This window comes from Melopsittacus undulatus, chromosome 2, assembly GCF_012275295.1.
Source record: "Melopsittacus undulatus isolate bMelUnd1 chromosome 2, bMelUnd1.mat.Z, whole genome shotgun sequence".
NCBI classification, from domain to species: Eukaryota; Metazoa; Chordata; class Aves; order Psittaciformes; family Psittaculidae; genus Melopsittacus; species Melopsittacus undulatus.
Window position 1 is genome coordinate 75,129,229 of NC_047528.1, and position 60,948 is coordinate 75,190,176.

Consider the following 60,948-nt stretch of genomic DNA (forward strand, 5'->3'; position numbering starts at 1 on the left):
GTGTCATCAATTTGATAGGTGGACCACTTGGTGGATAAAGAACTGGCTGGATGGCCACATGCAAAGAGTTGTGGTCAACGGTTCAATGTCTGGCTGGAGACCAGTAACGAGTGGTGTCCCTCAGGGATCGGTGTTGGGACCGGTCTTGTTCAACATCTTTGTCAGTGACATGGACAGTGGGATTGAGTGTGCCCTCAGCAAGTTTGCCGATGACACCAAGCTGTGTGGTTCGGTTGATTCGCTGGAGGGAAGGAATGCCATCCAGAGGGACCTTGACACACTTGTGAGGTGGGCTGATGCCAACCTCATGAAGTTTAACCGTGCCAAGTGCATGGTCCTACACCTGGGTGGGAGCAATCCCAGGCACAGCTACAGGTTGGGCAAAAAGGAAATTCATGGTAGTCCTGCGGAGAAGGACTTGGGGGTGTTAGTCAATGAGAAAATGAACATGAGCCAGCAGTGTGCGCTCACAGCCCAGAAAGCCAACCGTATCCTGGGCTGCATCAAGAGGAGCATGACCAGCAGGTCAAAGAAGGTGATCCTGCTCTTCTATTTTGCTCTCGTGAGACCTCACTTGGAGTATTTTGTGCAGTTCTGGTGTCCTCAACATAAAAAGGACATGGAACGTTGGAACAAGTCCAGAGGAGGGCCACGAGGATGATCAGGGGACTGGAGCACCTCCTGTATGAAGACAGGCTGAGAAAGTTGGAGCTGTTCAGCCTGGAGAAGAGAAGGCTGCGTGGAGACCTCGTAGCAACCTTCCAGTATCTGAAGGGGGCCTACAGGGATGCTGGGGAGGGACTATTCATTAGGGACTGTAGTGATAGGACCAGGGGTAACAGGTTGAAACTTAAACAGCAGAGGTTTAGACTGGATATAAGGAAGAAATTCTTTCCTGTAAAGGTGGTGAGGTACTGGAATGGGTTGCCGAGGGAGGTTGTGAATGCTCCATCCCTGGCAGTGTTCAAGACCAGGTTGGATGAAGCCTTGGGTGTCATGGTTTAGTGTGAGGTGTCCCTGCCCATACAGGGGGGTTGGAACTACATGATCTTGAGGTCCTTTCCAACCCTAACTATTCTATGATTCTATGATTCTTGTAGCCATCAAAGTGTATTGCATTTGCAAGACCTTAATTTCTCTAGTTATGAGACCATCTAACACTACAGTTGAAAGAGCTGATCTTACTTTTCTGTAGCACAGCTTAAATCCAGAAGTTCCCTCTCAGATTTTCATTATTTCCTTCCACAACAGAGGTTGCTGCACCTAGTAGTTCCCTAATCAAAGTTCAATCAGATCTGTCTCAAGTGTGTTCCCCAAGACCACCTTTCCTAAGGTACCTCCTGTAGGTCCACTACAGCGAACAAAAACCAGGCCTCCTCAGCAGTTCACAGTGGGAAGACTAAATGAAATACCAGATGCATGACAATTTTTGAATGTTTTAGTCTTTTACTACGACCTAATCAGAACACGCTGAGTACAGACATTTATTCAAGAGTGAAAATAACGGCATCAGTGAAAACATTTCTTTCAGAGAAAGAAAATACTACCACTGGTATTATCAAGGACTATTTTGTGTATTTGTTGTATGCAACTTATTTACATATTGCTTTAAGAAAAGCAAGGATACAAATTGCCTTTTGGTCCAGTGAAAATTCAAAGTAACTCTATCACAAACTAGATGCAAGTGTCTGATGCCTGGAATATTGCCATTCTGTGGGGGATGGTAGTTCATCAGTTTAAGTTTGTTGAATTACCACATATTTGCTGTATCTGGAAATATATTAGAAGCTTCCCTTTCTTCTGTGGACTTCAGACAGATATTGCCCAAAGGGCCAGATGAAACTATTTCATTTAATAATGTGCATGACCTGGTTATTGATATTACAATGATTTAGATCTATCAGAGAGTTAGAGGTAACTGATATGTGCAGGGAGGTGATTTGAACCTGTTTGTGGAGTACAGTGAAGGAGAGAGGTATTTGAGAGTCATCTGCCCTAACTGGAGTCTATGCATAAGCTAGGCATTCTTGATTCACTTTACAGCAAGGACATAGTCACCTTCAGAGAGCTACATGTCCCAACTTAAGGTTGATCAGATAGAGTTATATAGAGTGAATCCCACTTTTACCCCCAATTGTATGTTTCCATACAACTTCATAAGAATCAGACCACCACCCACCAGTCAGAGGTAGGGGGCTATTTAACAGAACATGTGTGGGAGCTGAACCATTAATGCCAAATGATCATCCAAGTGATTATCTGGTCAGCAATTACCTCAGTCAGAAAGCTTCTAAATACTTGGGTAATAAGTGCTCAGGAGGTCTGTTTCTGACAGGCTCCTTCCTGTTGCACTTCAAATTCAAAGATCTTCAGACTGTGCATCTTTACTTACTATCTTTATTGTACAGTGGACCTATACAGTGATTTTTTTTCAGCTATACCATTGCTGATTTAATAATCTTGTCTTTATGTCTGGTAAATGCATGACTATGCAGAAGCTATTAGCAATTTAATTTCAAAGTAAAAAAAATATTAATAAAAAGCTCATTATTTATCTACTAGTTTGCAATAGTAATGGGCTACCTCTCTGCAAGTTCTTTTACTATATGTAACTGGTGTGCCTGATATATTTAAACCAAATACTTTTAAGTAAGAAAGAACTGTCTGTTAGGTTCATTTTAACAGCCTTTTGAGTATGCAAGTCCCATTAACACTTCTGGGATACCAAAACAAGGCCTGGTAACATAGAGAAGGTAGGTATTCAGGAACTTTCAAGAGCTGAAAGAAACATGGTTTTGTGTATCAGAACAATACAGAAGACATTTAACCACTACAGAGATGAAAAACAATAGAGACAAAAGAGACAAAATATCTCAGAACTTTTTTTACTAACCTGAAGAACAGATGATTGCAGAGAGGAGAGTAGAGAAACATAGAATCACAGAATCGTAGAATAGTTAGGGTTGGAAAGGACCTTAAGCTCATCTAGTTCCAACCCCCCTGCCATGGGCAGGGACACCTCACACTGAACCATATGTTTTGGGTTGTTTTTTTCCCAAAAAGCATAGTCCCACAACAGGCATAGTATAGTTTCTGTTTTCGTCTCAGGAGGCTGGCCATACAGCCGGGGCTGAAAAACCTTCCTGCATGGCCAAGTTCCTCCCTTAAATGCACATAATTAGTTCCCATTGAGAAGACAAATCATAATATATCCCAGACAAGTATCTGATCCATTTCTGTTCTTCAGTCTCCTGGTGGCTATTAATGGGTGGACTAGAATTGGAACACCCTTTACTAGTTTCCAAAGTTTCCCACTTGCATGACAGAGCTGTGTGGAATTAATACATTTCAATAATAAAGTTCCATTTCTCTTAATTTAAAAGTTTGCTACAAATTAACCCCTCATTTAGTGAAGCAAGGGTAAAAACAATACAAATGCATAGACACACTTAACCAGCAGCATAACATAATATCACAAGAAAGATAAGCAAAGGCACAAAAAGCATGAATGTTATTTGAGCTAGTCTCTGTTAGTTTCTCCATCCCCAACTCAGTAATACTATGAACACATTCCTGTCTGTTCTGGTCCTTATAAGAAGGTAAATGGTACCTTGAGACGTGTATTTTACTGAGAGACACAAAAATGTAGATATTTGTGATATTAAACATGTGCTCATGTGTTTAGAATTACCCCAAAACATGGTTTTCTTGTAGTTGAGAAAAGCAGCATCTGTATTTGTTTAAAGACTATATTCACGTGACCCATTAAGAGCTCTGGCAAACCCTGACTGTGACAATCTTAGCATAGTACAACAGAGCACAGAGGAGCTAGAATTAACACAGCTATATATCCAGTGATATGTATATCAACACACACAGTTTCACAGTAGCATTCTCCTCAGAAAGCTCAGTGTGTGTAATGCAATTCTGTCTACAGCTAACAGATCCAGCCTGAAACATGTTAGTCGACTGGTAACACACAGTCACTGTGGCCAAACATCTACCATCCAGCCAAGCAGAGAACGAGATTTGGAGTCCTCATTTAGCTCACCTTCTGCACTCCACAGTGCTGTGGACACACTGCCACCAGGTATCCTGAAGGAAAGGTAGTAAGGGTAGTTGCTTGGTTTTGACTGGAGAGCAAGAAGTCTAGCAGCTTTGTAGACTTTAGAACAATTATTCTCAAATATACAATTTTATCGACAATCTTAAAAAAGATGAAATCTACTCTCCTTTCCTTATTCAGACAGGTAAAGGAATCTAAAGCTCTGTTATAATCTCAAGTTTTGAAATTCTAGGCATGATTCACCTTTTATTAGCTGTAGTATATTGCTATAAAATACTTTGGATACTGAGAATGGCAATGATCATGAATGACAATGATTGTGAAATTTCCATTGCTTTTTTTGGTTTGGTTTGGTTTTTTGTTTTTAATTGGTCTTCTCAAGGCTTTTTTGGAGGCACCATAAGAGCAGATATTAGAACAGACAAGTTGATTTCAATTGAATAAAACCCAGAGAATATTATTTTAGCACTGTGAAAAGATTAAAATAATCTAAACATCAGTCTGCAGAGAGTTTTGACGTAATGAAATAGCATTTACGCAACCATGATGTTATCAACTCTTGGATTAAAGAATGGGCTTCTGTGGCCACATAAGGGGCAATTTTCTCATGAGATTTCCCAAGCATCATACCAGGAACAAATGCTACAGCCAGGTTTTAAACCCACAAAATTTCCAAATTTCAGTCCAAGAGCTTAAGCAAAATACTCTGCCTCCTTTTATTAAAATAGAGACAGGACCAAACACGTTCACTCTGAATTTGGACAAGATTCAACATCCATTTTTATAAGATGTCTAGTCAGAATTTTGGAGTTTGATTTCTGCTCACAACACGATAACATAGGCTCAGCTCTGCTGTGGCAGGCAATGAAAAGCCATTTTTAAGGTCTCCCCACAAATCTGGAAGACAGCCTGCTGAGCTATAAAATCTGTTTACACCCTTTTCCTTCTTTCAGCTACATAGCTCTTTCTAGAAATAATCCACACAGAGATAAGCGAGGTTGTAGGAGCAGGTTTACACACATACTGTCAAAATGTGGAGTGTATTTTCAATAGGTAATATCCTATCTTAACAGAAAGATTATCTCAGTTTCACAATTTTGATGTTATAATTTTGATGCCATGAAGTGCCTTCAATTCTACAAAGGCAACATTTGCCATATCAACTCATTTCGCAAGTGATTGCTCTGTAATTGTAATAATCCTCTTGACAGATTTAATGGTAATTTTCAAAGCTGAGGAAACAATGCTGTTTGTTTCTTTTACCATTAAGCTGAACAGAGGATTAAGAAAGAAAATAAGGTATGTACACAGCTTAGTATCTCTCAAATTTCACGTGTATTTTATAACAGCTGACACCTTTAAGAAAACCCTAAAAAAGCATTTTTAAGAGCAATGCAGAAGTTAGATGATAATAATAATAATAATTCCCCCTTCAGCAACAAAGGGAAAATTGTTTTCCATCTTTTCTCAGTCTCTCTTACATCTTAGCTACACCCAGCACCTCTCCAAAGTGAAGTTAATGAGAAAGATGTGTTTATTTAAAGTCTACCTAAACCAGGAAAGCAAAGCTAGTATATTTACAAAAAAATATGTCTGCATCCCTCATTTGCTCACTGAGCAAGCCACATGTTAACACTATGGAAGTAATGCAAGTGTAAAAGTACATTGTTTTCCTTACACTTTTGGCAGTTTTCCTCGCATCTTTTAATAATGAAGCAGAGGGAGTCCCAGTTCAAAACAAAGCAAAACCTTGTATATAAATAACTTAGAGCAGAGACAACTCATTAGTCTCTCTCTGAGACCTGACTCTCCCTCTATATCAGTATCTCACAGGAAAAAAACAATCAGATATTTGAAAAATAACTGTAACAGCCTAATAGAGTGGCTCTGAGGGCAAAGATGAGCAGATGCAGATGGAAAATGTTCAACCCAAAACTGCTGACAGAAAAATGCACATCAAGTTACTCTCCAAAAATATTCCCAAAGTTAAAGCCTCCTATAAACCTGAAGTGGTGATGGCCAGGAAGTGGCGTGTTCTGAAGACCTACAGTATGAATGCAAGCAAGTTGGAAAGAGAATATGACCTTCTCAGAGGTACACTGGAATAAGACAAGAGGCAATGGACACAACTTGGAGCACCTCTAGTTAGGTATAAGGAGTACACTGATAATAGTATTGGAAATGGAAGACTGTTGCAAAATGCCAGACAGCTTCCTGTCAGCTCCAGAATCATACAGACTCAGAAGGATACACTAGCTGCTAGTGCAATTCCCAACCATGGAATATCAGTTTCTGCTGTTTCTAGAAAGAAGATACTACATTTCTTCTGATCAAAATTAATGATAAATGCTGATGGAAATTAATGATAAAGAAATTCAGTTCCAAATTATTGAGCAACCTAGATGATTGATACAGAACACAAAGAAATAACTCCTACTTTTAGGATTTTGTGCTTGTAGCCCAGAAAGCAAAATGTATCCTGGGCTGCATCAAAAGAAGCATGACCAGCAGGTCAAAGGAGGTGATCCTGCTCTTCTATTTTGCTCTCGTGAGACCTCACTTGGTGTATTGTGTGCAGTTCTGGTGCCCTCAACATAAAAAGGACATGGAACTGTTGGAACAAGTCCAGAGGAAGGCCATGAGGATGATCAGGGGACTGGAGCACCTCCCATATGAAGACAGGCTGAGAAAGTTGGGGCTGTTCAGCCTGGAGAAGAGAAGGCTGCATGGAGACCTCATAGCAGCCTTCCAGTATCTGAAGGGGGCCTACAGGGATGCTGGGGAGGGACTATTCATTAGGGACTGTAGTGATAGGACAAGGGGTAATGGGTTGAAACTTAAACAGCAGAGGTTTAGACTGGATATAAGGAAGAAATTCTTTACTGTGAGTGTGGTGAGGTACTAGAATGGGTTGCTCAGGGAAGCTGTGGATGTTCCATCCCTGGCATTGCTCAAGACCAGATTGGATGAAGCATTGGGTGACATGGCTTAGTGTGAGGTGTCCCTGCCCATACAGGGGGGTTGGAACTAGATGATCTTAAGGTCCTTTCCAACCCTAACTATCCTATGATTCTGTGGTTCTAGGATTTTATTCCAGAAAATCATGATCCTACACTAGCATTTTACTCACATGGATCTAAGATGTTTGGGTGCTTCTGTTCTCTATGGAACATTCCAGTGTTCAATCCCACATGGCAGCCCCTTCCAGGAGAACTGTGTTTAAACAGTACAGGGTAAAATGACAGCAAAATCCAATTACAGAGCAGTGACAAATTGTCTGTAAATTCCACCTAACCTAAATTGGATTTTTCTTTAGCTTAACTGTTATTCTTACAAACTATCTGAAGTTAGTATGCACGGTCAAGTATGTTGATGCACAAAACACATGGTGCCAAATAACATCACACTCGGGCAATTCCTGCTGCTAAGAGGGCTATGAGTCTGTTTTTATCACTAGCTCTCCTGAGCTCTGCGGATTATATCATACAGGTTGTTTCTGTATCTGGCATCCATTCAGCCTGCATGTATATTTATCCACCTCCACCTATCTGCTTAGACAAAGCAGCAATGGAAAAGAAAAAAAAAAAAGAAGCCAGCTAGCATGGAAATCCATGTGCACTGAGTTACAGAAGAGTTAATAAAAAATGCTGTGCAATGAAGAAGTACTTTAGATTTCAAAATAGAACAACTCCCATCTAGAGAACCTGGAAATCCAGTCCACATTAGGAACAGAACAACTGAACACTCTTACATGTTCAAGCACAGCAGATACCAATGGGGTACAACATTACAAAATAAAACCAGCAAGTATACAGCTGGCTATTCAATGCTACCATCCATCAGTATTGTCTCACACTGTGATGAAAAAATGCCTGTTTTCTTCAAGTCTTTGTTATAAGATATCTGTATGCTTTCCTTAAGCACAATGGCATCAAAATCCCACAGTTTATTGCAAGGGAGTATAAATGAGGATGTAGAGGAAGTACCTACTCAATAGAAAATAATATTTTTTTAATCTTTTTTTTTACATAATAAGAGTTCTGAAACAGACCATTGTTGAAAATGTAAAAAAAAAAAAAAATTAAAAAAAATTTTTATACTGAAGGGATAATGATATCATTACTTTTCTCCTCAAAAGAAAGATAATTCTTAAACTGAAGGTTTGAAGCTCTCTCAGTCTTAACATGATCCTACATTACCTGGTAGTATTTAAATAAGACAGAGGAATGGCATCGCCTTGACAAGACTGCAGAGCATCATATATACTAATCTTCCTATTATCACAACAGAAGGATAATAGCAAAACACTAGTCCTAAATGGACGTGAAAGTTTGTCCAAAAACTAGTCCATCACTGCCAATCCTGAAGAACCCCAGGGCTGTGACAAGGACTCAGTAGCTAGTGCCCCTGATCCTTTGTGTCACACAGAGTGCCAGAACACTCGTACTTGGTGCTTGTGAGTAACGGGAGGTAAGAGTGTAAATTAAGACAGTGACAGAATGAGAGTGAATAAAATCAACTTACAGCTTTCACAAATAGTTTTCACTTTCTCCTTTCTCAACACTTCTTGGATAATTGGAAGGAGCAGACCTGCTCCATCTTGCTGAACCCAGACCACAAGTAACTGCAGATAAAATGAAAGAACACCTACCAAGCAGGCTGAAACAGTGATTGCTTTCAAGCTTTCATCAACTGGATGAGCATTTAGAACCATGCTGTGAATTCATGGGATCAAACTGCTTGTTAGTGGTGTTAACAAGGAGGTTCTGAAATATTGCATAATTTTCAAAACAACATGTTATTGTAACAGCAGTAATTTTCCAGTTACTGTGGTAAGCACACCACCCAGTGTGACTTTAAGGCTGAAGAGTATAAGAATGGGGTATTTCAGGAGGTTGAGCTTCCAGGCAAGAAACCAAGCATCATGGAAGAGCTGCTGAAAGCCTCCTTGGGAGTTTATGGAGAGAAAATAACAAAGCTCATCAAGAAAAAAGCTGTGAGGTCTTCTTTTTCTGAAAGTTGCCATGCAAAAGTTAAACATGGAAACTTCTTTATCAGTACTGTGATTGGTTTCTGTTTGACAAAGTAATAGAGAGCAGATGTTTCTGAATAGACATCTTTAAGGAAAGGAAAGCAGGGGTGGATAAGGGAGAAAAGCAGCTGGATATAAATGCTATGGCTTCAGAGTTCAAATTTATTTACAGTATGCAAAGCTGAGAAGTGAAAAATGAAAAAAAAAGGCAGCAAAAATATTTTCCAGGAGGGACCTAAGGCAAACACAACTTCACGTTGTGCATATTAGAAACAGATAAATGTTAAACAGATGTTTGTTGTAAAAATACCCATCTCCACATATAAGCTTAAGAAATAACTGGCTCACACACAATATTTAAAGAAGACGAATACACTTTGGAGGAAAAAGTTGCAAGACAGAGTGATTAAGACCAAAGCGAAGGACATCAGGTCAGCAATGCAAATGCCGCAAGAAGATGAAGCACCACTCTAGAAGAGGGAGTGACATGGTACAAAAATGGTGAGTGTTGAAAGATGCCTCTATTGCCTAAGGAAATTAATAGTTTCGATCTCCAAGAGCCTGCAAAGATTTCCAGCCTTGGAACAAGACAGCAGATCAAAATCAAAAGGACAGCCCTGATCCTGCATGAAACAACTCAGAGATCTTTTACCTGTATTGCAGACTAGGACCAAAGCCAATGAAAACAGTTTCAAAAGCATTGACACAACAAAGAGAGAAATGTGTGCACTTGTAGATATGAAAGTGTATTAACTGCATGTTTATGTGAATAGTCGTTACTGAACACCAAACAAAGTTTTATAAAATATTGCATATTTAGACTTTTTACTTTGACTTAATCATGCATTGTTTCTGGTTTTCTTGGATCTTCTCTGGATTCTGTTGATTTGTATGAAGGCAGGGGTAGTCATAACGTTTATGAGAAAAGGAGTTAAAGGTCACTGATCAAATGCTGAGGGAATTCAGAAAGTTCAGCTGAAGAGTAAGAACATCTCTAAAACTCTCATCTAACATTTCAATATCTTGACTTGGACGCCGGACTCCTGAATGCCTCTTAGAGTGACTACAGTATTAAAGCAATAAAACCTCTATGAAGCTCATTCTTTCCAAGTACAATTTTAACCAGAAAATGTTTTCATGCTTTTTGTCTTTCTCTATCTTATAATTTGTAGATGATGTACAAATATTTAATTATTTTACAGCCAGCTTTATAAGTATCAGAAGACACCACAAGAAGGATTACAAAGTAGGTTGTACTAGAAAGTCATTGTGTACTCAGGGGCTGAGAGACATTTTTGCAGGAGCTCCTAGTAGCCCAGAAACTTAAGAGATATCATTAACAAATAAATTTGAGACACTTTTCTTTCACCCCTCCCCCTTCTTTTTTTTTATACTTCAAAGCCAATGCAGAAGAATGCATGTAAAAGATAAATCAATAATGTCTGTTCTGTCCACAATAAATATAAAGAATTGAGCACCCATCAGAGCAATGTACCAAAATCATCCACAGACACTTCTTGTTCTGGCATGATGTTTGGAATTACTTCAGTAATACAAGGAAGAAGAACCAGGAATAAATGACAAGAATATGACTCCAGAAGTGAAAGATTAATATTCCAGGTGTGGTTTCTAGAGGTATATTAGTGGTGTCAAGGGGTGACTTTCAAAGCAAAGGGCTAGGAACTAGTTTTCCCAGAAGAAAGCAAGCCAAAAAGAATTAAACATCCCATTTTAGAGGAGGTTATAGACATAAAAATGAGCAGAAACATAAAGAATACAGTCTCATTCCAAGTAGGAGACAGTATTGAAGAGGTCAGTTTTTGCTTAAGAGCAGATTGATCACTAACAATAAAAGCCATACCAAGATTATGTCATCTGACAAGAGAAGCAACCAAAGCGGGAAGTCATTTGTCTTTCAGAGGAAAGCACTGTGCACTCTGTTTTGTGACAATGAAAATTAACAAAATTGTTCACCTAGATGTGAAAAATGCTTTCTACACATGCATATGACAACATGGTACTTTTAGGAGCAGAGATGACAAAGGGGATTATTTTCAGGAAAAATTATATAGCCACATTTATAAGCACTAGATATTAAGCTCTAGGGAAGAGGGAAGAGCTTATGAAAGGAGCCATATAAAGACAGAGTAGACAGCCAGATAAAAATCCTGAGGGTTTGAAAGAGTCCGTTTGGAAAGATTTTTTCCAAAGAACACGTAGTTATTTATTATAATACCAGTACTGTCAATATTGCAGACACAGATGGTGTGTCTACATCTGCATTTTAGTTCAAATTGTAATTGCACTTTTAAAGTAAATCTTATGATTGATTCTGCTTGTGTTCACACAGACTCATGAAATAGACTTCATGGATTTTAGCTGAAACTTTAAGATGCATTCCAAAAGCATGCCTGATGCAACTGAACCAGCAATGAACATCTATGCCACAGAACCAGACTACAGCAAAGATTAGATATTTCCACACATATTTTTATCCATGATCCCTCCCATTTTTCATTAGTTCCATATTGTCTTCCTTTCCTGTAACAAACTTTTTCTTAGCTGTCAGAATAAACTTTGCCAGCTTTTACTGGGTTCTTGATGTTCATATGCACATATATCCTGCCGTTGAATCATTAATGACACATAACTTTATAACCTCGCGTGGAAATCCAGACTGTGGAATGCAAATCTACCATATGAAACCTCTTGTATGTTTAGAAAAGTAAACTGCTGCTCGATGGTACAGTTTTAACAGGCTCTTGTTAATGTTGTCTTAGGCCACTCACCATCTTAAACTCCTGATTTTTAATTATTTAAATGTAATAAAATACAAAACATTTCCTGAACACAGCTTTTATACTTGCCATTATTTTGGCCATAAATAAGGATTCCCTCACAGAAACCAGAATTTGATTAGATGTACTGATCCTTTGTTAGGGGCATCTTGGATCCATGGTGACTGTGTCATTAGTTCTTACCCCCTTCTGCACAGAGACATCAAGTGTTGCCTCATGGACTACAGGGTTGAGTTTAACCATGGTAGCCTGAAAAATGTTATTAAATATCAAAGGATGCAAACAGCTAATTTTGAGGGATATTTTATCATTTCAGGTAGAAAATAAAGTTGAGGTTCCAACTAAACTTTCAAGGTGGCAGAGATTTGTTAATACTGGTGCTCTACCTTTAGCAATCTAGTATGACAACTCTTCTTCATGCACATAGTCTCAGTGAAGCAATATTACCACATATCATAAATCCATATTTGGATATTTGACAGTTTTCCTAAAGTCACAGGTCCTAGCTAAAAAACTGCAAGAATTTCAAATTTGAACTTTTTTTTTCTCAAGATAACCTAAAGCAATCCTAAATGAAGTATTTCTGACTCTTAACCAGCCAAAACAAAAAAAAAAGCACAATTCATTTTATAATCATGATTCTAACCCATCCATTCATGGTGTTTTAGTGTTTTGAAATGGTCCATTAAAGCTGATAGAATGATTCACGGGAACAAGAAATCATTTGCTTTTATTCCTCTGTTTATTCTACCACACAAAAACTGCATAAAGTTACTTGGTCTGAAACTACTTGGCAATGCAAATGGAAAATTCAGTTACCTAAAAAAGGGACATAGTCATAATTGCTATTATGGCAATATTTCAGTCTGCTTTGTACTATTTTTCACTCTATCCAAAGATTAACGTAAATGTCTTAGCTGAAGTATTTCTATTTCAACTTCTTCGGTTCTTTGTAACTCCTAATTAGAGATGAGAAAATTGGTATTTCCAGTGTAAGAAAAATTAGAATCCTAAACCAACACCTGATCCCAATAATAAGACACAGAAAGAACCTGCAACTCACATGATAACAGAAGTATAGGCTTGGCAGTTATCATTGTAACTACAACAGTATGTCAGCTGAGAATGCAGAACCAAATGCCTTTGTGTTATGAAATCGTGAAGAACCTCAAAAACAATAATAGACCTTTGTGTGGGGAAATCAGTTTCTGGCCACTCTCAAAATGGGCTTACGCTGCTATAGAGAGAAGTTTCTGCCTAAAGCTATTTAGATGGCCATACACAAAGCAGATGGTCTTTACACATAACTTAATTATCTCAGTGAACTAAAGGGATTTCACTGTTTTGACAGATAGAAACCTTAATTCAGCCTACATCTAACTTCATCTGCAACATGAGAAAATATCTGTTCTAGAAGTTGAGTACTTTAACATGCAGAGGGGGCTTGATGAATTTTGCAAAGTAGCTCTGCATACTAGTTCACAAAAAAGAAAAGTGCTGTCAAGCTAGATACAGTCATTTCAAAAACAACACACAAAGAAAAATCTTTAGATCCTTGGCTTCCTCCTACAAATGCTGAGTCCAGTTGCCCCGTTCTTCTCACTCCTGTCATCCTGGGTGCCTCATGGCCACTGGCATGTTTCACTAAAATGTCAGGTAAATATGAAAAGATGTAATTTTAAAAAGAACTTTCCATACCTCTTATCTGAAGAGGAGGTTTCGTTCAAAAAGCCCTAAGAGAAAAATAAAAAGATTCATTACTGATTGTAAGTTATACAAAAGAGTATCAGCAGTTACTGAATTATTTTTGTTACAGGCCAATGTAGTCAAGCAGCAAAAGATTTATGCTTTAGTATGTAGAGAACTAATAGGAGAAAAAAATGTCAAATTTTTTGGCAGGAGACCTGAAACTTAAGAAAATCATGTTAAAAGCCAGGAAGTTATAAAACTCCTCAGTAAAAACCACACAGTGGTCTCATATTACATTCATTCATAAAGCTGCTGGAAATGACAATCCCTGATACATATACGGATTGCATAGGTATCAATTAAAATAGGTTGGGTGGGAAACAAGGGCTCATATGGGGGACATGCATTAGATACTTGGTACTGGGTTCTTCACACAGGACTGGCAGCATTTTTCAGAGTTCCAGGTTTAATTTGAAAAGGTAACACCTTCCATTCTATTGTAAGGGATACTTGAAGTGTGGGAAAGTAAGGGGCTAATCTACTTCAGCTCTTTCATAGGCTCAGTAAGTCACCTTCCATCCCACTATTCCATCCCATTATGAACATTACTGCCTCAGAGGAGAAAGTGTAGTAAAACCATGGTACTGCCAGAGTCGCATCAGTGCCTGTACTTCATGTACCCTCAACATGCTGCAGAAACTTAATATCTGCCTGTACACAAGGAGCTCCAGGATCCGTGAGTCTACAGAGCAGTTCTTCAGTAACTTTCAGAAGGGAAGTTGCAAATAGGAAAAATAGAAAAAACCCAAGCAAATACGAATTTGTTGGATTTCCCAGCACTTTAAATAATGCGCCATGAGGAGACTGAAATGCATGAGGATACAAAAGGTCTTAATTACCTGGATGTATCAAGCTGAAGAAATCGCTTTTCCACCCAGAATGTAGATTCAGAGACTATAGAATCATAGAATAGTTAGGGTTGGAAAGGACCTTAAGCTCATCTAGTTCCAACCCCCCTGCCAGGGGCAGGGACACCCCACACTAAACCATATCACTCAAGGCTCTGTCCAACCTGGCTTGAACACTGCCAGGGATGAAGCATTCACAACCTCCCTGGGCAACCCATTCCAGTACCTCACCACCCTTACAGGAAAGAATTTCTTCCTTATATCCAATCTAAACTTCCCCTGTTTAAGTTTCAACCCATTACCCCTTGCCCTATTAGTACAGTCCTTAACGAACAGTCCATCTCCAGGATCCCTGGAGGCCCCCTTCAAATACTGGAAGGCTGCTATGAGGTCTCCACGCATGCAGCCTTCTCTTCTCCAGGCTGAAGAGCCCCAGCTTTCTCAGCCTGTCTTCATACGGGAGGTGCTCCAGTCCCCTAATCATCCTCGTGGCCCTCCTCTGGACTTGTTCTAACAGTTCCATGTCCTTTTTATGTTGAGGACACCAGAACTGCACACAATACTCCAAGTGAGGTCTCACAAGAGCAGCAGAATGGAAAACAGAAAAGAAAGTCTACTGAGAGAGTCTTTGGATTAGGAAACAAATGACAAAAAGATGTTTATGAATGCAGAATCACAGAATCCCAAGGGTTGGAAGGGACCTCCAAAGATCATCTAGTCCAACCCCCCTGCAAGAGCAGGGTAACCTAGAGTACATCACACAGGAACTTGTCCAGGCAGGCCTTGAATATCTCCAATGTAGGAGAGTCCACAACCCCCCCTGGGCAACCTGTTCCAGTGCTCTGTCACTCTTACAGTAAAGAAGTTCTTCCTGATGTTAATGTGGAACCTCCTATGCTCCAGTTTACACCCACTGTCCCTTGTCCTACTACTGGATATCACTGAAAAAAGCCTAGCTCCATCATCCTGACACCCACCCTTTACATATTTGTAAACACTGATGAGGTCACCCCTCAGTCTCCTCTTCTCCAAGCTAAAGAGACCCAGCTCCCTCAGCCTCTCCTCATAAGGGAGGTGTTCCACTCCCTTAATCATCTTTGTGGCTCTGTGCTGGACTCTTTCAAGCAATTCCCTGTCCTTCTTGAACAGAGGGGCCCAGAACTGGATGCAATATTCCAGATGCGGCCTCACCAAGGCAGAGTAGAGGGGAAGGAGAACCTCTCTTGCCCTACTAACCACACCCTTTCTAATGCACCCTAGGATGCCATTTGCCTTCTTGGCCACAAGGGCACATTGCTGGCTCATGGTCATCCTCCTATCCACCAAGACCCCCAGGTCCCTTTCCCCTTCACTACTTTCCAGCAGGTCAACCCCCAACCTGTACTGGTACATGGGGTTGTTCTTCCCCAGATGCAAGACTCTACACTTGCCCTTGTTGAATTCCATCAAGTTTCTCCCTGCCCAACTCTCCAGCCTGTCCAGGTCTCACTGAATGGCAACACAGCCTTCTGGTGTGTCAGTCACTCCTCCCAGTTTAGTGTCATCAGCGAACTTGCTGAGGGTACACTCAGTTCTCTCATCCAGGTCATTGATGAAAATATTAAACAGCACTGGTCCCAGCACCGACCCCTGAGGGACTCCACTCGTCACAGACCTCCAGCTAGATTCTGTGCCATTGACCACAACTCTCTGCCTTCTTCCTTTCAACCAGTTCTTGATCCACCTCACTACCTGATCATCAAGCCCACACTTCCTTAGCTTGTCTATGAGAATGCTGTGGGAGACAGTATCAAATGCCTTACCGAAATAAAGAAAAAACACACCTACCACTCTACCATCCTCCCTCCACCTAGTCACTTCCTCATAGAAGGCTGTAAGGTTGGTCAAACATGACTTCCCCCTCATAAAACCATGTTGGCTGCTCTTAATGACCCCCTCATCCTTGATATGTCTAGAGATGGCTTCAAGAATAAGTTGTTCCATCACCTTTCCAGGGATGGAGGTAAGGCTGACCGGTCTATAATTACTTGGGTCCTCCTTCTTGCCCTTCTTATAGACTGGTGTGACATTTGCCATCCTCCAATCCTCAGGCACCTCTCCCGTTTCCCACGACTTACCAAAGATGATGGAGAGTGGCCTAGCAATGACCTCCGCCAGTTCCCTCAGCACCCGTGGGTGCATTCCACCCGGACCCATCTATTTATAGATGTCCAGATTGCATAGCTGATCCCTAACCCAATCCTCATCTACCAAAGCAAACTCCTCCTTTCTCCTGACTCCTTCTGGGGCTATAGGAATCTGGGACCCTCAGAGTCTACAGGAATAAAGACAGAGGCAAAGAAGGCATTCAGCACCTCTGCCTTCTTTATATCCTCTGTCTCCAGGGCACCCAACTCATTCAGCAGTGGGCCTATATTGCCTCTTGTGTTAGTTTTATTTGCTATGTATTTGAAGAAGCCCTTTCTATTGTCCTTAACGCGACTAGCAAGATTAAGTTCCAAGGAGGCCTTAGCTGTCCTAATTGCCTACTGCTACACCTTGAAAAAGATTCAGATAAGCTCCAGAAGAGTACTGCCTGCTGCTGGAATACAGCTGCATATCTTAGACACCTGTTAAGGTCCAGAAGTAAAGAGAAACTTGTTTCTAAAAGAAAATGCAAGCAGGCAGCGGAAAGGAACATTGAATTGCACCACTGTGTTTTCATTGACAACACAATGGTGGGGAGAGAGATGATGAAACAGAAATAAAAGAAACAACAACAAGGAAACAAAACTGAGAAAAAAAACAAAACAAAGCAACACAAAATCAAACAACACCCTCCATCCCCCGCCCCAGCCCCCCCCAAAAAAAAGAAAAAAAAGAAAAAAACCCAAAACAACAAACCCCTTAAATAAACGTAACAAATATCCAATGCTCTGAACTTTTATAAAAAATTATACAAAATTTTATCATGATTCATTTACAAAATCATGAGATCTACTACAAGTCTTTGCAATTTTTGAGAATCAATGGAGACTAATCTCAATTAAAAAAAAAAAAAAAGCCAAAAACCAGAAACACCAAATCCAAGGCAAAACCTCAGCGACAGAATAATGTTTTTTTATACTCACCCCTCCTGGAAAAGGACAAGATATTCATCGAATGCTGATAGGTGATATTTTGTTTCCTTGTTTTAAACAGATACTCAGGGCTCATTTTGCCCATACAAAATAATTTAAGAACACTCTAGATAAGCCCTTCTTTTCTCAAATGTATTTTTAATTTAGGCTGGTATCAAGACTTCACAAAAATCGTAACATTTACTTAGCCTTTTAGAGACTATATCAGCCAAATAAATTGCTTTCTCTTCCTTGGCTTAGGGTGCTCTGTCTAGTTTTGAACAGTATTACAATATACAAACACCAGCTACAAATCACAATGTTCTATTTTCAAATATGTATAAGATCATCTTTTTGTTTGTTTGTTTCTGGTCCAGCCAGTAGAACAAAATTAGTCTTTATCTGGAAAACTGTTTATAGCTAAATGTGGAAAATGCTTATAAAAGACAGCCACCTTTATAATTTGAACATGGTTTCACCATACAAATAGAAAAGGATGAATACTTGGATCCTTGGCCTCTTCTGTGGCAAAGATACATGTAACTTTCGGGATGGTTAAAGCAAAACCTAATTAAAGTGGTAAGTGTGAATATATGTGTCCTGTTTTACAAGCTTGAAAATCTAGACTACAAATATGAATATCCTAGCAAATACAAACATGCTCTGTGAAATCTATTGCTCTTGTTTCTCTAATTACTGTTCTAAATGAAGGACAGTTTCAGGTCATCATTTTATTACCTATCCACAAGTTAATCTTTCTGAAAAAATAAAGATTTTTTGAGGAGATAAGTATAGCTTGAATCAGTATACATGCACCACTGTTCAGAACTGAATTCTCTTCTGACCAGTAAAACTTGTCTTGACAACCAATCAGTATCTTCATGGCAAGCCCAGCATCAAATGATAAAATCATATCTATTTTTGGAGTAAATATGCATAATGAAAACTGCATTTTTGAATGCAGACTTAAGTAATTGGAATATTTTCTATATGGCACTAATTTAACTAAAACCAAAAGGATATTTCTCTCATACATGAAAACAAGTCTAATGAAGAGAGCTGAAGAGTGTCAAGGTACTACAGCATTTCAGAAAGACAGCAAAGCAGCTGCAAAACAGCAATTGCTCTTGTGTCCAGCAGCCAAAAAAAAGTAAAGTGTCTTTATCAACCTGTACAGCACTTAATCGGCATCACACATTGCTTTTTTAAATTAGATGTTATTTGAATCCTAGGACTAAATGGGCTACATTTGTCTTCTTTTGGTAACTCCAACTTTGTACTGCTCCACTCTCCAAGGTGACTTAAACCTGTAGTGTCAGGAGTCTGAAGAAATTAGCAGCAGATCACAGGCTTAAAACCAAGAGTGGATGGGCAACATCTGACTGTTTTAGGACCACTGAAAAAGTTATCGTATTCAAAATGTTTTGATACAAGCATAGTTGAAACTCCAGGACAACCTTTCTGCAGAGATTTTAGACTGACCCAAATAGGCACCGCTACTTCAAATACTTCTCTTGGGTGCAGGTGTGGATATTGCAGAGGATTAAGCAGGAATGACTAAAACAGTTGCCATCCCAGGCTTCCTGGGCATTCCCATTCTTATGGTAAAGATGACAGAAGAAAAAGCTGGCAAAGGCTTGTTGTGCTTAAAATGCTGAGTTTAAAATGACAGTGCACAAACACCCTCCTGCGGCATTCCTAGCCATCCCTGTGGACCACAGACAGCTAGTGGCATGGTGTCAAACATCTGCCCATCTGCTGAGGTATGCTTGTTGATCTCTGCTGCACTGAGTGCCCCATGGCAAGCAACCTTGTGAGAAGACCTGTTTTCCTTTCCTGCCTTTACCACAGACTTCCTGGGTGATCCCAGATAAGTCACTTATTCCTCAGCTTTCCCTTCTGTCAAAAAAAGGAAAACTAGTCCCTTCAAACTCCCAGCAATGTCCCAGAACTGACCTTACACTCACAAGGGTCTATGACATGACTGAGGAGGTGATTGATTCAAATACAAACAGAAGTGACAAAAGCTTTCCCTATTTTATTTTAGGTATTTGAGAGTATTGGAGGTATTTTGTAAGAAATTCACCCAGCTAACAACACTGGCTGGTGGTAGTGGTGCATACTTTTATTCCAGAATTACCACTGTAGGTCAGAATCCTCTCAACTTCAATATTCAGATGTGTTTCAGAGAATCACAGAATAGTGACTAATGGACCTTAAAGATCATTTAGTTTCAACACCCCTGCCATGGGCTGGGACACCTCCCACTAGACCAGGTTGCTCAAAGTCCCATCCAACTTGGCCTTGAACACTTCCAGAGATGTGGCATTCACAGCTTCTCTGGCAACCTGTGTCAGTGCCTCATCACCCTAATAGAAAAGAACTTTCTAATGTCTAATCTAAACCCACCCTCTGTCAGCTGAAAGACTTGTCCTGTCACTACAGGCCTTTGTAAAAAGCCCCTCTCCAGGTTTCAATGCTACTTGTAAAATCTTTCTGCTTTCTGAATCAACGACATTGGATATGTACTGTTAGCACTTGGGAATTCTAAGTCTGAATTACTACTTCCTTGTGATTACTCAGGTAGTAACTTTCCATCAAGCTGGCCTTTATAACAGCTGCTCTTTTACACTCTGTGGTCTTAATTCTGGATGTATCCAACTACGAATGGGCTCAGAATGCAGGGTCCAGATACTTTTGATAAGAACAGTAAATCTGACTAAATAGCCTCTTCTCTGTGCAGGTGCTATGCTGTCTCTGCTGAATCTGGCTGCCCTCTCCATATGCTCAATACATCAGAGTTTCAACAAGAACAACTCTCCAGATCCTGGGATTGAGAAAATTGTTCATGGATGTGTCTGGAAACTGGGAACAGAGTCAATGCTTTTTGACATAGGATAGGATTTTTTATTGCCAAAAAGAGTTTAGCAAACATGTTAGTGTGAGCAGTGACATGAAAGAAAGAGAGAGAGAGAAAGAGAGGAAGAAAGAAGTAAAGACAAAGAAAGGAAGGAAGAAAGAAAAAGGAAGAAAGAAAAAGAAAGAAGGGAAAAAAAATGAAAGACCAGACATATCCTTCTCCTGCTGGGTGCTTTTATAGTATGAAGAAGGCAACAAGAGACATAGCACTGGAAGAACGTAGCAGACCAGTATGGCACAGAGAATTTCTTAATTTGCCGGCAAACATCAGTCACATCTTAACCAAATTTTTCCATCACTGCAAAGACACAGAATTCTTAGTTGATCTTGAAAATAAAAAGCCTAATATGAAATCCATCACCCCCGAAGTGCAAGCATTACCCTAGGAGGATATACAAGGGGTGAGGTAGTTCACATATCGCGACAGCAACACTAAAGCCGAAGGACCAGCTAGCAAGAAGTAACATAACCGATTAGCTTCAGCAGCTTAAATGAAATCTTAGCGCAGGATCAGTTGCCTTAGCAGCCAAAGCGGAGTTTGTCCACGGAATGTCCTGCAGCTGAACGGCAAACCTTAAAAACCCGTTATTTCCCGGGTTTCTGCACCCTTCTCAGGGCTGCCACGGCAGAGGGTGGGTCCCTGCTGGGCAGAGCCTGAGGGACACCGCCGGGTATTGGGGGGATCAAGCCTGCAGCGGCGGCCGCGCTGAGCCTCGGGACAGGGGCCGTGCCGCCCGCCGGGCTGTCGTGCCTTTCCCAAGTGGACACGGCCGTGGCCCCATGCCCGTACACTGTCCCCGAGCTGCAGCCTGCCCTCTCCCCGGCTGAGCCGGAATTCCCCCAGCCCGGTCCTGGCTCCGCTCTCCTCCCACCGGGGGTCGCTGCCCACCCCAACCCGCGGCGTGCGGGAGGTGCGGGACGATCGCGGCCGGAGGCGGCCCCTCTCCGCCCCTCCCCGCCCTGTTAAACAGCCCGGTCCCGCCGTCTCCCCGCTCTCCGCTCCTCTCTCCCCGCCGCCAAGGGCCAGCCAGCCGCTGCCTCACCGCTTCGGGGCCGGGGCTGGGGCCGGCTCCCGGCGGCTGGGCGATGGTGCCGGCGCCAGGGGGTGCCCTGCTCACCGCCCTCCTCGCCGCCTCGGTGGTCGCTGCGGGCAGGTGAGCACGGACAGCGCGGCGGGGAGGAGGGAGGGAGAGGGTCAGGGATCGATGCCCCTCTCCCATGCGGGGCTGGGTCCTGGCCCTCGGCCGGCGGCTCCGCGGGTGGCCGGTCCGGGGCTGCCGTGCTCGCCCGCTGGTGCTTTGGTGTGAGCCCGTACCCCAGCAGTGTGCTGCGGGCAGGTGCCCATAGCGCCGTGTAGGGCGGTTGTCAGGGCGCCCAGCTCCGTGGTGCTGAACGGCGAAGGCTCTGCTGCTGGTTGTGTGTGTGTGTGCCGCTCCCATGCAGGGATCACAGCCGAGCTGCGGGGCTTTTTTACTGGGGTGGAAATGGTAGCCACAGTGCAGCATGAAGATCATAGAATCACAGAATGGTTTGGGTTGGAAGGGACCTTAAAGATCATCCAGTTCCAATACCCCTGCCACAGGCGGGGACACCTTCCACTAGAGCAGGTTGCCCAACGCCCTATCCAACCTGGCCTTGAAACAGTGATCCAAATGATAAGACAGCTCTGCTGCCTACAGAAAGGTGTGGGCTGCTCTGGTCTTTTGTTTGCCTAAAACCATCCTTCTGTGGCAGTTGTGTTCTGCAGAGGCAGGTGCACTCTGGAAACAGAATGAGATTTTGAGAGAGTAATTAAAGACTTTTGCTCCAGATCAAGGCATTCCAGTGTTTCCTCTCCTAGTTCTCCAGCAACAAATAAAAGGTGACAAGTGCAGCAGCAAGGGAGTAGCTAGTAAAGTAAGAACACTGGGCACTGAAAAAACAGCACCTGGGGATGAAGCCTTCAAGATGTTGTGTGGTTTATTTCTTCAGTATCACATCTGTGAGTGGGAATGTTTGTAATCAACAAGTGGCAGAGTTCTGGTACAGCATATGCAGGGCTACCAAGTGGTCAGCTCCTCCAGAGCTGTGGGTTTATCAAATCCAGACCTGTTTTTAAAGAAAATACACTTGATCTCAAATCAGAGCTCTTTTAAAAGCTTGTGTTAATTATTTCTCCATGTTGTGTATTTGCATTTCAAGCACTTTGAGAGGTGTAAAACTGCAATATGAAAGCATTGTCTCTTCCAGGAAAAAAAAAGTATGGCCTGAAGTTAGCTGAAACCAAGACCCATGTGTCTGGTAGAAATTATATTCATTCACAATAAGTCAGGAAACCTACAACCTACCTGAGACTGTTTGCTCTACAGCCTTGTCTTGTCCAAGTTGATGTTGGATGATGGCGGTGGCATCTCTGTCTTCTACCAAGATTGTCACTCTGCCTTTTCTATTGGGATGAAGGGGAAAGAAGAGATTTTTCAAACATCTTGGTTGAACTCTTGGATGACAAGGGATTCTAATTGAAGAGCACAAAGAAATCCTGTCTGCTCTGAATAGCTAAGAAAAAAGACCAGGCGATAGAATTTGAATAAATTTTGAAATAATTAATTATTGTTTTTGTCTCTTAGCTTTCATACCTGGACTTTAAACTCTTCTGCTATGAGCACTCCCTTTAAGGAGTTTGGTGAGCGCATGAAGCCTTAAAGAAGGATCAACCCCAAACTAAACTTCTTTTGTGTTTTGGGAGGGACTCACAGTGATGCAGGACTGTTGTCCTGTTGAGTGCCTGAAACTGACTGCAGGCATATCTAAGGCAGCTCTTTAAAGATTATAGGTGACACCTGTTTGGCTTTATCTAATATGAATGTAGCTGATTTTTTTTTTTTTTCTAGAAGGAAGTCTCCCTTCAAACAAATTTATGTACCAAAAAACAAAACAAAAACCCAACCAACACAACAATATCCCTGCCCCCCCCCCCCCCCCCCCCCCAATACCTTTTTTTGGCAAAGTTGTCAAATGCATCTCTGCATGGCATACACTCACAGAGTTTTGGGGATTTTCTTTCAAACTGTTAAATTGTGAGATACCAACTTTTTGTCCTGGGTATGCCAGTAGATCAAAATTTTCGTCTTGGTGCTACTTGTTTTTTGCTAGCAACACTGCCCAGAATTTGTGTAGAAGAAATCTAAAGAAAGGGATAATATCGTGTATTTGAAGTAACTGGAAGCTACTAATAACATAAATGAGACCTTCTCTCCCCACACCCTCCCTGTAGCAGGCAGCTATTGTGTGCACAAGAGCTGACCAGAAGCGTCCTGTAGAGACCTTATGGAAACAGTGTGCTAAATCTATACAGCAGCTGTATCTTGAAGGAAAAAAAAAGAAGAAAAAAAGCTCTTAGATGTTTCTTTCCGGAGAAAACTTCGGTAAAGGATGGAATACGGAACATTAATAGGACCTGCAAGGAAACAACTGTATTAACTCAAATCAGACCTGACTGTTATCCACCTACTTGGTTAAATCAGGCTTTTTGAAGATTTGCTCTCATCTTCTGTCACATAACTCAGTTCAGGCAGGGCTTACACTGCTCATGATCACTGGTCAGGAGAACATGACAAGTGACTTTTTCCACCATTAGGATTTTCACTTTTTCATTTTAGTTGTTACTGGTAAAATGGCTGCTAACAAGGATTACAATCCAGCACTGCTACCAGCACAGTTATTATATCTGCAATTTTTGACTGCACACTGGTATACAGGCATTTCTAGTAGCTTGGATTTGGACTAGGTAATGAACTAGTTTTGAGAAAATGATGCAAAGTGGAACTGTTTTCTTATTTTATAGAATGAAACAACAAAAAAGGGCTTTAGGGGGTGGCAGGGAGATTCTGTTGGACAAGCAAGTCCCAGCATCCAGGTGTGCTTTATTTACCCTCTTTCACTCAGTACTGTACTTGCAATATTTCCCTTTGCAGTTGTTTGTGTATTTAATGTATTGGGGATATCAGTCCTACCCTATCAATCAACCTCCACTGAAAGATCTAGCTAGCCAATTGATCAGTGGAGCAAGCAGACTTTCTGTACAAGTTTTATTATAACTACATGTTTTCTTTTTTTTAATATCAAATTGAGTAAATCACTGCAAGTCAAAGGTCCTGTATAGAAGTTTAAGGTCTGTCCTCACGTAACACACCCAATTTAGTTTGCCTGCTGCTCATGCAACAATCCTCTATATAGGAAGAATTGTTTTCAACAGCTAAATAGATGGAACATAACTTCATATCTATGTTCGTGTGATTACAAGCAACACTAGGTCTTTCTCAGTTCATGAAAGAGACCATGTATCTTAAAATTAGGTAGGAGTTGTTTTCCTGGTTCTTCAGTGCTTTTTAATATTCTCACCCCTCTTGTGGCTGTGTTCATACTCTTGTATCTCCCTCAGAGTATTAATGGACAATAGCACAAGATCGAATTGATATAAATTGGCCTTTCTCTTAACAACTTCTTCTCTCTTCCAGAGCTGCCTGACATGTAACAGGAAGCAATCAGATCCCTTCTCAGCTTTGGGTTTCATGGAATCATAGAATAGTTTATGTTGGAAGGGATGTTCAAGATCATTCAGTTCCAGCCCCCTTGCCATGATCAGAGACAGCTTCCAGTAGACCAGGTTGCTTAAGGCTCCATCCATCCTGGCCTTGAACACTGCCAGGGATGAGGCTGCCACAGCTTTTCTGGGAAATATATTCCAGTGCTTCACTATCCTCACAGTAAATAATTTCTTCTTGGCATCTAACCTAAATCTGCCCTCTTTCAGTTTAAATCCATCCTCCCTTGTCCTATCACTACATGCCATTGTAAAAAGCCCCTCTCTATTGTAGGCTCCCTTTAGGTACTGGAAGTCTGCTATAAAGTCTGAGTGGAGCCTTCTCCAGGCTGAACAATCACAGCTCTCTAAGCCTCTTTTCACAGGATAGGTGCTTCAGCCCTCTGACCATCTTTGTGATGCTGCTCAGGCAGATCCACATCCTTCTTATACTGGTGGCCCCAGAGCTGAACACAGTACTTCAGGTAGAGCAGAGTAGATGAGCAGAATCACCTCTCCGTCTGCTGGTCATGCTCCTTTTGGTGCAGCATATGGTTGGCTTTCTGGTCTGCAGGCTCACATTGGCAGGTCATGTTGAGCTTCTTTGAGTTTGTTCAACTGAGCTGAACTATAATCCTCTGCAAAACAGAGGTAATTCTTTGTAGCTTTTATGATCATATATAAAACATATTTCTTCAGCATGGATGTTAAGAACTGTGCAATCAGAATTCACAGGTCTGTCTGCATTTCTGCAGTTAAGTTGCACATATGCAGTGGTCATGAGTCTGCAAATCACTAGCTTTTTATGGGGCTGGCTGATGTTCAGAAACATTTTTTTGGCAGAATCAGTATTTCATCATCCAAAGCAATAGCACTGTCAGGTATGGCATCATATATTTGGTCCAGATTCTTCATGTGATGCAAGCTGAAGCAGCCCCTTTCACTTCACTGACTGATACTAAAAATGACTCATTCTAGCAGGAGACCTGGCTATCCTTTTTGCCTTTGACATGTTTCTCATTAGAAAGGATTTATGTTCCATGGTTCATTTACTGCAGGTGAAACTTTCCCATCTCCCCTGTTCTCCAACCAAATGCAACTTTGCATTCCTGTCTAGGAACACTGCTCTAGGCTTGGTGAAATGAAAATGCCTGATGGTGGATAAAATATAAGGGAAATGTACAACGGAGTATACGGAGCAATGGATTAAAGTGCATTTGCCTGCTGGAGCTAGTGTTTATCCTTCCTTACGCAGCTCAAGAGTTCGTGGGCAACTGGTAGCTGTGAGCCAGCCTGGGATGTGTCGATATGGTTCCAGGTTGGATTGCTGTTATGGCTGGAAAAAGAACAACAAAGGCCAATGTGAAGGTAACATTAACTCTTTATGCTTGTTTCCTCTTCATCACTGCGTATTTAGTACTAATAAGGATATTTCGTATATGTCTGACAGAAGTTACAGGAAGAAACATTCCAAGGAGTAAAGTCTCTTAACTGTAACAATATATAAAATATGTTTGAGAGACTCTATCATCAAAAAAGCAGAGCTCTGTGTAAATAACACCAAACCGTAAAAGATGTATTTAAAAATTCTTAGGTCTAAAAGGGACCATCTGTTCTCACCCCCTGCACAGCCCTGGTCAGTGCCTATACCATTACAGCTGCTAAGTGCCAAAAATGCAGTGCTTTCCGAGGCTACATATGGACTCCTAAAAATGTTTTTCTCTTGGCTGGTATCCTTTATCTTCAGAATACACAGCCTCTGAGAACCAGGGAGTTTTACCCTTTTAAAAATATAAATAAAACCCAAGCTTAGTGAGCTTGCCAGTATCCTGGTCTGTGAACTTTTGGCTTAATGAACAGTCAGTGACTCTTAAAACATTTCTAATTTGTGAAAGGTCTATAGATTCCAAGGATAAGGTGTTGTCGAATCTCTCTCTTGCTGTGATTGGGCAAAATGCAGCAAAATCATAAAATATATGTTTTAGGAATCTTTTTCAGATGGTGCACCTGTTGTCCCAGAACATTCAGCATTGTATATCTGGTGAATTTGAATAAAGCTTAGTTATTCATTGCTGAAAATCTACATAGTGGTATCTAAAGGGAAAAAATGCCAAAATGTCTCTGCTTTGTATGTATATAACATGACAGTTTAAAAAAAAAAAAGAAAAAAAAAAGAAAAAGGTAACTAATACTTTCATTAATACTTCTGCATTGTTTACTAGCACCTCTGTTTTGATGCCAGTAAGTACCTGTAGGAACAATTGGCAACTACAGCTTTGACCAGCCAGTGCAGAATGTTGTCTTGGCTTAAAGCAGTGGGTTTCTTTAATACTAAAACACAGTTTTTATAAGCTTTTAAGATTTTTTTTTTACAGATTACTTTAAGCTAGCTATAATGTAATTCTGCGTTGTAAATCCAGATGCAGCAGTGTTGTCTGCTTCAGTGCTAATACTCAGCTGGTCTTGCAGTATGCTATGTTGCATTCAGGCATAGAGGTTGTGTTTAAAAAAACCTGAATCTCTAGAGTTAGTGGATCAGTATACCTGACTGAATCTTTAAATGTAGGAAATATACTGGAATTCAGAAGTATGAATTTTACTATACAGTAAATAACACTGTGACTTTTCTACTTCCTATAGTTTGCACAGCAGTTTAATTACACAGGGTAGCAAAATGTTATGCCTGGTGCATACTTTTTTGCTGTTTTTCCAGAGCTAGTCCTGATTTAAATTCATGTTTGGTTTCATTTTCCTAAATGACACTCATGTTGACAATCACATTGACTTTAGGAACCTTAAACCTTATAAAAGTCAGCATTTAATTTCTGGCAAATGGTCCAGAGGGCTGAGTTAGAAAATTTTTACTTTTTAATGTATCCAGGATAAGCATAGCACTCTTAAATCTTTGTAAACCTGATGCAATTATGTGTATTGGCATCTGTGTTAAAGACAATTGCCTGATCATTTGACAGTTGTGCTTTGGATGTTCCAGCATGGGACAGACATATTCCTTGGCTGCAACTGAGGAGGTCCAAGACTGGAAAATTGCTGTAGGATAACATATCTGCTTTGGCAGGAAAGTGCTGTTGCTTCTTCCCTACTCCAGATGCCAGGTGTAGCAAGTCAAGCTGCTGGCCAGCTGCTTCTCATATAGGCTTCTTAAAACAGGAAAAAGGCAAGAGTAAAAAACTAAATGTGAATCATAATCATGGCAGAAAAACATGAGGGAGAGAGCTAAAAGGAGTCCCTTCTTCACTGTGCCTTTACAAACCTGGAAAAGCCCCCCCCCCCCATCTGTGTTAGTGTCACATTTCTGAAGCAGAAGTGCTGACCAGCAGCTACCATGCCCAAACTAGACAGAGACATATGGAGAATGCTGAACTTGTGCAACAAGTTTTCAGGCAACTAGGCAGGGCTAAAGTTCTCAAATACAGTATTTCTAACTCTTTTTCTCTTTCCTTTCCCTGCCTGACTTCGCCAGCTATCTGTGGACATGGCTGCAAGTACGGCGAGTGCATGGGACCAAACAAATGTAAATGTTTCCTTGGATTTACCGGGAAAACCTGTAATCAAGGTTTGTGCACATGGGGGTATTACTTCAGAAAGCAAACTCTTGATGTTCTGTCTCCTTGTCTTGTACTGGAGATTGTCTCATCTTCCAAAATTGTAAACCAAAATATTTTCTTGTCTACATGGAAGAACTTAGAGTTTAAGATTCTTGCATCTCCAGCATCCCAGGCTAGCTCTGGGCCTCCCTTCAACACACAGAAGTTTGCACCTGTATCATGTATCTCCTATGGGCTAATGACAAGGGCAAACTGTCATGTTTATAGCAGAGGATTAAGGCATAGAGAAATTTTATAGAAAATTATTAGAAGAGATGGAAGCCAAATCCAGAACCAATGTTATTTTCTTAACTAGCAACCCATGTTATTTTCTTAACTAAGCTTCTCATCAGAAAGACATGCAATTATGTGCTGGATATGTAATTTCTCAAGCTACCTAGGCCAATCCATCTGTTTGCACATGTTGATTGGTATTTCTGAGAACCAGAATTGGGAGGTTTTCGAATTGCATATTCAGAAACTTTGAATGCACCACATTCCCCACCATAAACGTGCAATTAGACATGGAAGTATTTCAGCCAACATACTGGTGGGAACTCGGCCTTTTTTTCATGTTCCAGTATATGAGACCCCTGTGTTGGATCCTATGAAAGGAGCAGGTCACTATGCATGGAGAGAGGCCATCCTGCTGTAGTGCAGATGGGTGAACTGTAGGGGCTTGAGGGAAGCGTGACTAAAGGCCACACAAACAGGTGGGTCTACCTTTGCTACTTTCATTAGCACCTGCGGCTTTTGCTCAAAACCACTGCATTGACATCTACTACATACACATGTTTTAGAATCAAAGCAACCCATTTATTACAAAGTATCTCTCAAACAAGATGCTATAAAGATATACTGTTAAGTATTTTGGAAAATGCCATCTTTTGCACTTTTGATGTCACTCACAGGGAAAGTCAATTTCTCAGTACCACTAGGGAGGAGGCTGTGGTTGTGCGTAATAGATGTGTAGGTATACAACTTCAGCCTCTAAACCCAGAAGTTCAACCTCAGAATTATTTCACAGCTTAAATGTTACTGAAAGGCAGCAGAGAAGCCCCCAGCTTCTAGGTGTTTTCTGTGCAGCAAGTCCAGCTGCGTTTCATATGCCTTCCACAGACAAGCAGATCAGTTCTGTGCACTTGCAGCAGATGCAGAGTCTGAGGTTTGGTGAAAGCACCGCACAGACCTACATGTGCAAATTGCCTGTTAGCTCCCTGTTTCACCTTCTGAAGCACAGCCAGGAATTTTGTAGCAAAGTGATGGCTGGCACAGGCCAGAAATGTCCCAGAGCTATTTCAATAGTATAGCTATATAAGTGGTCATGTTCTAGCAGCCTGGAATGCTCAGAGCAACTTTAAAGTTACTGGCAGATGCAGAGCCTTGGTATGCCAGTACAGCAGAATGCATTGCTGAGCAAGCTTAACATGAGCTAACTGAAATAACAGAGATAAGGGGATTAGTCTGTCACCAAGTCTGAGCTAAGTTACCCTTATCTCCATAGGTTGTCTTTTAGAGCTATGTGTGCTATCTGAGCATTACTGTGCATTGTGCAAGGTGGATGCAGCTAAGCACTTTTGAAAATGTATGGCCTAAGTGGAATAACTTTTCGTTCCCTGGTTTGCTCTCTAGTTTCTTTGTTAAGAGAGTCTCAGTTATTTAGTGCAACCACAGTAACACAAAAGTCCAATAGGATTTGCAAGCTGAGAGGTCGTCCTTTCTCAAACAGACCCTATGTCCAAGTAATAGAATGAAACCCTACGTTTGTTCCCTAGACAGAGCTGTAACAAACACTTCTGCACGTGTATAAAGCCCCACAGTTATACTTGCTTATGCTTGCAATGATTTGGAGTTTTTCTGTAGTCTGCTGGGCACATAGACACGCAAACAGATGCTGCTCCCATTTAGAAGTGGAGCTACATAAGTTCAGCCTGCTGAAGGACTTGTATCTTTACTGAAATTATATTATTTGTCATATGTGTCATTAAACGCAGGTTTAACAGGCTATGTGTGCTAGTACGTTCTGCTAATGGGTTCCATCTGCTTGCTAGTCAGGTTTCAAAATACAAGCTGTCAGTTCACAGAAGTCACAAGCACGGATATTGTCCCCTTGTCATAGAGTCTATACTATTGTCAGCACTGCTCTGCCTATACCACAAAAATTAAACTTTTTAGGATTCTAGTTTTCTCCCTATGCAGGATAGCTACTGGGAAATTGAAATTAATTTAGTTTCTGCAAAGCCTTTTAAATCCTGGATATTGGAAAGGATTTAGGATGCTTTTATAAACAGGATTTTGAGATTTTTGAGATTTGTCCTTTTATTCTTAAAGTCACATAATTCTTATCATGTATTGTATTTCATTTACACTACTGATAATGTTGGTGCCAACGTGCATCTCAGAGAATTAAAAATAAAAAGAAGAAAAAATCTTTGTTTCACTTTATCTCAAGCTGATTTGCTCCTCTTCATCTCATATTTTTTCCTTCTTAGTACAGAGGTCAGCTAGAGGGCTAAAATCTCCAGCTAGAATCAGGGAAATCCAGAAAAATAACTCCCAGAAAAGAGACTAACTGCAATTCTCTTCCCACCCCTCCATTTCTCCCTGCTGAGCTGCCAGATGTGGCTAGAGTTTGCATTAGTTTTTCAGGTGTAGGAGGCTGCGTGTGTTAGTTTTGCTAGTGGTCTTTCAGCCAGATGATTTGCTAAGCTCTCGTCTTGCAAGAGGCTGGCTCATATTCAGTCCAGGCAATTTTACTGTGGGGAATTCAAGGCATTAGGCAGTATTATCCACCTATATGTATGAATATACAAACCCAGCACTCACTTTGTTCCAATGATTTCCACAGATCTGAATGAATGTGGACTGAAACCACGTCCCTGTGAGCACAGATGTATGAATACACATGGCAGCTATAAGTGCTATTGTCTCAACGGGTACATGCTTATGCCAGATGGCACATGTGCAAGTAAGTAATAAAGCTGATAGGACAGGCACACCAAAAGCATCTAATCATATTTGATCCCAGCAGATTTTCTTCTCGTGATGAATGGATTTAGCACATTCAGGATACAGTCTTTGCCTCAGCTTTCTGGTACTGTCAGCAACTGACAGAAGCTTTATATTTGGCAGTACATGGATAAAGTAAACTTGTATTTTGGTCCTGCTAGAAGTAAAAATCTCTGATAGTATTAACTCAAATGAAGGATAGCTAGTATAATCTTGGTGCTATCTTGGTTCATCTGTTAAATAAGGATACATTAATCTATCCAAGCAAAGCACCAATCTAATCTACTTTTTACTGTGCTGAATTTCATGTCATTATTCCTTGCTTTAACTTTCTGTGCTCCCTGACCAATTTAATTTGTCTGTGCGTTGATATGTTTCCTATAGTTGCCACCAGTTTCTTGCAAATACTTTTTCCTTGAGCTAAGGCTTATCTAAACTGTATTTCTACCTATTTTCGTTGTCTTTAAGCTAGCATGTAATGGAAACCATTCTGCTTTCTTAGCCAACCTGATTTTTCAGACCTGAGGAAGATTCTTACTTTTCAATAACACTGTTTTGTTTGTAGAAAATACTTTTCTTCACCTGAGCTGTTCTATACAAGGGTTTTGGCTTTGAATTTCATAAAACCGTTTATGGAGTCCTTTATGGAGACCAGTGTTCTGGGGCAGACCTTTATGGAGTCCAGTGGTCTGGGGCAGATGCATCAGTTAGACAAGGAAGCTACTTTGTCTGAGCAGTGTAACAATCTGCTTGAAAGTCTGTCCTGTACCAGTGGACCTAGCTGTATGGGGTGCAGCACCATCTATCCCATGAATATGACAGAAAATCACACACTCTGAAAACCTTTGATTTCCAAACCCTGGAGACAACCATTCACTGGGCAGGGTGTCCATCTGAGGAGTTTGCTGCCAGTCTTGGAATAATTGGAAAAATATCCAGCTTTGGCAAACTCGTGCAGGAGTGCAGCTCCAGGACAGGAAGGAAAGCCAGAGCTCCTATTCTCTCTCTCTTATCACAGGGAGAGTGAAATTACCACGAAAGGTGGCTGAGGCCAGAGCCTTTGGGGGGTTTCCTTCCCTGCATTACAGTAGACAACAGCTGCAGCATCCTGAGATACCTGAGAAATGGATATATATTCCTTTTGTTTCATCCAAGTTGATTTGTGTATCTTCTGACATCATTGCCAAGCAGTTATCAGGAAAGCCACTGTCTGATGGACAGCTGAAGCTGGCAGGAGGCAGAACTGCAGCTGAAAGAAACTATCCATGGAGCCCAGCAGAAGCTTTGTCCCATCCATTCCTCAGTCCCACTCCTCTGCACACAAACACTTGCTGCAGCCATGCTTCTGAACCAAGTTGGAAAATTAGATCCAGTCTGTAAATTAACGTTTTTGCTGCACTAGTTTTAAGCCAGTCATAGTTCAGGACTCAATTCCTATTAAAGAAACTCTGCATTTGTACCAAATGGGTAGTTGCACCATCCCTTGCTTAAGGCAGCACAAAATGTTGGATTTCTCAGTGGCAGTGGTGAACAGTGTCAACTATGTATGAAAAAATGGTTTGAGCAGCTCTGAGCCCTAAAGCTTCCCTTTCACTTTGGCACATGGAAACAAAATGAAACCAAATTTCAGGGGACTAAACAAGTTTCCCATAGAAGGGAAGTTTTCATTCTTCACAGCTCTAGTTAAGGAAGGAAGGAAGAAAGGTGCATCAAGTTGTGCTTCATTAACCCAACCCATCTGCCATCTTCTAGTTCCAATGAGCCTTTATTTTCTTCAGCAGAAACTGTAATTATGAAAGTTTTTGATTATGAAAATTATTTGCTCAAGTAGAAATTATTCTTGATTAAATTTAGTAGCCTCCCTTTTAACTTGATGCTAATTTAAGCTTGTGCTGGGTTTAAACGGTAGGTTGTTTAACCAACTGTATAATTTTCATCACCCTATTTTCTTTCCAATTAAATTTATAATGATGTAAGACTCCTTAGAAAGATGAAGTCCACCTTGTCTGAGCAGTCAGGCTTATCTGCAACCATGGCAAGGGACCAAGGAGCTAGAAGAAGCGTATCAGAAGAATGTGGCTTTGAGCCACAGAGAACCATTGTTTAACAGTTAGGAGGTTAGTACCTTAGACAAAATCACTCAAACTCTGCATTTCTCCTAGTTTTCTAATCTTGCATAAGTCTTTCAGACAGGACCTGGCCACCTACATTTCTATTCAGATGCTAATCAAGAATCATCTCAAATAATTCAGACTCTTAACCAATCTGTGCCAACCAAAACTTGTGTTCTGGCTAGTCCCCCACTAGATTCAGATATTTGTCCCATAAAATGTCAAAATAAACCACAGTTTCCAAGTCCATCAGGCTTAATAGTTTTTAAAATCAAATTCTATCCTGGAAGTATATTTCATGGTAAACAATAAAAACATTTCACTAATGAATAACAGTTTTCTGTAAGGTATAACTGTTTCTATGGAAAATGGAAAAAAAAAACTCTTCTACTTTGATCAGTTCTGTCTCTGAATCTCAAAGGTACTAGTAGGAAGTCACAGAACTGGGATCAAATGAAAAAGAAGGAATAAGGGGGATAAGGAAAGAAAAAAGTGAAGGGGGATGTGAGACTATCTTATGGACTCCTGAATTGCCAATGTATTGATGTATAAACAGCTTGATTTGTGATGAATGGAATTTTGTTGTTCTAATTAATTTTCTGCATTCACCCAGATCTAACATGTGTGATCCTAGACTAGAATTTTGCTCTTTTTGTTATATTAAATACTACTTACAGGTTCTAGGACATGTGCCATGGTGAACTGCCAATATGGATGTGAAGAAGTCAAAGGAGAAGTGCAGTGTCTTTGTCCATCGGGTGGCCTTCAGCTGGGACCAAACGGAAGGACATGCATTGGTATGGTTAGAGAGCTCACTCTCAGCTTCCTTTCTATGGGAAAACTGATATGCCTTAACTTAGTTCAGCAAGGGGAGGTGCAGAGATTCAGTAGAAGAGCTGCTGATGCTCTCGGATTCCTGTTTCTGGGGTTTTCTCTTAAACTATTCTCTGATATTTCCTTTTTTTTTCGGACAGAAGGGAATTCCTGGAGTTCCTCCTGACCCTGCTCCATGACTTCAGGGCAAATAATTGTCCCCAGTGGACTGCATTTCCAGAGCCAGTTACCCTAGCTTTCACTGTGCTAGGTCTCAAAATCTTTCATAAGTTATTTCACATTTTGCTGCTTAATTCATATGAGCACATGCAGAAGCCATCCCTGAGTGTGAAATTATAGGACTTATTTTTAAACAACTTGTGATAGCCAAGACCAAACCATTCCCATTTCCCAACTAGTTCATTCTTTCCACTTTTGCCTTCTTGTGGATCTGAACATCCCTTCTCCTGCTCTAGACATTGATGAATGCTCCACTGGCAAAGCTGTCTGCTCTCACAACCGCAGATGCATCAACACATTTGGAAGCTACTACTGCAAGTGCCAGCTTGGTTATGAACTGAAATATGTCAGCAGCCATTATGACTGTGTAGGTAAGATTTAGCCCATGAATCTGCCCTTTTCAGTCCTTTTCATTGTCACACCATGCATCTTTCCTGGTATTGACTGAAGCATGTTGGCCTAGTCTGGGGATACTGCCTTAAAAATGAATAAAAGATGTCTCACTAATAATATTCTTGATAGCACTTTGAAGTTTTTTCTGGGTTTTCTCTTAGTGAAAACCTAAGCATTGACACTTGCAAATGATATTGCCTCATTGTACCAAGCCAACATGTGGAAGGGCTAATAGCAAGTTAGCGATATTTGACCAAAAAGAAGTGCTACTTCTGGTACAGGTTTAGTTAAAGAGCCATTTTCTGTTCTCTCAGCATGCAACCCGTGATGAATGAGCAGTCCCACAATGGTTTGGGTGGGTTTTTTTTCTTTGGGGGGGGGGGAGTGTGGGGTGTGTTTGTTTGTTTATTTTGTGTCATTAATGAGGAATGTGAATCAAGTGCCTTCATGACTATAAAAGCAGTTGTTTGGATGGAGAGTAGAGTACTTAAAACCAAAAAAGTATGAAAAGAGTAGGTTTTAATTGCTTTTCAGGTCTCTGTTGCATGCCTAGGTTTCTCCCAAACAAAAATAAATAGAGGCAAAAAGTTATCTGGACATGCCCAGCTGTTAAAACAAATGTCAAAGCACCTTTGCTCCTATTTCAATTCATTAGCTGAATGGTGGAAAAACATCATAAGGCAAATTACTGCAGCAGTATTGTTCAAGCAGTTGACTCCACTGAGTGGGTTGAGGAAGTCCATACAAAACAGAATTCATGACTTTCGGTTATATTTGCTTGGTATTGGGCCTTCAGAGTGGGAGAGAGATCATAATGCAGGTTTTGAGACTCAAGTTTGCATTTCCTGTTGTATGTAAACCCTGACAACCTTAAAATAGAAAAGATACTTTTTCTTGCAATATGTATGCATGGGGGAAAAACTGGGCAGGTCTCAGTAGTCAGGATTTTATCTGCAAAGCTGAATCTTGCTCTCAGACATACCCTATTTTCGAGTCAGTCTTCCTGCTACTTGTCTCCTAGCTGACTTACATTATGAGAGGACCTGTCAGCTGATAAAAGTGAAGCAATCTGGATAAAATGCAGAGGGTGTGCATCAACGTGACTCCCTCTTGTGGGAGAAATCAGAAACACCTTTGTAATGTAACAAAAGGGAAAAGGAGAACACAGTCAGTTACTCTTGATGCCTGTACAATTTGCCTTCAGTTGAATGCAGTATTTTCTATGGAATTATTCCTGATTATACTTTTTCATACAGCATACAGCTGGAACGTTAGAGGTAGAGAGAAGATCTCAATATCTGGGCATGCTCAGGGCTACTTTCCATTGAATTTCTTCTGGAGTGAATGAAAGAATCAGAAGGATTTGTGAATGCTTCTTTAATTGATATCACGCATTTTCTTGGGGCCTTTTGAATTTTGTTAATAGAGTGGGTCTGAATCCTGTTCTCAGTCAGAAAACCACTGTGCTCACTTTGCCTTTACTGGGATGCTCTATAATTTCCATGAATGCAAATGCCAATAGTTGTGTAGTTGGAGCTGATATTAGGCTAGAGTGAATTCTTCTGCCTCTGATGGTCTCTGGACCAACTTGGTCTAACATTAGTACTTACAATACCTGGAAGCAGATGGACAGCACAAACAGGCTGTCATGAAGCTTGGGTTTCAACACAGATTTCACTGAAGCCTTTCTGTCTTTCCTAGATGTAAATGAATGTGTGACAAATACACACAGGTGTAACCTCCATGCAGAGTGCCTCAACACCGAAGGATCTTTCAAATGCAAATGTAAACAGGGCTACCGAGGAAGTGGATTTGATTGTGCTGGTGAGTACTATTGGATGTCAGGAACAGAGATATGTTGGTTTTCTCCAATTATTGATGGTTATAAGGCATTTTCTAGGAAATGTCACACTGAAAGTGCTTCAATACCAATCAAGCAAGACTCCTCCATAAAATAATATATTGATTGTACCAGTCATTGAATAGTGCATACAAGTATTGTTCAAATTCAATTTGTCTCTGAGTCCCCAAGTCTCATAGTGCCACTAGGAATTGCAAGTAGAACAGAGAAGACAATTTGTCCTGAAGAAACAGGGAACACCGACTTTATGGAAGCCAAAGGAAGGTTTGTTATTGGGTTTAATGGGATGAGAACACCATCCTGGGAATTCGGAGGCTGGAGGCTGTAGCTTCACATTTCTTTGGGTGGCAGTGGCTGCAGCTCCTGCAGCCCATCCCAGCTCCAAGCAGTTGGGCCTGGGATTGTGCTGCAGCTAAAAAAAAGGCTTCTTAAATATGTCCTCAATACTCCGTATAATTATTCCCACAGGGTGAGAACCTCATTTTCACAGGGAAGTATTAATTCTTTCTAGCAACTGTCTCTACTATGTAGCAAACCAGCTACCATGGCAGCAGTATTAGCTTTTTGTAACAAATGAAAGACATTTTAATCTATAGCTTAATTTTCAGAGTATGAAATGAAAGTAACTAAGCACATTGATTATAATGAAATTTCTATGGCTTCATGTTCTCATGCTACCAAGTAACCTAGTAAGTAAGATAACATAAAATTCACTTTTGTACAGAAAGTGGGGGAAATTGTTTTGTTTAATTTGTATGTCAATACAAACTTAGGAGAAAGCTGCCTGAAACATCAGGCTGAAAACAGTGCTGCTTGTATGGATAAGACCTGTGATTGTTCAGGCACCCTTTTGCCATTTAACACTCCTATATGCATGAAACATGGGAGGCTGTTACCAAACTGTCTCTAGCACACATTTCATTTGAGAATCCATAGAAATGTAATCTTCAAATGCTCCCTGAAAGGGTTCTACCCATTTCCACATCTGGCCTCCATCTTCCTGTAATCTGTTGCTGTTCTCAGGTTCATGTGTTTCCTGATTTCCTATTGTGCATTGAAAAACCACGCTTCCCTCACCACATGCTTCTGTGTGTATTTCAGCTTTCAGTTAAGAATAGAGTCTCCCAGGATTCCATAGACAATTAAGATTCGGGGGGGGGGAGGGGAATGAACCTATTTTTTGTTCACTTTTTTGGTAAGACACTGCAAAATAACAGGGAAAAGCAGTATTAACTTAAAGCCAACAACTTTTAGGCAGAGCTCTGCATTGATACTCTGGAGGGGGAGATGGCTATTCTTTGTTAAGCTTTGCAGGATACCTAAATGGCAATACAAACTCATGTGAATTCTCTGTGTGCCTATTGTATTACTCATGTTCTTTTTTGCTCATAGGGTAGCCCTTAAACCCCATATATAATCACAGAATCCCAAGGGTTGGAAGGGACCTCCAAAGATCATCTAGTCCAACCCCCCTGCAAGAGCAGGGTAACCTAGAGTACATCACACAGGAACTTGTCCAGGCAGGCCTTGAGTATCTCCAATGTAGGAGAGTCCACAACCCCCCCATGGCAACCTGTTCCAGTGCTCTCTCACTCTTACAGTAAAGAAGTTCTTCCTGATGTTAACGTGGAACCTCCTATGCTCCAGTTTACACCCATTGTCCCTTGTCCTGCCACTGGATATCACTGAAAAAAGCCTATCTCCATCATCCTGACACCCACCCTTTACATATTTGTAAACACTGATGAGGTCACCGCTCAGTCTCCTCCAAGCTAAAGAGACCCAGTTCCCTCAGCCTCTCCTCATAAGGGAGGTGTTCCACTCCCTTAATCATCTTTGTGGCTCTGCGCTGGACTCTTTCAAGCAATTCCCTGTCCTTGAACTGAGGGGCCCAGAACTGGACGCAATAATCCAGATGCGGCCTCACCAAGGCAGAGTAGATTTTGCTTTCTTGTTAATTTGCCAGTCCTGAGAAAAGTTGGGTCTGACATAATAAAATTTCAAAGTTTAAAAAGCAATTCTGGTAACATCCCTGGCAAGATTCTTACAATTCAGTATAGAGCGAAATACTGCTGTAATCCTTTAATGAATAACACTTAGGCTTTTGTCACCTCACATTTCCTCCTGGAAGCATCACTGGCTGTTGTAGTCATGTATTAAGCATAAGTCCAGTGTGACAAAGTTGCCCTGATTTCTCAGAGCATCCTTCCCTGAGTAACATGGTGAGAATTTTAGAAATTAAAAAGGCTAGGAATATATGTTGGTATATCATATTCCATGATGCTTTAAAGGGAATAATAGTCTAGAATCTGTTTTAACTGATCTATGGAAGCTTTCAGACTCTCTTAAGACTATCCAAAAGAGGTCGAGAACTTTCAGAATGATTTCTGAAAATGTCCTGCTGACCTAATCTGAACATCTACAGATTAAACACAGTAAATGGTTGTCTGTACCCCTCATCCTCTCTCCAACTTTTTATACAGAAGCTACAAAGGTAGCTACAAGAGGATTTGTAAGCCAGTCTCCTAGGCTTGTCTCTCACCAGGTTTTTAAGCGTATTGCTAGGTGTGAGGGTGAAAGCAGCACGGTGCCTGCTGGAGTGCAGAGCAAGCTGTCTCATATTGCAACCCCCTTATGTTCAGAGCCCCAGTCTGTGCCGGCTGCGGTCACAGGGTATGTGGAAGGAAAACAGATCACTGTCTATCCCTCTCCTGTATCATCCCCTAAGTATTTGCCTTTACACAATGAATGGGGGTTGGCATCTGCTTTCTCTATATATTTTCCATCTCAACTTTCACAACTTCATCATTAGACATCCTACACCAAGCCATTTTTGTGGTTTCATAATTTCGTACAGTGACTGATGACAAAAAAGATTAATTTTAGCCCTCAGCCACCATTTGCCTTTGTTTTTCCATCTCTTCCTTTAATTCTCTCAAATTCAAAGGAATAAAATACCTTTGAAAGCCGAAATATTTTCATACTAGGGCAATAAACAAACCGCATGAGAGCAGGAGGCATTAACCAGCACACTTCCTGATGGAAGATACATAAGGAAGACCTGAATGAAGTACAGTAAATTTCACTTTACAAAATTCTCTATGCAGTCATGCAGATAGAAAAATGCACAAGTGTTTGCGAGCAACACGGGTGCATTTATATACAGGTCCTGGGAAAAGGGGTCCTGAAAAATTACCGCTTCAGCTGTACCATCCTGGGTTGTCAGAGAAGGTGAGCTGTTAGTTCAGGCAAGTCCACAGGCAGTGGATTCAACAGAACAAACCAGGTTTAAGGTGCTCTACCCTTACACTGGATTATTCCTTCTGCAATTTATGGTTAGTCATATAAAGGCATAAATCTGCATGTCTGGGTGCTCTAAAGCTGAGTACAGGTTAGAAGTATACTAGCGATACATCCTAAAACATGCTTGGTGTTCCTCTTTGTCCCCGTGAGCATAGAGATTTACATATTGCAGCAGCAAACTGGAGTGTGCAAGTGCATGGGGTTTCATAGAGTTTCATCCCCCTATTTCTGTCACTTCTGTCAGTTGATTTTCTGCACAGCTCAGTTTTGTACGTAGAAGGAGATTGGTTTTCTGACACCACAGAGGTTATTATGTTGACCTGTAAGAATTTTTAATTTCACTAGAAAAACTTCAAAGCAGAAAATAATAGCAGATGTTTAAGATTGCTGACCAATCAGTCCTGGCTTGAAAATCTCCATAGCCTCTTTATTAACAGTCTGAAGTTTCTTGTTACTGATTGTCAAGAGGAAATGTGTTTGGAATTAAGCAATTTTTATTGCTGCATTCACAGAACCTTACATCCTTTGTTACCTCATCCTCCAGAGGAAAGTCTTACTTAGTTGAGAATTAGTAAAGAGTTTACTTAAAAATATCTGACAAGGAAGGCTGTAAGATTTATCCAAAAGAAAAGAAAAACAAAATCCTCAATTTTGATCTGTTTTCTTATTGCTATCTATTTACTTTTTGCCTCCAACAGAAGCTTCAAAAAGACTGAATGCTCCAGTTAGCACACCAACGTCTGATTCTGTACCTATACTAAATAACATGTGGTTGTATTTGCCATTAATAAAATGTGGCAAATTCAGATCAGTAGAATTGTATTCTCCAGGAATGAATATAAATTCAGGCAACTTTCCTTTTTTCCCTGAACTATGGTTCTATTTTATTAACTGGTGGTTTTCTTCTGATATGTTTGGATGAAAAGAAACACACATAAAAAAAGTACAATTCAAGTTTACAAGCCAAGTCTAGTCCATCTGTCCCAAAATACTACTATAAAGTTTTTATTATTCCAAACTGAGGAGTAAAACAGGAGCATATTCTTGCCCTGATAATTCAATCACCAGACAGTAACAGCAGCGAGAAATTGAAATATCTGACTTCCTCACCATTTGCAATCCAAAAAGACTCTAGTCACTGCAACATCAGTATTGATTGAAAATCAAAGATAAGAAAAAGTATATAAGGCTATTCTAACCCATTGGTGGAAATAGCCTCCATCTGTTGAAAAGCTTTTGTACAGCACACTGGGACTTCTCAGCTCTCATTATTTCCTAGGTGCTTCACATAAAGGACTCAAACGGCAGCATCTTAGAATCACAGAACAGTTTGGCTTGGAAGGGATCTTAGAGATCGTCCAGTTCTAAACCCCTGCTGTGGGCAGGGACACTTTCCACACCTGCAGTATTACCATAATTTCTCCTTTGAATTTGCTTTGTACTGTACACATACCTTGAATAATATGATCCAAAGCAGTCCTGGCTTTAGCCCTCAGTCATGATTTGGCCATCAGCACAAAGAGACATCAGTCTTTGTCAGATGACAGAAGAGTACATCTGGAAGGGACTAAAAAGATCAGTTTGCCTGTTCTTTTGCTTTGAGGCAGACCATACCCAGTATATTCATGACAGATGGTAGCCTAATAATTTTTAAAAAGTTCTAGAGATACAGTTCAAATAATCTAAGTGTCTTGCTCCTGTGTTTTATTATCCTACAGCAAGGATAGTAAGCAAGTTTTTCATAATATGCAACTGAAACCCATCCTCATTTCATATCGACTGATAATTTTCCTGTCTTAAGAGAACATTGAGAACAGCTGGCCAACGTACTATCTTAAAGCAGTCCTCTGTGCTGTTACTGGGTCTCACTATTGGTGGAAAAATCAATCCTGCCTCCCCACATCCCTAGAAATGTATTTTTAAATGGGTCTATGAAAAATGTTCTTCATTCAAGCATCCAAACATAGTTTGATTATTTTAGGTAGAGAAAAAAAATAATTTTAAAGGAAATGAAAGGGTTGTGACTTGAAACTCAATACACTGACAAGGAAAGCATGATTTGAAAATCAGGCTACCCTGTAAATGTAAAAATGGCCTCTTACCAATGAGTGTTTTGAAATTTTTGCCCAAGCATAGAGAGAATATTTGACTTTATTATACTTCTTAATGGCAAAACCCTGCATTCAGGTGTCTGGATTTGGTTTGGGGGATTTGTTTGTTTGTTTGTTTGTTTGACAGATTTGAACAATCTCAGCTGACTTTCACCCACTCTAAGTTTTTCACTTTTGGCAGAATTTGTGTTTCAGAGTAAAATACAAATTTGAAATATACAAGGTTGATTTTTTTTTTGGGGGGGGGGGTTACCTCTTATAACTAAATATCCCTTAGCGATAAATGAGATGTGGTGGAGCAGCTTGACATTTTTCCTCTCAAAATGCACTCTGTTTCAGTGGCTTGCAGCCTGTTGTGCAAGGAAAGTTAGGCCAGAGAAGATCACAGAAGTGGGTAAGAAAAAAGCTCATTGCTGTAGGCTGACATCTGTTACACAGGGAATCACAGTTCCACGTACACCTTTTAGCAGTCCACAGGTTGAAGAAGGATGATTTTTCTTAACCAAGCTCCAGTGTAAAAATGATTAATCTAAGGGGCTCTGCAGCCTGTGCTACAGAGGAGTCTAAAGGAGGTTGTTGTAGAGGATTTCTATTGTATTTTCACTGTAACTCAAACTGAGGGTCATCTCTGCAACAGAGCTAAACAAGTTGAGTTCTCTGCATAGCTGAACTTTTATCTCGTACTAAAGAATTTTGTTGTATGAGTCTTTGGACATTTGAAAAGATACCATGGTCCCATTTATTAAATGTTGCCATTGCTGAATGATTCCTTAGATGAATATTTAATGTTTTCTTCTTGGTTCTAGTTATCCCTGAAAAGTCGGCAAAGGAAATTGCAAGAATCCCTGGAACAGCTAAGGACACAATTAAGAAACTCCTTGCACATAAAAACAGTGTGAAAAAGCAGGAAACAATCAAGAATGCAATTTCAGAAGCAGCTGTGACACCATCTTCTAAGACACAGTTGCAGTTATTGGACTATAAAGGTGGCGTTGATCTTGTTGGGAGCTACAGTGAGGAGGAGAAACAAACTGAAGCTACTGAAGAAGAGGAGGCAGAAGAGTCAGATGAAGAGGAAAATGAAGATTTTGAGAATCAGATCAACCATGAGCAAAGACTTAGAGGAGATGTCTTTCGTAAGTAGTTAATTAGGAAAAATTAATAGGTCACACTTTTTTAGAGATCTTAATTATTATTTTTAAATGTGTGTATTAATTTATGATAGTTGTTTTGCTACACAATAAAGTTTCCACAGAAAAATACTGTTGGGGGAAAAAGTAAGTATTACATGGAGATTTAAAATATTAAAAAATGCCAACTATCAAAATACAGAACCTTTATGAAAACTACTATTCATATGGGGAAGGGGATATAAAAAAACACGACAGTTAAAAATAGCAAAGTGAAGCCCCAACACTTAATAAATGTCAAAATTAAGGTCACCTGTTGAATCTTAATTTTTTTTTATATTTTTATACCTTATGATACAGTCTTATAATGACTTTGAATGACTATTTTCTATGAAGTCAGGACCTGTACTGCTGAGAAAGGTGCAGTTTAATAAATAAGATTCTGTCCTATTGATTGCAAAAATTTCAGATGTATAGAAAATGAGAGAAAACCAAAGTATTGGAAAAATCCTTACTGTGTGAGAAATATTCTTTCTGTACATAGAAGAGTTAGACCAAGACACTTGGTTATGGAAACAACGCCTGTACAGATGCTACCTCAAACTGGAGGTGAACTTAATGTGCACCACCTCAATTCTGTCATTTTTCTAACATTTCAGTGCTTTTCATGTACCATGCATAATCCAGACTGGTATTGGCAACTGCAAGTAAATTCCATATTCTATACTTTATCAGTTTATGAAACTCATTCTTAAAACACTCCTGTAGTATCATGTAGCCAGATAGGTTAATTACAAAGACCCTTCCTTTGATAGCACCAAAATGATGAAGAGGTTTTGGTTTTCTGGTTTATTTGGCAATACTAAGAAGTGAACTGTTACCCTTATGGGTTCTAGGCTCTTCATTCTGAACAAGTGCAGTCCCTCAGTTAATCAGGATGTTTGCTCTTAATCTTACTCTTTTCTGATAAATAGACCTCTGTGTGAGCGAATAATGCTCAGAGCTCAGTCCACACCTGTAGATAAAAGGCTCAAAAGATGACAGACATCTGGCAAATGTAATTCTTTCAGAGGACAATGTGATAGCAGAGATGTGGCATATTTCTTTGAGGTCAGTATAGTGATATACTGCATATATAGGGGCCTAGTCTTCATCTTACTACCTCTTGTATTCTGCTTGATATTTTTACAATACCCATTCTGGTTTTCTGGTTTTTTGTTTTGGTTTGGGCTGGGTTTTTTTCTTTATGGACTTTGAACACAAGAAAGCAATGTTAGAAAGACAGCAAATACCATTTTTGTGAGAGTTCCCACATGCTGCAGCTTCTAGCACTTTAGAATTCCACATGTTAGAATTACAAACAGCGAGTTACTTTTCCCAAATTTTGTGTTTTATTTTATTTTGACTAACTACGCTGCTTAGGCAAAACCAGGCATAGACTTCTTCCAAGGGAGAGAAAAATCAAATAGCCATAACAAGAAATAGGAGTTGCCCACAATTAGTACCCTTAAACACATGGGTGCTTATCTATCCATTATGTATATTCTGATATGTATATATTATACATTCTGCTATATATCCATTCTTCCAGTATAGCTGCCTCAGAAAGAGCTAAATGTGATGCCACAGATGATTTATAAGAAATACAGTCCCACTAACAGAGGATAAAAAAAAGAATTAAAGCTTTAAGAGTAGCACATGCATTAATTCAGACAAATGGAAAATTAGTTCCAAGCTACAAATGAAGCTGTTTTTTTTTCAGACAAAAATGTCATTTCCAAATGCACTGCAAGTAATTTTATGTACAGCAGTTCCAAAGCAAAGAGGTGAAACCAAGTGCACATGATGGAAAATCTGTTAGTATTTTCAGTAAGGAAAATCTATCAGTGTTTTAGTAAGTTACTTTAGCACTACAGTCACTTACCAGTAGCTTACCAGTGCTTTTGTACTGTTCTAAAGGGTGCCCATAAAACAGCACTCCACAAACCTGTTCTAGAGAGCTTCTGGAGTGCTTTTTCAGATGTGCTCCTGAAGCTTTCTGTTGCTTTCATGGTCTCATTGGCCCTTAATTGACTTCTAGACTAACTCAAGGGTCTACCTACATGGTACTTTTCAGGCAGACCTGAGCTAATTTCATTTGTGCCCCAAGCAAGCCCAGTGCAAGATAGCTCCAAACAAGAAGTGATATAGCTAGTTGGTGCAACTGGTAGGGCAGTGCTAACAGACCTGTTTGACAGAGTGAATAGATGTCTGCCTCCACTGCTGTGGAACTGATGTGCCAGTCCATCTGATCATCTGGTGAGGGCTACACTCACTATTAGTACACTAATACTAATTATACACACTACACTGCTGTGCACTCTACCAAAGCATATGCTGGAACCTCACTAGCTCTTTGCTATATCTTTTAGTGGCAGTCTGTTACCTTTCTTTGCTATCTAAAGCTCTCACACAGAGAGATAGCTAGAAGATAGTGCTTGTAGTGATAGCACAAGGGGCAATGGGTTAAAACTTAAACAGGTGAAGTTTAGATTGGATATAAGGAAGACATTCTTTACTGTGATGGTGGTGAGGCACTCGAATGGGTTGCCCAGGGAGACTGTGAATGCTCCATCCCTGGCGATGTTCAAAGCCAGGTTGGACAGAGCCTTGGGTGACATGGTTTAGTGTGAGGTGTCCCTGCCCATGGCAGGGAGATTGGAACTAGATGATCTTAAGATCCTTTCCAACCCTAACTATTCTATGATTCCATGATTCTCAGATAGCTCTCAAATCTCATCTATTTCATTATCCACAGCACTTCCTGGTAAGCCTGCTGGTTTAAAGTGGAATTCTAGTTTTATGTATAAATTTGTTTCTAAACCCCCTTCATGGCACTCTATTTAGGCACACTTACTTATACTAGACCAATATCACAGCACTTCTTTTCAGCACTACTTCATCGTTTCCTGAGATTATTGCTAAGAAGCATTTCCTTGATTGCAGGCATTCTCAGTTGTTTCAGAGTGGGTCTGTGTGAGTCCTGTTATTTTTTAGGGAAGTACTTTTAGCCTGATAGAACGGGATGGGGCTGCTCTATTTTTGTATAAAGTCTCTTTCCTTGCTGCAGATCCTAATACATAATACAGTTCATAGGACCACAGAAGGGTTTGGGTTGTAAGGGACCTTAAAGATCCTCTAGTTCCAATCCCCCTGCCACAGGCAGGGACACCTTCCAGCTGACAAACTACATCTAACATGGTTTAAAGAGATTCCTCCTCCTCAGAACAAAGGTAATACTCAAATATATCTCGCAGACAGCAGCCCTGAATTTCTTGCTGTTGCAAGAACCTGTGTCAGCAACAAGGTGGCTGCTCTCAGGACCAGAACATCACCAAGTTACTTATGCTCAGATCACCACAGACATTCATAGAAAAAATCCTATGGAAATTCTTAGTAGCTAGTTACATAGGTATCTCTGAAGGCCTGGGCAACAGTTCTCTCTGCCACTAATTCCTGTTTATTTAAGATCAAGCCATCTTACATCATAAGAGCACCATGCTGACCTTAGTAGTTAAGAAATGTGTGGCACCATGATATGAAGGATTTTATACGTAGAGATTATATAGTAGCTAAGTGCTGCAGACAATTAGGTGGGGGGGGGGGGCACCAGCAGTACAGAGAGAAGGATAGACTGTGCTGTGCCTAAAATGGACTTCTGTGAGCTTTTCTTGGTCAAAGTCTGTCCTTAGAGAACATGAGACAAGGCCTCCCTTTCTGAAAGCACCATTTTTCAGCAGAAGAGCTGAAAAGAGTAATCCTAACTTTTGCTTACTACTTAAGAGGTGTAAACTTCAGATCTTAGCTATAGAATCATAGAATAGTTAGGATTGGAAAGGACCTCAAGATCATCTAGTTCCAACCCCCCTACCATGGGCAGGGACACCCCACACTAAACCATATCACCCAAGGCTTCATCCAACCTGGTCTTGAACACTGCCAGGGATGGAGCATTCACTGCCTCCCTGGGCAACCCATTCCAGTGCCTCACCACCCTCACAGGAAAGAATTTCTTCCTTATATCCAATCTAAACTTCCCCTACTAAAGTTTGAACCCATTACCCTGGTCCTATCACTACAGTCCCTAATGAATAGTCCCTCCCCAGGATCCCTGTAGGCCCCCTTCAGATACTGGAAGGTTGCTACGAGGTCTCCATGCAGCCTTCTCTTCTCCAGGCTGAACAACCCCAACTTTCTCAGCCTGTCTTCATATGGAAGGTGCTCCAGTCCCCTGATCATCCTCGTGGCCCTCCTCTGGACTTGTTCTAACAGTTCCATGTGCTTTTTAAGTTGAGGACATCAGAACTGCACACAATACTCCAAGTGAGGTCTCATGAGAGCAGAGTAGAGGGGCAGGATCAACTCCTTCGACCTGCTGGTCACGCTCCTTTTGATGCAGCCCAGGATATGGTTGGCTTTCTGGGCTGTGAGTGCACCCTGACGGCTCATGTTCATTTTCTCATTGACTAACACTCCCAAGTCCTTCTCTGCAGGACTACCATGAATTTCCTTTTTTATGTCCAGTGATGGTCTGATGTAAAATGTAGGCACATTCAAAGAAGGTTTATTGGAAATCTTTCAGTAACCTGAAGCTTACAGTTTCTTATAACATGCAGCTGGTATCTTCTAGTAAGTGGAGAATGTGACTATAATGCCTGACTTGGAAAAAAAAATAGATTTGGATACAACATTTGGTTCTTTTTCTGTGCATGACAGTTCATCACGTGAAGCATCTGCAGCACACAGCTACACCTGCATGTATATCCTTCAAGTGAATTCAAGTGTAATTCAATAACTCAGTAAATAAATCATGCTGACAGGTGTTGTCTTTAGCTAAATCACTCTACTCTTTCCTGAACTGATCATATTTTAATAGCTCTCTTCATTTTGGCAAGGATTTTCACAGCCTGGGCCTCTTTATGTATGAGTCCAAGGCTATGGCATGACAGTAAACTTAACACCTAATCTCTATATGCCTGTTCCTCAATGTGTGTATGTAGACATGTATTAATTTGGAAAAGGATATATTAATCCTTGCCCTAAGTAAGAATATTATTCAGGTGATTTAAGCAATGATCTGGGTGAGGGGAAGGCTTGCAAGAGCAGCAAGAAAGGACATGCTCCTGGCATTTCATCAGAAAGCTTGCAAGACTGCATTAGTCTTCCTTCTTTGCTCAATTCAGCACCTCTGGAAGTGCCTTCAGGGCTTCTTTGTTAGCATGAGTTTTCTCTGGTGCAATAAGGAGCAATTTTTTGTGAGTTTTAAAGGAGCATAAAGATTAAGTCTCTATGGTGCTAGGAGACTCTGGATTGGGTTGTAAGTATATTCTTAAAATTGAGTATGTGGTTACAACTGTGAGTTGGAGTATGTTGATAGAAAGCCCAAGCTCAGTGGAACTCATGGGAATAAACTCCCCTCTGAAGAAATGTGCATGCACGTGAAAGTAATGACTTTCAAAATATTTGGCATTTATAACTTTCTAATAGTTTGTATGATACAATGCTGAGTAGGGAATCATAATTTCCATATCTTCTGTCATCTGGCACTGTTGAGGATGTCTGAGCTTTTCTTAACGTTGCTGCCCATGTGGTGTGGCTAAAAAGTAAACTTCAGTCTGTCAGGCTTTCCATTTCCACTAATACTTCCTGTAAGCCGTAATCCTCACTCATTTTCTAAATTGGCACATTTAGGCTTCTGTTTTCATAGGTGTGTACCTACATATCATAGGTATCATCTGCATATGTGCTTGCAAAGGATAGAATCCTGTGCAAGTGAAAGCAGTGAAAGCTGATCTTCCAGTTATCTCTTGTGAGATTAGCTACTTACACAAGCTCTGCACAAAGAACTTGAGACTAATTATTTTTCTTTTTTAGTGAGTGGACTTTCCTATTAATCACCTAAAACAGTACAACAGAAGCCTAATCACAGAACTTTAAAAATACTAGGGCATTTTAGAGTATTACTTATAGTAAATAGGAGTTTGCAAACTTCTATATCTTTGTAGTTATTTAGACAGGAGAGGTTTTGCCTTAGTCTCTGAGGCTGCTGCTGAAAAATTGTGCTTCTTGAGTAACTACCTTCTTTAGGCTAGTATCTTAGAGAATAAACCTAACATTCATTGTTCTAGTGACAGGACAAGGGGTAATGGGTTCAAACTTAAATAGGGAAGATTTATGTTAGACGTAAGGAAGAAACTCTTTACTGAGAGAGTGGAGAGGCACTGGAACAGGCTGCCCAGAGAAACTGTGGCTGACCCATCCCTTGGAAGTGTTCAAGGCCAGGCTGGAGAGTGCCTTGAACAACCTGGTTTAGGGGAATGTTCATGTCCCTGTTCATGGCAGGGGGATGGAACTGGATGATCTTAAGGTCCTTTCCAACTGTAACCATTCTATGAGCCTATGATTCTATGATTGTGCTGCTGTACTAACTCTTCCAGTTTAGCACAAGACGCATCAACTGATTTTTACAAAAGAACTTATTCAGGGGTTTCCACCAAGCCTGGTTATGAAAGCATCAGGCTGTGCTTGCCAGCTGTTGCAAGGACGGTGAGGAGAAGGTTGCTGCACCTTTCCTTCCCAGCAGACAGCATTGCTGATCAGGTTTGCAAGGGAATATGTACCCCAGCAGAGAGTATGGATTCAGAAAAATAACTTCTGGGGCTTCTGTCACAGCAGCACCAGCTATCATGTACCTGAATACAGGGCTCTGGCCTTTGATCCCACAGTGTTTATGGCTTTTATAAAGCTTCTGATAGTTTTTGAGGCTGTTATGGGCAAATAGCTGCCAAACCATTAAGTTGTTGTCTTCACAGCTACTTTGATCATTAGCTGAAGTTTCATAGCAAGAAAACTGATCACCACACCTCAGAGAGATCATGTCAAAGTTTTATGACCTTGTGAATCTTGTAGCTCCATTGCTTATGTCTTAGAAGCTGTAGTGCTGTGGAAAACAGCAATTTTAGCAAAGTTTTAAAATTCAGTATCTAACTGGGGTTAGGAATGTGAGTTTGGTGGTGGAGTGGAGAATACGTACATTGAGCTATTTAAATAATTCATGGCAACTGGTAGAAAGGAATAAAATTCCATTTCCTATTTCCATGATGACTCAGCACTTGACAAATTGCTTTCCCTAGTTCCCAAGGTGAATGAAGCAGCTGCCTTTGGCTCTCTCCCTGCACAGAGGAAAGCTCCAATGTCAAGATCAGAGCAAGAAGGTAGATTAGTCTTATTCTACAGTACTTATTTTCATGTGTATTGTGTGTTTTCATGACATGAAATTCACTTGCAATTTATTTCATAGTCACGAAAAAAATAAAATCGTTTCTATAGTGTATAAAATGAAACCATGTTAGGAGAGTGTGCATAGCACACAACAACATGCCAATGTCCTTCAGCCATATTCTCTTGGTTTTTCTCCTGGTCCTCTGTCAGAAGTCAACAGGAGTTTCACCTGAACAAGACTGAAAAAATATTTACCATGAATTTTAAATGGTTTGGCTATGAATTTATGATAGTTCCCAATTCATCAGTAAGTCCTGTGAATATCAGCATAAGATGATACTACTTGTATCATGTACTTGTTCATTCTCATGTAAAAAAAAATGTTGCAAAATCAGTCAGGGGAGCATACAAGGTCCAAGATCTGTCAATTTATGTACAGAACTTAAGCTTCTGCTATACCTTAGGAAAGTGCTTCATGTTCTTTCAAACAGAAAACTTCACTGCCTGTTGGGAACTATAACAGACTGAGTGTAGCTCTGGTCAAAGCAGATTAAAGGGCACTCCTCTCTCTCGTGGTGGGAAATAGTTTCTCTGTGATGCACCGAATCGTAAAGCTGGCTATAAGGACCTGCTTATGAAAGCCACAGGAAATAAGGCAGAAACCAAAAGGGAGGACTGAGAGATCGTATTGATCTGATGTATTTACAGGGTAGTAGCATCCTCTTGGGGAGTAACCAGAGAAGTGAGCAGGGGCTGAAATGCTGGGATTGGCCGTAGCTGAGATTATTTTTAGGACAAGTTGATTTTCACTCCCCAGATATCGACAAATGCTTTCAAATCTTAAACAAAACGAAACAAAACAAAATAAACAGATGTATTGGCTGACATTAGGGCAAGATTTTGGGTTTTTTCCAATTCAGAAAGTAGTAGTTTCAGGAACAATGGATTTATACATTAAAGCTCTCTAAATGTCATGTACTGCACTTCTGTGTCTCATGATAAAACACATTAAAAGAACAAGAAGGATGCTTATTTCTGAGGAAAATCAGATGACTGATGTATTATTCTTAATCTGATCTGCCATGCTTGCATTGCACAGTATTTCTTTCTTTGTGTGTGTAAGACTTTTCATCCGTAGTCATGAAGGCTGTAGTGTGCTCTGGGTGACACCCTTTTTCAGTGTACTCTAAAGGTCAACTGATTTAGGCTATTCCCACATCCAAGTTGTATGAGTATCAAGTGTTGACATAAAGGATTACTCTCATGGAAGGCCAGCTTCTCTCCTTCAATGGATAGAGCTGGAGCTTGAGCATCTCAGCTGATTACAGCTACAGCAGTGTAACAAATGGAGAGAGGGGAACTCTAAAGTTGGCAGATCCCAAACCATTTATGATGCTTGAGTTCAAAACTAAAACCTCCACTATACCTGGCAATGAGCAGGCACTCAGTATACAGAAGTCACAGCATATAAACTCATGTGCAGAAGTGAGATTGGCAGTAAAAAGACACAATAGATTTGTCTTTCTTTAAGTCATTTAAGTTAAAGAAAGAATTACTGCATAAATTTTAATGTTTTGCTTTTCTACAATTTCATCTAGGCCAACACTATTTGAACTCAGATCGTATATGATTTTAGAATGACCTATACATTAATAAACAGATGAATAAAGAGCAAATTATTTCTGTCAGTACTTATGAAACAGTGCTTCTCTTATCTCTGAGTCTCCATTGCCAATTTTTGGGTTTTTTTTTTTCAGTTGATTGTAGCTTCAGTAGAGGAGTCTGTGACTGGAAACAAGATGCTGATGATGACTTTGACTGGAATCCTGCTGATCGAGATAAAGGTATTTAAATATCTGTCCTCTAGCTATGCTTAGATTTGATGGTTCACTCCCTCCAAAAAAAAGGGGGATGGAGGAGAAAGAAGAATCAAGAATTAGTTCTCCCATCAATGGGTTATCTTTACAAAAGAAAAAAGGGCCAGAGAATGCTGGGAGTGGAAATTGTTTCTTTGAAATATCTAGTGACAATTGGTAATCAGCAACATATTTCAACACAAATGAATCAAAAAGATGACAAAAATTATTAGAATGTAACTGTTCAGAATTGTAAGGTATAAGGCAATGGAAACCTTCTTAGTTATGCATGCTGTCTCTCCAAGACTGGTAGGGCATTTAGCTGCACTCTGCTATTTAGATGGATATGGCAATGTAGTCACTCACATGGCTTAGACAGAACTGTGATAACTGTTTGGAAATCTCAAACTCTCCAAGACACACTAGTGACAGTCTTCCTCAGAATGAGCCAAAGGCAGGGAACTATTCAAGAACAGCTGATACCTGACCTGACATCAACAGCAGGCCTGCTAAAACCTGAGAAATAGCTCCAGGAGTGCAATGTGTGACTCCTGTGTAGGTGTACATGTGTGGCTGAAGAAACTTATTTGAAAGGATGTCTTCCCCTGTGACACAGGCAATGTTGCAAAACTCACTGCAGTAGGGACCAGTGGATCCTGCTGATCTTACAGGCCACTTGTTCCAGTTCCTACACACACATCGTCTCCCTCTTCCCTCACAGTCTTTCCATCCCAGTCTTTCTTGACTAATCCTTCCTCTCCTGCTCCATATATTTCCTTCTCCCCAAGTTCCTTCTCTGTACTGTTACTTCCAGGAAGACCTTATTCTTACCTTACCCTGTCTTCCCAAACTTACATCTGCTAGGTATGACTTTGTTTATGGCCCCAGATGTTTTATCCCTTTATCTGTTTGTGTATATCTGTCATTTAATTGGTCCCACAGGATTTGGGGAACAAAAAACCATTTATGAGTTTGTCATCACTGTAGAGGACAGTGGAAAGAGTGTTATCTAGCTCAAGTACTAAAAGGGTCTGACCACAGAGGCACAGCAGCGTGTTTCAGGCTGTTGCATTTGGAAAACTGAAATGGTTTTGCCCTTAAAACATAGTGCAAGGAATAATAACTGTAATTGCCAGTGAAATATGAACTCGTCTCCCCTGTAAATTGATCTGACTTCCAGCAGTGCAACTTTATTCCTTGCAAAGTATGCTTCCTGCTGCTTTTCTCCAGTCTGATTTTAAACTATTCAAGTAACACAGCTTCCATGTATTTTCTTACCAAATATGGATTCAATTTACTAATAATGGACACAAGACCATTAAAGATGCATTTATGTTTTTTTTTTTTTGTTACAAGGCGATGGGTACTACATGACAGTTCCAGCTTTTGTGGGGCACAAGAAGGATATGGGGCGTCTAAACCTTTTCCTCACCAACCTGAAACCAAAGAGCAGCTACTGCCTGATTTTCAGTTATCGGCTTGCTGGTGAGAGAGTGGGGAAGCTTCGAGTGTTCCTGACAAACAAAAAACTTGCTCCTGTCTGGGAGGAGAACAAAGGAAAAGATGAAAAATGGAGAACTGGAAAAATAGAGATATTTCAGGGGGCTGAAACAACCAACAGTGTAAGTATAACACAGTTTATAAGCCAACTGTCATAACCAACACAACATCTCAATTTCATAATCCTCAAGTGTTCCACTGACTGTTTTATAGGCATCGACTACTGGCAATTGAAAGGCTTATCTGAAATGGGAAAGAGGAGCACACATTCTAGAAGAGAAAAAAGTTATTATGTGGTTGCAATTTCAGAACTGAATTACCCCAGTTGGTTAGAACACTGATGCCAATAATCCTGTCACTTTGTAGAAAACCTGCATCAGATCATAAATTAACACATGCAATCAAAATCTGTCCTTAGTATCTCATGCAACAGAGGTATACATCAATGCCTGGAAAAATGAAAATTATCTCTTTCATAGGAGAGGAAGCTCTTAAACCACACTAAATGAGACCATTAGTGAAAAAGGAGACATCATACATGATCAAGGGTGGGTAATTGCCTTAGGAGCAGGGCATACTAGCCAACAGGGAATGCTGTGCACTAATGTATACCTGAGAACTGCCTCAGTCAGTACCTCAACAGATTTTTCCTTGAAATTCTAAGGCCTGGTTCTCAATTATGCAACTGAACATACTCAGTGCTGTGTAAAGGCTTTTACTGTATAACTGAATACTGTGAGTACATATTAAATGCAACTCCTTCCCAAGGTTCTTTGCACTGCTGGAATGATGTAGAAAAGCCCTTACATAAACGAGAATCAGACTATAAAAGCCCAGGCATCCTATTCACAAAAATAAACCTACTCTCTCTATAGTATACATACTACGCTATATACAAGCATAGTATATATAGAGAGTAAAAATATGTATGGACCATACACCCAAAACCTAACAATCCTAACAAATAGATTGAAAATGAATAGTTGTAATGTCTTCAAGAAATTAAGTGCACTCACAGCATACACTGTAATAAAACTTCAGTATTATAATAGGATTTCAATCAACTTGCCGTTTTTTTTTTGTGTACAATGAAAATAAGAAATCTTATTACCAGAATCCATTTGGTATTGTAAACCTGTGCAGGGGATTACAAATCTAGTCCAAATAATGCAGGGAAATTCTAAAAACTGCAAGGATTTAAGTCATAAAATTAATCCTGTATTGTGATAAAACATTCCTCAGATGTAGCATTATAAGTAATTAACATTAAGAATTGCTAAATGGTTGAATATACTACATTTTCATTGTTAATATATCTCTTTTCTTTCGACAGGTCACTTTTGAATCAGAACGTGGGAAGGGCAAAACCGGAGAAATTGGAGTGGACAATGTTATACTAATTTCTGGTCTATGTCCAGAAGATACCTGATAATGGATATTTGAGTATACTGTATTTGACACTATTTTTAATATTTGCCTTACTAGTAGTGTATTTTTGTATCATTTTGTTCTTTATAAAAAAAAAACCCAAACGATAAAAACTGTGCATTGAACTTAGTGCAGCAATGCAAACAGAAAAACTGACTTGTGCAAGATGTAGAGTACACTTTTGTATGAGTTATTCTAATTCTAATACACATTTTGAGGGTAGCACTACAGTATTTTATCATTGAAGGTCAGGGTTTCTGAAGTATTGTCTAGCTTTTTTTACGAAATCTACATGCTTTTGTTCCTTAAAGTTCCTTTCAAGGCTATTCTTAAGTCTTCTATTTCATCTCTTCTACACTACAAGAACATAAAGCAGTATTTAAGAGGATGCTAGTACTTCTGGTGACTTATTTTTAACTTCATGCTTAATGTGAAGATGTTCAATCTATTCAATAAGTAAGAAGAAAGAGAACAGCTTTATTTACTGCTTGATGGAGCTAAGCAAGTTCTAAGTGGAGTCATGTCTTTGAGGAATATTTTCATTACTAATAAAGTATGTAAAATACTTTGTTTGCCATCAGTGTCTTTGAGTAATGCAATCAGTATTTAGAAATGATCTCTTTATAGCTTTATAAGCATTTAATGTTCATTATTAGTATAGGATGTAACAAACTGGCACAGGTAAAAAAATAAAAAAGAATGAGACATTATTAGCACTTAGGAAACTTCATGTTATGTACTGACTTTAAGGAACAAATTGGCCACATGTCCCTTCAGACTTCAGCAAAAGGGATGGAGACTATCTGTCATCTCCAGGAGCAAGGAAGGTGAGCAGAATCTTCTCCCACAGACTAGGAGCTGCCACCCCGCCTCACTCGCACATGCATACACACACATACAGGTATACACATATATATTTAAGGGGGGGTCTAGAATCCAGGTTCCACCATTTATGAAGACAATGGTGTGGAGAGCAAAACCATCTTCTTCCATCTTGTTATATTTTCTGAAAGTACCTACTGGTCTGAATCCCAAGAGGACAGAGATTCCCACAGAGAAGCCCTGTTTCAGGCAGTGATCAGTTAAATGTGCACACATACCTTTTCCTTTTGGTTAGTTCTATGTATCCCCTTCTAGGTTGACTGCTCACTGTTTACTTTTAGTGATGCTCTTTATTTTCTGTACGAAGAAGAGGACACTCAGAACAACTGAACAGAATTTTATACACCAACATTAAAGAGCCTTGAAGAATATAGCCTATATGAGCCTAAACTTTTTAACAGAAAACAACTACAAAAGTTCAAACACCTTTAATTGCCTACGAAACAAGCCAGAGATTCTTGAGATATTTCTCATTGAAACACAGTAATTTTGTACTTTGCACACAGCTGAGGAAAGGATAAGCAAGGGTGGAAATGTCTGGAAAGTTCCAGAAGAAAAAAATCTGTGTAATCTGGAAATGTTTATTCTTTGTTAGAACTGGTTTGTGTTACGAAACAGGTGCTCTGAGAACTGTACATGGACTTCAGCTTTGACATATGAATTTCTTTCCTGGTGTCTTTGGAGGTGATGAGGAAATTACAAAATAAGGAGTTGAGAAAAATTCTCTTTAATCGTGGGGCAAAGACCCTGGGAATTTCAAAGCAAGGAGGAAAGCTCCTTCAGTAGCTTTGGATTGGATGCTGACTGTGATCTCAGGATGCCTGAAGACCATGGTCACAATGAGGCAGGAAAGCGAAACAAGTATTTTTCTGGATGTGCTCCTCATAGTCTGACTCTCTGAACTACCCTTAGTGAAGACTAAGAGAATGTACTCAAATTCTGTGTCTAGCTTCAAACAGCAACAATTTACACATACACAGTGCCCCTAAAGCCTAAGAAGCCTATGAATTGTTACAGTCTTGAGCATTACAATGCAAATTATATCTCTGAAATACATATGTGGAGCAACTAAATCTATCTTAAAAGGCACAGCTAGCCATTTATTGCATATGCAGTTATTTGGCATGGAAAGATAAAGACTGTCTCTGTAAGGCATAACATCTAAATATTATTTGCTCAATACACAAACAACAGTCAGTAAACACAATGGACATGGTCAGATATGGAGCCAAATATGCTGATATTTATTCATTGCTGGTTAAATTGTAGTCCACCATGACTAATGACTGTGACAATTGCTTTAGTAGTTTTGGATGTATTCCATCCAAAAGACAAGATAAGAAAGAAAGATTTTTCATTTCATGGAACAAGCAAGAAAATTATTTGCATAGACCAGCAGAGAGTGCAAAAGCTACCATAAGGCTTTCTGTAGGAGATGCAGAAGTTGTTTCTCATTTGTTTGCAATGGATTGTGAGATAGCTTGCATCACAGCAGGTCATAAAAATTATTCTAGTATAACAAGACCTGAAGAGCAAAACTGAAACATTTTTGTTGTGAATAAATTAAAAGATAGCTTCTGCAGAAGCACAAAATAAATTCATTATGTAGATATATTCACATAAATCACATTGGCGCATCAGCAAATTAACTGGTATTGTTTGCAACATTCATTCAGAAGATGCAACTGCTCAGGTCAAAAGCTACATGTTTCTCCTTCAGATAAAAAGTTAAAGGGCATATTACGCTCTACAGTCATTAACGCCTCAAAATGTTTCTGACAGTTTTCCATTACTGTGAAATATAAAATACATTATCTGCTTGATTATTTTAGACAGCAAGGAAACTGCACTCGGAGTATTTGAAAATGTTACAAGTATGCTATAATCCAGTGGCTTTAACTTTGATAACATCATTTGCAACTTTTAAGTCTGATAATAAATATTGGAAATGGTACTCTGCCTACAGGTTAATGAAAAAAAATTGCTTCTGGCTAATTACTGAAATCTATACTACATCCTTCAAAAACTACTCAACAGATGTGCTCACTTAATCTTGAAGATTGAATAACAAAGGTTTTGATCACTTTTCTTCAATTGCCAAAAGAATTAAAGGAGACATTTCATTTTGTCAGCCATGAACACATATAAATGATGAGGCATGTTTCCACAAGGTGATTATCTTGTACCCTGCAATTGAAAGGAACTTAAAACATTTTCCAGCTTTTAGATATTATTTTTATACATTAAATAATTAAATTATTTATTATTTATTATAAATTAAATTATACATTAAATAATTGCAGGATTCCCCCCTGCAATTTTTAAGATTAAGACAATGGAGAGTGCTTTCAGTAACTGATTGCCACTCATATTTACTTCATAATTGCTATTTTTTTTCATATGCAGAGTCATACACCTACATGTACCAGAGGTATTGAAATTCATTACATTATATTAATGAATATATATATAACAAGAAAGCACGGATAATAATTTACTTGGTCATATGTGTGGTGTTACATAAAAGCTTATCACAGCAAAAGCTTTTTGATGGGAATGAATTTCTAATTTTGATAGTTATTAACCTCTCAAATACTTGCCTTTAAAGTTTAATTTCAACACATTCAGTCTCTCTGACCCTCCCCTTTCCAAAACCCAGCTATTCAGGAAGCATACATTATAGAACTGTTGAGAGAACACTGATTGTTAATTTTTTATTTGGGGAATATTTAGTCTTCAGTGATGCAGTAAGCATGAAAGCATGACTGAATGTTTTAAGGAAACAGCCTAATACTCTGAAAATCTCTAAATTCCTTAATGTTTCTGCAATTAATTATACCAATTTCTATTTCATATACACCCTTGACAAGAATATTCTCCTCTGAGAGATTTGAGAAATCATTTCAATAGTTATCCTTTTACATACTCAGACCTAACTTTAATCCAACATTTAAAGTGTTTTACTAATTTATTTTAAATTAAATAAAAATATTTCAAATCTAAATATTATCTAGAATAATACAATTTATGACAGACAGTTATTGCATCTGATAGTAGCAGAAATAAGGTCTGAGTTAAAGGAAACAGCATTTCCCTACACTTGCCTTAAAATAACATTTCATTCTTTTTTCTTCATGTATTTCTTTTTGCTTCCATGCAAAGATGGTGCTTCAAGTTGGATGGTGTGCAGGAGCAACTCCAAGCACTCCCTCAAATGATTCCCAGGCCGAGTTTAGGAGTCAAAAGCACATCCAGGAGGCAATTTGCATTCAGCAGCCCATTTTTTGTAGCATAGAGGAGGTGGCATATTTAATTTCCTGCTGTTCCCTCTGCATGCAGACAATAGCAAAGTTAGCAGCTCAAGCAGGCACTTTAAATCTTCCAGAATCAACTGCCCTGTTCCATTGCTTTCTGCTTGCTGCGCAGGGAACATTAGTGCTTAACTTTGATGCCCAAAATCTGTTTGCTGAGCTGCACACCTTCCTGCCCAGGATGTAAAGATATGGCAGTCCTAATTTTCTTTGTATTCTTGGAAACTACCGGAACGTTAAAATAGTCACCTTTTCTAGAAGCAAGGGGACACTTGCAGAATGGCCTAACTATGCATGCGATCAATTGAAAATGAGAGTGGAAGTGTGAATAGCAAGGTGGCAAATTTTGTCTTCATGGTTCAAAACCATTAAGCTGAAAGTTGATTGCAAAGACTATTGTGATACTGGGTGACTGTACAAAACTGGGATGGGAAAATAAATTGTGGATGGCTGCAAAGTAATGGACCAGGAATAAGTAATCTTTATATCTATATAGTCAGTTGCTCCAATTTAGCTACTAACTGTAAGGAAAACAATTTGACAATGACTGCATTTTCTTTGAAATGCTCTGCACTAAAAATGACCAAAATAGCAGATCATGCATGTAAATGCCCTATGTCCAGACCCAGTTCCCATGTATTTTTCCTATATTTCCTGTACTGACATTGCTGTCCACCGTGTCCTGCAGTGATGGAACACAGGTCCACTTTGTAGTTGATTTACTTACTGGTTCCTTCTAGAGAGTCAATGGTAGTCATTACAGTTTGGGAGCTCTTTTTTTTTTCTTCTGGGGAGGGAGCACTGTGTATGTAAATAACCCCAGGGCTAGCACAACAAATTCATATTTAACTAACCAACATCAGACTGGTTCGCTGTGGATGTATAACAGAAAAAACTTTTCTCAAGTAATCTGTGCAGTATCCTTGAAACAAACAGCCACCCAAGACTTCTTTCTTTGTGTGAATGAACATGCTTCAAATGCTATGAGGGGAGGTACTCTCACAAAATTAAATCTGCCAGAGCCCCAAAGTATTGCCCAATTCTTAGACCTTCACAGTCTATGG

The 60,948-nt window shown here is 39.9% G+C and overlaps 1 protein-coding gene across 1 annotated transcript; it reads left to right on the plus strand.

Moving 5' to 3' along the window:
* The first annotated feature begins 21,542 nt into the window (after positions 1-21,542).
* EGFL6 (EGF like domain multiple 6) lies at positions 21,543-56,203 on the plus strand. The gene is made up of 12 exons (XM_034074549.1): positions 21,543-21,664; positions 26,327-26,439; positions 28,553-28,645; positions 31,525-31,644; positions 34,474-34,593; positions 35,086-35,220; positions 36,944-37,066; positions 43,324-43,653; positions 50,820-50,900; positions 52,665-52,751; positions 54,120-54,385; positions 55,597-56,203. Exons 1-12 carry the CDS (start codon positions 21,597-21,599, stop codon positions 55,690-55,692), a joined length of 1,632 nt encoding a protein of 543 aa, XP_033930440.1. The 5' UTR covers positions 21,543-21,596; the 3' UTR covers positions 55,693-56,203.
* Positions 56,204-60,948: the final 4,745 nt, after the last annotated feature.

Excerpts from the sequence above, each read along its gene's own strand:
- EGFL6 (XM_034074549.1), top strand. The coding sequence starts at position 21,597 with ATGGTGCCGGCGCCAGGGGGTGCCCTGCTCACCGCCCTCCTCGCCGCC. Across the intron at positions 26,440-28,552 it reads CAACAAAGGCCAATGTGAAG|CTATCTGTGGACATGGCTGC; the intron begins GTAACATTAACT and ends TGACTTCGCCAG. Across the intron at positions 35,221-36,943 it reads CAGCCATTATGACTGTGTAG|ATGTAAATGAATGTGTGACA; the intron begins GTAAGATTTAGC and ends TGTCTTTCCTAG.